Source organism: Macrobrachium nipponense, chromosome 36 (genome assembly GCF_015104395.2).
Source record: "Macrobrachium nipponense isolate FS-2020 chromosome 36, ASM1510439v2, whole genome shotgun sequence".
Lineage (NCBI taxonomy): Eukaryota > Metazoa > Arthropoda > Malacostraca > Decapoda > Palaemonidae > Macrobrachium > Macrobrachium nipponense.
The window spans coordinates 28,435,633-28,500,805 of NC_087220.1; the positions used below are offsets into that span (position 1 = coordinate 28,435,633).

The window sequence follows — 65,173 nt, forward strand, 5'->3', positions numbered from 1 at the left end:
TGCTATTCTGCTTCCTCCTGTTCTCTTCTCGCAGTTTCTTCATGTCCTCATTTTTCTTGTCTAGTTCATTTTTCAATTCTGATCGACTGTTTTCTTTCTGCTGCAAATCTTGCCGCAATGTCTCCTTTTCCATGTTGAGAACTGCGACCGTGTTTTCCAAAATGATGATGGAGGAGTTTTTGTCCTCATTCTCTCTTCTAAACTTTTCTGTCTCCTGCGCCTTGAGAGCTATCTCTCTTCTGAGCTCTTCCATTTCGGCTGGCATTGAGAGGAGTTGCCTATCCTTCTCATGACTGAGTCGTTCCAGGTCTGTAATATTTTGTTCCAGCTTCGTTCCTTCTTCAGTCAGACCCTCTACCTTTTTCCTTAGTTCGTCTACTATTCGAACCTTCTCTTCGAGGTCATTCTCAAGCGTCGAGATTATTTCATTTATCTTGATTGCTTCCTGGGTCTTTTGGCTGGGTAAATGCGGTGTCTCTACACAAGCTGAACTAGAGACATCTTCAGAAGCCGAAATTTCGTCTTCTTCACAGTCTTGCTCATCGTCATTCATATCGACTTGCATATCGTCATTCATATCGTCTTGCACATCGTCATTCATATCGTCGTCCATATCATTATTTAAATGTTTGTCCTCTTCAGATATGGCCAGCGACGGACAGTTGTCCAGAGCCATAAAATCATTGAAGAAACGGACAATACCCATGCAGAATCCAAGAAGTATGAATACTTCAATGGACAGCACAACAAGATTGATATAGACAGCTTTCTCGCGGGGGAATCCGGCCGCGAAGGCAAAGCACTGGTTAAGCACGAACGATAACAAACTTAGAAACATCTTAGCTTGATGTAGATCAACTCCCTTTGATGTAACCCTAGATTTCAAAACCGACACAGGCGAGTGACGCCTCAGGATTCCCAGGAGCCATTGTGGTCTCCGCCGAAGCTGCTTCTGCCCCCTGTCTTCGGGGATTCTTCAGGATTCCCTGGAGAGCTGTTTATGTCTAGTGAGTGGGAATAGAGTTCTGGAATCCTGACACAGTCACTGGACATAACCAACTCTCCAGGGAATCCTCAAGAATCCCCCGATGACAAGAGACAGAAGCAGCTTCGGCGAAGACCACAATATCTCCTGGGAATCCTGAAGCCACACTCGCCTGTGTCGGTTAATTCCTCCTCTTTCAGGCGGAGGCAGTTAATTTAACATGTTAATATCTCCTCTTGTAGGTGGAGCTTCATTATCGATAGAAGCTGAGTGATTCTGGTGCGAGCTGGGAGGTCAAAGATTTTATGGCGGTCTTAAGATCTCAACTGCGACGGTGTTATGGATGTTGCCGCTTTCCGTCTCGCCAAAGTCCTGTGACTATGGCTTCGTTACGTTTAGACTTGTTGATCACATTTGACTCACACACCAAAGCTCAATTCTCTCTCTCTCGTTATTTTCACTGTACTCTGATTATTCTCTCTCTCTCTGTTTTTACGCTACCCTATCTACTATTATTTCTTATAGCTATCATTACAGTAAAAGTAATTTCAGAAATATTACTGCTCTCCTAACAAGGCATCTTAAAACATTACCAAAGAAAAATGGAATGAAATAGTCGCATAAATATTGTATCCGTGGTTCAAATAATAGTCCTTGTCTCCTACTGAAGCCGTTCAAAGCTTTATAATAGAAAAATGGGAGGAAATAATCACAGCAATAGTATTATTGGTCCTTTCAGGAATAGTGCTGCTCTCCTAACAACGTATTTCTTGTCCTCAGAAAAAAGCCACCTGTGAAAGATCAGTTCGCTTGCATCCGTATACCCTAGTCGTAACACAATTCGCGGTAATCAGCTTATCTCTCTCTCTCCTCTCTCTCTCTCTCTCTCTCTCTCTCTCTTAACCTTTTTAAATCTTCTTACCCCCAATTGCACAAGCGTCTCGACGGAAAGCGGATTTTTTATTTTTTTATTTTCTTAGGTAAGCAGGATTCAACGTTCAGTTATGTTGGTTTCACTGTGCAAAAAATTTTCCTCGTGTTGCCTAGCCATTGTCTTGTTAAAGAGAGAGAGAGAGAGAGAGAGAGAGAGAAAGCTGTTGCCCAACATTATATGTTAAAACTTGGCTCACAAGGAGTTACAAGGATTATTTGCTTAAAGAGATCATTTATGTATGAGAGAGAGAGAGAGAGAGTTGTTGCCCAACATTATATATTAAAACTTGGCTCACTTGTTACAAGGAGTTGCAAGAATTAGTTACTTAAAGAGATCTTCATTTATGTATGAGAGAGAGGGAGAGAGGTAATGTAAGTGGTCACTCATGCAATATACTGATAAAGATCATCATTTATGCATCGGACGATATTCAGAGCCAAACATACAAACACACTTTGTAAACAAAGAGCATTAGCAAATCGACTCCTACATTTTACGTATATTTTGTTTTCGTATAATCCAATCTCTTCTCCACCTTTCATTTCGTTCCTAGCCAAAGCTTAACCAAGAGAAATATGACCACTGTACCGTTTAATCCGCGTGAGAAATATCACCCCTGGAAAAGGTTTGTATAGCCCAGACAGCGTCTCAAATTTAAGCCTTTTCTGCGCACCTACGTCATGATGAGGGAGCGCCCCCGTGGTGGGAGAAACCATTAAGAACATAGGTCTAACACGCCGTCAACAATCTTTTTAGAAGAGAATGTTTTTGATATTGTGCTGTTTCAAGTGTCAAAAGAATGTAAATAAAACATTTGCATTTTGAAAATATTTTATTAAGTTGCAACTTTTATCTTTATTCTTAGTGCCTCCCTGCATGGTCACCTTTGGCGTTTCCTTTACTTTATCAAATTATTAAGAAATCTCATTCGAAAATATACGGATATCTTTGCATAAAAACCTATAACATCGTCAGGAACTTCAATATTAGACTTTTTCAATTCAAAGTAAAGCTTGTTAAAACAATGTTTGCCCTCTATGAGTGCTTTCCCGTGTACAGCATTAAAGATCTCCCGCATTATTACTAACTGTGGAAAAAAATGACTAGAAAGTACATGCAACTCCCCCCTACTCACACAGTCTATCCAAGTATCACTCCTTTATTCTTATTTCCTAACTCAGGGTATTTCACACAAAATATTCTGACAATATATCCCCCAATGTATTTAAGAGCCTCCTCCTCAATAACTCCCTCGACATCTTTTTTTATTTCTGTGTTTGCTATCAAAATGTTTTTTTCCTCATCAAAAACATCTTTTCCTAAATCAAAATCTAAATTTCTAAACATCTGTGTTGTTATACATATTTCTAATGCTGACTCCCTTTCTTTTGTTACATACTCACCTTCATTGGGAGATTCAAGGGATTTTTTCAACTGAAGTGATATTAAACTTTTCACTTATAACCTTCATTTCCTTCCCTAACAACAATTTTTTATACCTGAATTTAAAATTCACTGTATCTGGATGATCATGGTGACCATCCATGCCTTATACACCCAAAGAAATGTTCAAGACAATATTGATTTAATCTTTCTGTCAGCAGGTAGCCAATACTATGAGAGGCTTTTAGCATTAAATAAAGCAATGGTGGATTTACACGAAAAAAAATTATTCCTTTCTCCAGACGGAATATATATATTTTTTGCTTTAGGACTTTTAACTCATAATACTCATTAACCCGATGACCTTGAGCAATTTAATTTACCTGTTTATTTTTCTACATCAATACCAAAACAGTGCTTTACCAAAGTCTCCATACATGCATGAAGAATTCGTGATGTCGAGCCAATCATTCGTTATTAAAAGAAAATCGGACGTTTCACTCCAGTTTTAACACTTCAACAGTCTCCTTTCGCCTAAATATTTTACATAATTGACACATGATGTAGACACCAGTTGCACTGCAAATTTAACGTGCTGTCTTTGTTGACCCGTTACATTTAAATGCATTTCATTGATCTTATATGCAAGCCCAAAGTCTGTTTTGGTTTTACTAAGTATTTCCCGTATGCTAGAAGCTGAAATACACTCTTCATTATTAAGGAAAAAGCCAGTCAATAAACTATTTCTACTAATTTGATTAAATGGGGAACATCAGAGAACACGACGTTAATTGTCAGCACGACAACAGGCATGTACCCAATGGTCTTTGTATGGCTTTTCTTTTGGATAACGATGGTATTTATATTCGAGTTTTTCGTTTTTTCACGTGTACTAGAACAGCCAAGTACTGTGCAGTTACTTGTCATTATCAATGGTAGAACGAATGAATGAATAAAAAGATATATGGACACACAGCAAGTCCTATAGTCTACCTTACGATTATGGATAGCATATTGTTTTGGTTAACCGCGTGTGAGAGACCAGGGCGCGTGACGTCACAATATTGGTGATTCATACCCAAAGCTGCGCGCTGGCTGACCTGTTGTATCTGGTATAGCCATTTACCCACACGAAACTTGGAGTCACTTTTGTCATTGTCGACGCCCCGAATACTCGGCGACAAAGGTGGAATTAAATATGTTTTATGGCTTCGTCTAACTCGAGGCTCTTTCATTTGGAATAATGGAGGTGATTCTAACAATTGGGGAGAGAGAGAGAGAGAGAGAGAGAGAGAGAGAGAGAGAGAGAGAGAGAGAGAGATGTTAACGTCGAGCATTGTGACAAACTTGTCTCGCTTGTGTTAATTACTGAAACAGATAGCCAGTTATGTATGAGAGAGAGAGAGAGTCGTGCGTAATTGCATTCCATGCTACGGTACGGTCATTCAACCAACGCTTTTGCAAAGGTTTTGAGATGATAACTGAGATATTGAGTTAGAGATTTGCGATGGATCAGAGATATGCTTTGTACAGTGTAAGCTGTATTATTTTGGTTCAGATAAAATCGTATCGAATAGTTATTTTATTTTATAATTCATTAGTAGTATATGGAAGTAATCGTTCTTCATTTCGTATTGTCAATTTCAATAAGATAAAGATTGTAAAATCACTCATATCATTGTAACATTTTTCACAATTTCGAAAGTTAAATATTGCACAATGTTTGCATTACTAGTTGACAATTTAATTATTAACTTTTTTTTTCTCGGTCATTAACTCGTGATTATATTATTCCAATATAACCACAAATTACAGAATATTCATCATTTTGTTCTCTTAATAATGGGACACAAGAGATGGCACTCAGCTCCAGAATAAGAAATTCAAATATAACCAAAGATTACAAGAAATTCACCATATTGTTTGTGGAATTTCTCCTGAACTAGTAACTGAAACTTAACCACATGTAAAAGAACCATCACTTTGTTTGTGGAATTTCCCCTGAATACACACTCAAATATAATCACAGATTACAAGAAATTCATCATATTGTTTGTGAAATTTCTCCTGAACACGTAACTGAAATATAATCACAGTTTACAATAAATTTATCATATTGTTTGTGGAATTTCTCCCGAACACGTAACTGAAACATAACCACAGATTGCAGGAGACTCTTCACTTTGTTTGTACCATTTCTCACAAACCAAACCGTCCGATTTAGGAGCACAACAAAGCAGCAAACACGCTCGTTCAAAAACGACCTCGCAATGAAATGTTACGTAGCACTATCCCATCAGCTGTTGCTTTTATTCGCAAGCGCGCGAGATTTAACGCGCGGGATACATCATGGCAGGACCTATAAAACTTAATATTGAATAAAACAAGCGCCCACAATTCCTCGCCACAATGGAAGAATGAAAAGGAAAAGTATTCGTATATCACTCGGAAACGATGCCTCGGGGCAATAAGAGAATTTCTGCTCGTAGTACTACATTTGCAACTGAAAAGCGTTTTAATAATTTACTGTATGCGAATTACTCCGTTAATATTCGAAATAGGATATTGTTATTATAGTTGAGTGTAAGCTGAATGTGACTTTCTAAAGCCCGGGACGCAGTGTTACCATACACAAACACCACAGGCGGCTGGACAGATGGAAAAAAAAAACGAGTACTCTAGTTTTTATTGCGGTACTGCGCTCAGGGCAAGGACACCTTTTGAAGTATTCGCTAGCTTTCCTACTAAACTCCCACTTAAGTATATATATATATATATATATATATATAATATATATATATATATATATATATATATATAGTGTGTGTGTGTACAACTGAATCACGAGTCTGGAACGTGATAAAGCCATAAATAAAGGTATAAGCCACGAATGCTTATACCTATATATATATAATTATATATATATATATATATATATATATATATATATATATCAAGAGCCAGCAGGAAAAATGAAAATCAGCAGTACCTAGCGCTTTCGTGTATTCTTGATACACCTCATCAGGGTACATAAATAAAAGAATGAAAACAGCTTCGAAATATCAAAGGTAAACATAAAAACAAAAAAGTAAAATACAGAACAATCAAACAGCCCAGTCAAGAAGCAAATGGTCCACAGCCTAGAATTACACTTAAAGGACAACAACAAATAGAAATGGAACAACTGAGCAGGCAACTACATAGTTACGAAGTTGTCAACAATACATTTCGTAAGCCAGTTATCTAGTTTATATTGTCCGTTGCTAATTTTATTATACTAGATTCTATAATGTTTCTTTTAATAATATCTCTACAAAATAAAATTTCCTTTGAATTGTTCCAATTAATTGCGTGATTAAAATTATTCATATGTAAAAAGAGAGCACTCGATGTATTTCCTACACGTACACAATATTTATGTTGGTTTAATCTTGATGCCAGTAGTTTGCCACTTTGACCAATATATTTTTTATCACAATCTCTGCATGGAATTTCGTAAATGCAACCCGTTTGTAAACGTGGAGAGTTCCTTATTAAAATTGTTCTTACAGACTGAGTGTTACTAAAAACAACGTTAACATTAAAAACTTTAAACATTTTTGGCAAAGAAAGAAACCTGTTGTCAAAAGGTAAAACAAGCAAATTACTAGGGTCAAAAGCCTGTACATGGTCCACTGCATAAATGTTTCTTAGCCTTATCTTAAAGCAACATCAACTAAAAATGCCAGATACTTCAATTTAAAAAAGCAATATCATAAATCTTGGTAATCTCGTCTTCTAAAAATTCAGGACAACAAATTCTTAAAGCTCTTAAAAACATGGAAGAGAATACAGAGAGTTTAACTTTCAAATGGTGATTGGAGTAAAAGTGAATGTAAGAACATACATTTGTAGGTTTCCTAAAAACCGAAAATTTAAATCTGTTACCCTGTCTATGCACACTTACATCTAAAAATGGCAAAAGTGAATCTTTTTCCTCCTCAAGTGTGAACTTTATAGAGGGAACTAGCGTATTTAATCTAATTAAAAATCGGTTCACATCCTCACACAAAGGCCATACACAAAATATGTCATCGACATACCTAAACCAAAGAACATTCGCAGGTAAAATATTTGAAAGAAGTTTCTTTTCAAAAGACTCCATGTAAATGTTGCTTAAAAGGGGCGATAAAGCGTTCCCCATAGCCATACCAAACCTCTGCTCATAGAATTTACCATTGAAAGTAAATTTACATTCCTTAATACACAGTTTTAGTAACTCTAAAATGGTGTCAGTTTGCAGAGAAAATTCGTAGTTATCCAACTCATCAGCTAAAAATGTTATCAGGTCGTCAACTGGAACTTTAGTAAAAAGGGAAACTACATCAAAGCTAATCATTTTAAATTCGTAATTAATGTTACAGTTTCTGAGGCGGTTTACAAAATCCACATTATTTTTGACTGAAAATCCTGACATTTTTCCTATAAGAGGTGACAATTCACTGACAAGCCACTTTGACAAATTATAAGTTGATGACCCTATAGAACTAATAATAGGTCGTACAGGGTTATTTTGTTTGTGAGTTTTAATAAGTCCATAAAGATAGGGCAAGGATGCACATAAAATACAAAATTTCTTAATTAAATCATCTTTTCCCCTTAACAATGTTTTAAGTCTTTTATTGAAACTACTATTAACCTTCTCTAATGGATTATATGGTTCAGTACTGTATAAGTTTCTTGGTCACTTAACAAAACTAACATTTTATTTACATAATCATCTTTATTTATTAACACAAGAGCATTCGATTTATCTGCTTTCGTAATGTGTAACGTTTTATCTTTTTTAAGGTTGCTGTACGCCTTTAAATGTTTAAAGTATTTAATGTTAATGTTTTTAGTAACACTCAGTCTGTAAGAACAATTTTAATAAGGAACTCTCCACGTTTACAAACGGGTTGCATTTACGAAATTCCAAGCAGAGATTGTGATAAAAAATATATTGGTCAAAGTGGCAAACTACTGGCATCAAGATTAAACCAACATAAATATTGTGTACGTGTAGGAAATACATCGAGTGCTCTCTTTTTACATATGAATAATTTTAATCACGCAATGAATTGGAACAATTCAAAGGAAATTTTATTTTGTAGAGATATTATTAAAAGAAACATTATAGAATCTAGTATAATAAAATATAAGTCAAGTAGTGTTTTTAATATTAGCAACGGACAATATAAACTAGATAACTGGCTTACGAAATGTATTGTTGACAACTTCGTAACTATGCAGTTGCCTGCTCAGTTGTTCCATTTCTATTTGTTGTTGTCCTTTAAGTGTAATTCTAGGCTGTGGACCATTTGCTTCTTGACTGGGCTGTTTGATTGTTCTGTATTTTACCTTTTTGTTTTTATGTTTACCTTTGATATTTCGAAGCTATTTTTCATTCTTTTATATATTGTACCCTGATGAGGTGTATCAAGAATACACGAAAGCGCTAGGTACGGCTGATTTTCATTTTTCCTGCTGGCTCTTGATATACAATCTTCACGTGTTACTTGTGATCGTATAATATATATATATATATATTATATATATATATATATATATATATATATACATATACATATATATATATAGTATTATATATATATATATATATATATATATATATATATATATATAGTGTGTATAACTGAATCACGAGTCTGGAACGTGATAAAGCCATAAATAAAGGTATAAGCCACGAATGCTTATACCTTTATATATATATATATATATATATATAGTATATATACTAATATATATATATTAGCTGGCAATTATACATAGGCGACACATGGAGGGACAGATGAAGTTAGAAAATGGACCATATTTTTTAAGAAGAAAAATGGACATATTTTTTAAGAAGAAAAATGTCTACAGGTTTCAAAAAGATGTATAGACTAAGGCCTCCCTCCTCCTCCTCCTCCTCCTCCTCCTCCTCCTCCTCCTCCTCCTCCTCCTCCTCGCCTGGTATGTCTGTCTGTCTCCCTCCTTTTTCCTTGCCAACTGAACCTCCTCGACTGGAAAACTTTGGCTCTTTTTAAAGAATGAAAGAGCCCACCATTGAAGAGAGCAGAACTTTTACTTCCAGCGCGGTGAATTTCCAGGTTCTTCAGTACGAGCCCACTTAACTTTCATTTTTTTCGAAAGTGTGATTATATAGGCTACATGTATTATATATATATATATATATATATATATATATATATATATATATATATATATATATCCCTCATTTGCCAGAAGAGTGACAGCCCGTTTTTTGTTCCACATTGTGGTAAAAACGTCTTATTTGTATTTGGAATAATAACGCCTCAGTCAAAGAGTCGTCTTAATACCAATGGACAAAGTATATATTATATATATATATATATATATATATATATATAATTATATATATATAGATATAGATATATATATATATATGTGTGTGTGTGTGTGTGTGTGTGTGTGTGTGTGTGTACACACAGTATGTCTGAAAGTATACTTACAGACATACTGAAGAACAAGCGAGAATACGAAGAAAATATCTCCATGCCTCGACGACTATATAATACGACATTCGTACGCACATTCCTTGTAAATGTGAAGATATAAGTGTAGATGCTGCCTGTGAGTTGAAGTCAAAAAGGATAAATTTGTTGAAACAAATTGTTAGCCTATCTGCGGAATGGGATTAATGTTTAATTAGGATGCTTTTTTGGGGGAATGGTGGGTTAAGATGTGTTGCTTACATAGAGAGGAAAAGAAGTGATAATATTGTCCAGGAAGAGAGAGAGAGAGATCGTACAACTTCGAGTTGAATGAGACAGTAGGCCTAAACATGTGTAAAATTGTCTTCGTAATTATTTTCATTAAACCTTGGAAATTTATATGAAATAAAGGTGTTGGGAAATCTAACAAAGTCAGAAAAAGTAATTCTTTGCCTCTTTGAATAATTAAAGCAAAATTAATTTACCTCGCACACACGAGCTCACTCACACGGTGTATAGGTAGGTACGTACTTAAGTGAGTGTGTGTGTGTGTATACTTAGAATGAAATATCCCTTTGTTCTTTTGTATTTCAAAAGTTCACCAGCCAACTTTCACTCTTGTGTTCCCATTTCCTGGTTCTATTGGAAACCCGGCTGTTATACGTAGCTCCTCCCCGATCCAACCACATCACCAAAGGCTATAAATGGCAGCTGAAGTTCGGCTCGGCCTCTTAACAGGCAGGAGATTCCCCCCCAAAACGAAAGGCGGCGTCGCTCAGGAAAGCTTATGGTATAATCTAATAAGATGATTTTCCTATGCGTCCGGGACCCACAACTCCCAAGCATATTTGTGAGCTGCCAATGAAGTGATTTTTTGTTCGAAGGAGGTTCATGAAATCCCCAAGATGGTGACAAAGGCGGTTTGTGTCGTCGTCTGTCTCACAGGTGAGTTTCTAAAGCTTTAGTCCTATGTGCGATTTTATTTCGTTTAAGAATTTAGGCTAGATAAGCTTTATCTCTCTCTCTCTCTCTCTCTCTCTCTCTATATATATATATATATATATATATATATTATATATATATAGAGAGAGGAGAGAGAGAGAGAGAGAGAGAGAGAGAGAGAGAGAGAGAGAGAGAGAGAGAGAGAGAGAAGAGGGATGATGCGTTCGTCAACATATAAATTTTTGCGTATATTTCTGCATATGTGACGATCAGGCAAACTCATTCACACACACACACACACACACAATAAGCGATTTCCCATGATATGATGTGGTTCTAGAGACAAATAAATAAAAAGTTAATAAAAAAAGACAAAATTCACCGATTCTTTCACCCGGTAACAGGTGAATCAAGGGCGAATTCCTTATGTAGAAGACCTCCATAACACCAACCACTTCATCAGCTTTTCACCAAACCCGAAAACATAGTATCTTGCTCACATTCTCTTTCTTCCTTGTTAAAAGTACTACTTCCATTCTAACACCTTGCTCATCCTCTCCATTACTTCTTATATCTTCCTCTGTTCTGGCTTTCCAACACTTATTATTATTATTATTATTATTCAGAAGATGGACCTTATTCAAATAGAACAAGCCCGCAGGAGCCATCGACTTGGAATTCAAACTTCCAACGAATATTACGGTGTTCATTAGGAAGAAATACAGAAAAAGAAGAGATCTCGCTTACTAATACAGAAAGAACGCCTGCTTTAGAATTCTTGGCCACTTACGTGATAATGGAATAAGCAATGCCAGTGTCTTCATTTCTGAAATGTAACTACAATCCTCACCTGCTCATCAACTTCCTTTCTCTAAAAATGTTCAGACCATCTCAAACCACCTTCATTCTTTTGTTATCCTATGATGGTCTTAACCTATTTTCCACACTTCCATGCCATCATGCTCCAAGCTTACTACAAAAACAATATGTCTCAACAACTCAAGTCTTCTTCCTTAGAACAGCATTCAACATTAGCACTTCACTAACATAAAGAAAAGTTAGCTCAACAGTCCCTTTATGCAATCTTACTTTGGCTTCCATAGACAATCCTCTTGTCCTTCAAGTCTCCCATGTCTTATGTCTGCTCCAAATTACCTTAGTCTTTCCATTTTTTCAGACTTTATTTTAACTTATTTTTTCCATCCCTGGTTTCAGGTGCTAATACTAAACATGGCCGAAGCTCAATGAGACTCTGTGTTTAGTAGTAGTACTAGCCCCTCTGGGATCAAAGATATCGTTTATTAATATAATTGGTCGACCACACAATATAGAAATGGGTGTATATTTTACATTGATTCCCGAGGGTCTAGTACAATACACGGCGTCCTATTGAGCTTCTGCCATGTTTAATACTGCCTTGAGTACTACAGTAGATTCATATCAACCATGCATCTGATGTCTAGGTCAGTCCCTTTCGATGCTCCTGATTGGCTGTTGATAAGCCAATCATAGGGCTCGAAACTCTCATTCGACCTCCCCTGAGGGATACGTCTTTAAAAAGTATCCCTCAGGAGAGATGCAACATACATCCTGCCCATGTGAACTATCGAAAGAGAATGAGAGTTTCCAGCCCTGTGATTGGCTTATCAACAGCCAATCAGGAGTATCGTAAGATACTGGCGTAGACATCAGATGCACGGTTGATGTGAATCCACTAGGAGGTGACACGTAAATAACAAGCCAAAGTAATGCTACTTGCTCTTACTTTCAATTACGTCCTCTTTAGAGGATTTTCGTAGCCTTTCATTGGTTTCTGTAGTTTATCTTTCATATTTCTAACTAATAAGTCAAAGTAGGACCTAACAAAGCCAAAATAGGCTTGCATAAAGGGACTGTTGAGCTAGCTCTCCTTTATGTAAGTAAAGTGTGAGTGCTGAATGATGTTCCAAGGGAGAAGACTTGAGTTGTTGAGACATATTGCCTTTGTAGTATGCTTGGAGCATGAAGGCGTGGAAGTGTGGAAAATAGGTTAAGGCCATCATAGGATAACAAAAGAATCCGTAATATTCGTTGGAAGTTTGGATTCCAAGTCGATGGCTCCTGCGGACTTGTTCCACATGAATAAGGTCCATCTTCTGAATAATAATAATAATAATAATAATAATAATAATAATAATAATAATAATAATAATAATAATAATAATAAGTGTTGGAAAGCCAGAACAGAGGAAGATATAAGAAGTAATGGAGAGGATGAGCAAGGTGTTAGAATGGAAGTAGTACTTTTAACAAGGAAGAAAGAGAACGTGAGCAAGATACTATGTTTTCGGGTTTGGTGAAAAGTTGATGAAGTGGTTGGTGTTATGGAGGTCTTCTACATAAGGAATTCGCCCTTGATTCAGCTGTTACCGGGTGAAAGAATCGGTGAATTTTCTCTTGCCTTTTTTTCTCTCTCTCTAGAACGACGGCATATTATGGGAAATCTCTTATTGTGTGAATGCGTTTACCTGATCTCCACATATGCAGAAATATACTCAAAAACTTAGATTCTTGATAACTAAGGCATTAAACCGTCATATTTTCAGTTCTTGAATTTAGAGATATGTTCGATAATCCATTAAAACACTCCACCATATGTGATCTTATATTTCAACTTCAAATTTCTATTTTTCTGTAACATATATCTACTTGTTTTCAGCTCTAGCTTGTGTGGTAGCAGAGGAGGGAAGACTGGCTCACCACAGCCCTGTAAATGCTTCAGCGGTCAGTCACTTTGAATCTTCTAAGCAGCAATCAACAGCAAACACAACGGAGCCAGGTCTTACAGGAGTTTTATACAAAACTAGAAAACACAATGGAACTCATAATAGTCAAAGTCAAGATGAGCATTTAGTATTACCTCATAATTTACAAATTATTCATAAAACAAGCACGACTACAAAAGGGCCAGAGTCATTTCCAAAAGAGGAGTTTGATTTGACACTGTCAGATTTCACGAAAAAGCCAAATGTAACTGACAAAACAAACCAGATGGTTTTATTATTAGGTGAAACCTTGAGCCGTGAAGTGGAAGGGCCGCAGAAACCAGCCATCAAGGTCACAGATGTAGATGCAACATTACCAAACCCAGCCCAAGTCTTTGGAGAACCGAAGGCAACGACATTTGTAAGTATAGAGCTACCAAGGCAACAGCAAAGAATTATAGAACAAAGAATGACAAAGCCAGTGATAGACCACCAGAGAGTTGTGGAGCAAGAAACTCAAGAGTTAAAGGTCTTTTCGGGGCAATTGAAAAACACTTCAGGTGTTTCTAGAAAAGAAGTATTTCAAGAACTTCCAAAAATATCCGAGCTCCCTAATCCAGTAGAGTACCACCACTTGCAGCAAGCTGACCAAGTTACTCATCACACACCTAAGCAGCAGACCGTACAACCCGCTGAACATACTACGAGTCCACCGAGCAGAGTCCCAATCTTTGATTTTGTGAGTATGAACTTTCTGCCACTTATCTCATTGAAATATTGAGAACTACTTTCTGATGCCTTTTCCCTTTGTCCAAGTATCAAATGTGATCCTGTTTGCATTTATGTTTCGAAATTGCCAGGTATACCCTGCTTATTTGTCCCAAAAGTATTAGAATTAATTTGTTATGATTACTGTACTTCCCAAAAGCATTGGATTTAATTTGCTGATGAATTCATGACAGAGTGATATTCACCTTACAATATTCACTGATGTTTCCAGGCCAAGTTCCCGAGGCTGGATCACCCGAAGACTCAACGGCTACAAATAAAAAGACTGTCAAATAGAAACATTTCCTTACCACTGACACAATCGGATGAATCATCACCTCAAATGAAAAATCGCAGTAGTTTTTCTCGCACTTCTCAACCAATCACATTCCATGTGAAAGGAAGAAGTCGCAGTCAGGTCCAGCATCCACAGAGAAATAGAAATGCTCACCTTCAGAGAATTCCATTCAGAGGTATCGCGAGATCTCGCCCTTTTGTTCATTACGCTCGACCCAGTCACTTGCATCAGGATCAAAATACGACAGACAGTGGAATGTCTGGGTTAATTCATTCACTAAAAAGTCGTGTTAGGCTTAATGACAGCGATGAATGGGTCCCTATAAAAAGACCAGATCAGGTTAGCACGCTGAAGACATTACAACTGGAGTTTCCATCAGCTCCAGAAACTCAGTTATCCACCACTGATCCAAATCAAAGCACAGGTGGTAACATTACAATTTCTTTAGATCATGCTAGGGAGCTGTTTACCAGGGCTCAAGAAAGGTACAAAAATCTCTCAGCAGAAAGGCCTCAGGTGAAAGGAAATGGCAGTGTGAGCAACTTTGAATATACAGCAACAGATCCTGACCAGCAATATTCCTCGTCTTACTCACAAATCAGGCATAGTGATGGAAATGTATATTTTGCAGATATTGATTCATCCTCCACAGCCCCTTTAGTTACAAATGATTCTTCACCATCCGTTACTGAAATCCCCATTTCTTTAAGTACTGACCATCAAACAACAACTATTCCTACATCATTGAAGCCATTAATTGTTTCGTCTGAACTAAGCCAAGCACAGTCAACACAGGATTTTGGCATCACTGCACCTAAATCTAATATTTCTTTAATTGACAATGAAAGTAATTTGCCAGAGAAATATGACTATACTGCGGATTTCAAGTCAGATGCTTCAACAGCAGATCCCAGTGATGTTTTGTCAGAGGAAGATGCTGATATCACAAAATATAATTCATCTGTTTCAGACACAGATAACACTGGTGTTATACCTATCACAAAACAAGATGATATCACTAAGGCAGAGCCAATTCAGCTTCATGCTGATAGTGGCAGTATCTTATCCAAACCTGCTTTGCCTGTACCTGTAAGTGGAACTCCTCCATTTCAGTCAACTCTTTTCCCATCTTTGCAAAACTTCAATACTTTTTAGAAATGGAAATTCAAACCCCCAGCAGCAAAATGCATTTCAGTATCAACCAAGCTTAGCTACTGCCAACACAGGAACTCAAACCCCAAACTTATCAAACTTATTTGGTTTAGGAAGTTTGCTCAGTACAGGGGGATTAAGTAGCAATCTTGGGACTCTAGGTAGTATTTCATTAGGACAGAGTTTTGGCAACCTAAACACTAATGCAAATCAACCTACCCAGCAGACTGGCACAGGAGTTGGAGGTTCAGGGTACTTATCCCTACTCTCGGGACTCGGTGGACTTGGCTTAGGTCAGCTAGGTGGGTCATCGTCGCCCGAGTTGTCTTTGCCGAGCCTCAGTCAAGACGGTTCTAGTCAACAGCCAAACGCAGGACTGGGCTTACTTCCTGGACTGTCATCGTTAAATCTTGGAGGATTAGGGAGCTTTGGAAGCCTGGGTAGTTTAGGAAATTCAGGCTCTATCCCAAACTTGCCCAGTATTGGGAATATAATGGGAACTTCTGGAAGCCCTCTAGATAGTTTAGCAGGATTAGGCGGATTTGGGCTTACAAGAAGTGGAATAAGCAGTCTTCAAACCCCGGTGGCAGGAAGCGGTATCACACCAATATTTGGAAAACCTAGCATTCCTGGAGGACTGTCGTCTGTCATAAATCAACCAGCATCACTATTAGGAGACACTCCCAGCGTAGTTCCTAAAGGAAGTGACGTCGCATCAGAACCCATAGCTGCTGCTGGACCACCTCCGGTCTTGTCATCAGTTGATGCCAATGTTCCAGCTTCGTCCCCGAGCATAGAGACAATAACAAAATAAAATTCTATGTTAAACTGGAATACTTTAGCTTTAATAGATAATAAACAACTTTCTAGTTACAGTGTTTTATTCATCTTTGCATGTGACATTTTTTAATGATTAGCTAAGAAGAATTTTGTTCAGCTACACAACAACTAATACTTTGTATGAAGCCATCAGGAAAGGCCTGGATATGTGTCCATTTCTGACGAAAACTGTTAATTTACGAGAAGAACATCAAAGCTTGTGCATATATATGAAGTTGATGCCTTTATATCGAGGAAGCAGCTGTCATTAGCGAGAGTTCAAATGTCATTTCTCATTAAAAGATTTTAAAGTCATCTCTAATACAATACTTCTTATGATTGCGAACTACAGATTACTGAAAAAAAGAATTTTTGAGGTGATGAGTACGAAAACGATAACAGCTTTGATGTCGGATTTATCGACAATAACTGCATGATAGCTAAGTGTTATGAATGCCAATGAAGACAGGTATTGTGTGCAACTTAAATATAACCTAAAAAGCACCAAATGGAACACCTCTGGAGAGAGTTTTTTAGTATATCAATTATCACAGAAGATAATTTACGAAAAAGAACCTGCTATATATAGTAGATTCACATCAACCGTGCGTCTGATGTCTAAGCCAATCCCTTACGACACTCCTGATTGGCTGTTGATAAGCTAATCACAGAGCTGGAAACTCTCAGTCTCTCTCGAGAGTTCACATAGGCAGGATGTATGTTCTACCTCTCCTAAGGGATACTTTTGAAAGTATCCCTCAGGGGAGGTGGAGCATATATCCTGCCTATGTGAACTCTCTCGAGAGAGACAGAGAGTTTCCAGCCCTGTGATTGGCTTATCAACAGGCAATTAGGAGCGTCGTTAGGGACTGTCCTAGACATCAGATGCACAGTTGATGTGAATCTACTATAGTACCTTGTTTACCACTAAAAGCACTTCTGACCTCATGGTATCCTAAGGCCAGGAGCACACAAGCCACTATATGTGACGCCACAGTGATCCCTTAACAAGGTTTATCACATATGTGAGGAATCAGACTAATTTGATCAAAACCAGTGCGAAGTATTCAGTTACATAATAACTTTAACTGCCTCCCCTGTCTTAAATCACTTTGGCAAAAATAACGGAAAAAAATAAATGGCAAAAATAACGAAAATTAAGTAAAATAAAAATCAAGGCGTGATCCGACCTTACGCTTACTCGACATATGTAGCACCACTTATACTAACAACAAGGATTTTAATAAATAAAAGGTTGTAAGTGGAAAAACAAAATGATTGAAAGGAAACTTGGCCTTCAAATTCATAACCAATGAATTAAAATGTCCTAAAATCTACAGTTAAATTGAGTCTTGTTTCACCAATGAAAATTAAAATAAATACGCTATATTTTACTATAAACAATTTTTCTCTACTATTCAACATGCACGTTATTTATTTTGTTACATTTTCATTCTAATAAATAAATCACAAATATCGTATCCTAAAATTCTTGTATCTTTGACGCAAAGCGAAACACTTTTTTTTTTTTTTTTTTTTTTTTTTTTTTTTTTTTTTTAGAACAACAGCAACAACAAAGAACTTGTAGGCTTACTCCTCGAGTAAGCGATAATATATCTCTGTCTGTCTTATTAACACAAATAATTAAATCCTACCACTGTTATTCAATAAATGAAAGTTATAAAAATTTTAAATGGAAAAAATTATTTTAGATTCAAAATCTACAAGTGGAATTCACAATCTTACTCTGAAGAAAAAATCTATTTTTACTTGAAAACAACACAATTTGATTAATTCTTGAATTAAGCAAAAAAATTAATTCATCAAGGAATTAGATTAATCAAGTGAAATTTAACTTATTAAGAAATACTTAAAATGCTAAGTACATAAAAAAGAAATCGTAAACACACAACATATGTAAAAGTATTAAATTCAACCAGAATAACTAAATAATTCAAATGACATTAAGAACACACAAAAACACTCAAAACGGAAATTTGTCAAAAAGGAAATAAATTCACTTAGGTTGAAAAAAATCCCACTTAATTGACCGGTCTAATAAACACTTCAGATTACACAACTCAAATTTTACCATGGCGTAAATTTTAACTGCAATACCTGTTAACTGCAGTTCTGGCCGTTACCAAAAATATACCACCATCAGTCGCTTATTTCACAAAACACTTTAAAGAACAGGTGTCGTCACCACTTAAACACTCTGCCGTAATGTCTGTATAGGTTTCAGTCAATTAAACAAACGCAGTTCCGTAAATTTTTTGCTAAACACCAAAGAGAGATCAAAATATGTTACAATTTTTTAAACTTTAAACCTTCTTTTATGTTACAAGTTTAAAACTTGAAGCAAATTAATATCTGAGAGAGAGGAGGTTGAACAATTAATGTTACACGCACGGTAGCTACACAGTCTCTGAAAAAATAAGAATTTCGATCTCCAGTCAAAAGCAAAGTTCTCGGAACATTCTAAAAAAGAAAGGCTGCCTTTCTTAAGCAAACGTATATTGGAACTTCCAATCCTACTATACTTGACTCGAAGAAACCTCGGCGCATTTTTTAGTTTATTTTATTTATATCCATTCAAAGAGTGACCCAGCGGTGGCTAAGGTCTAATGGATAAATAGCTCAACCGTGATACAAGACGGAGGCTGACTCTCCACTTTCCACTTCAGTCTGAATTCAGTCACAATACTCAATGGACTGAGGTTGAAAAAAAAAAAGAACGCAAAAAAGAGTAGGAGCTATTGATTTAAAAAAGGCGGTTTTGTAACGCCCTTAAGTATTGGAGTTTTACTGAATACACTCACTCGCGCCCTCGCTTTCTACCCTGAAATAAAGAAGTAACCGCTTGGTGATTGTCTTATGTCAAAGCGTCTTGTTGCCACATTTTTCATTGTTGACAGAGCAGTAGTGAATGAAGTGCCGTTTCTCCTCTGCCGGGGAAGCATATATCGTCTTTTGGAAGAAAATAATGACGAATTTTTTAACTATGGAAGCTGATTTATTTATTTATTTTAAAGAATTTTAACATATCATGTAAAAATGTATTTGTACGTAATACGCAACACACACATGCACGTACACACGCAAACAGAAATCACACATACAGGTATATATATATATATATATATATATATATATATATATATATATATATATATATATATATATATATATACACACACACACCTGTATGTGTGATTTCTGTTGCCGTGTGTACGTGCATGTGTGTGTTGCGTATTACGTACAAATACATTTTTACATGATATATTAAAATGCTATAAATAAATAAATAAATCAGCTTCCAAAGTTAAGAATTCGTCATCATTCATATAGTATATATATATATATATATATATATATATAGATATATATATATATATGTGTGTGTGTGTGTGTGTGTGTGTGTGTGTGTGTGTGTTACTCACAAACATTAATCTATTCATCCCAGAGGCCATGCAATAGTTTTTTTCGTAAACAACCTTTAAATCGACGTATGGATTTCCGTTGTACTAAGACGCCGTTTACTTTTAGAAAAGACGAAGCTCTTCTTGCCGTTTCTCAGACTTTCGAAAAACTGGTGCTTGTTCGACCCTTCCTAGTACTATCATCTTGCTATATATTAATTTGCTTTAAAAATATGTTTCCCTGTATAAAGAAAATTACATTTAATTATAAGTCAAACAACCATTTGATAAGGTATAGTGGAGGAGACGCTATACCGACGTCACTGATACATGTCACCGCTTTTGCAGATGGTTGGGTGGCTCGACTGTTTACCCCAATTTTATCACAAAATTAAACTATGTCAGTTTAACAAAATACATGAACTGAAAGGCGGACTCGCGCCAACGGACAACTTACAAAAGGAAATCAACTTGAAAACAATTCACAACGAAGACCCAAATTAACACAAGAACAATGAAGTTTCGAAAAATCTTTTGCCTCAGTCTCCAGGATCCCATCAGTCTCTAAAAGTTTCACACAAAAAACCTTTATTTGCGCAACATTTTGCCTATTCGATTTCTCCAATATCGATATTCACATGAACAACAATATTTCATATGTTCAGAATCGTATTCTCCGCTTAAATCTATAAAGGGGGAATTATTAAATCGCATTTCAAATTGTAACAAAGGGAATTCTCCATATTTCGCTTTTGGTAACGTCACAGATTATGGTCGGATACAAAATAATGCAACGGACCTGCACATGGGACTATCTGTTATTTCTAAATTGTGGGTTGAACCAAGACCGTTGAACTCTCTCTCTCTCTTTTAAATCATTTGTTATTCAGCGTTCCTGCACTGTCACTATGAAAGCAAATGAAATTGCTCTTTTTCCATTCGCATTAACTTCTTATCTTATTGCCATACTAATACGCACCTATATTCTCCAAATTATTATTATTATTATTATTATTATTATTATTATTATTATTATTAACGAAAGTGAAGTCTGAGAGCCTGAACATTCCATTTCCCCGAGAAAACACCGGATTACTTTTACGAATCGCAGACGACGAAAGAGATATTAGCTAAATGAAACTGGCCAAAGAAAACTTACAGAAAAGGAACCACTATTGTATACTTTTGTTTACTTTCGTTCAAACCTTGAATTATTTCGAGACGAGTGACTAAACATTTGGTTTCAGTGCAGTGGACGCTCCAAGATGGAATAACATAATTAAGGTGGGTACACACGTGCGAACCGAACCTTGTATTGTAACAGATTCTTGTAACAAAACGCAAGTGTGGACGGTTCCTCGAACCCGAACCCCGAACCCGCGAGGTTCGAGGCTCGGTTCGCCCTCCGTCCCGCCAATTGTCGGTTTTTGGGCCCCGCATCAAAGGGAGGTCTCTTTGAACGTTACGCCATGTGTGGACGGGACCTGTATGACACGCGTAACAACAGAGGTTGCTGAACTTGTTAACACCGACTATGAACAAGACCGCCACAGTAGAGTCCCTTGTTTTGGGTCAGTCAGTACGTATATGTCTACCATGGCTGATTGAAGTGACGAAGAGGTCTTCAATTTATTAGCTATTACGAAGAAAAGACTTCACTGTGGCCAGAAACTTCTTGGAATCTCAAGTCAGCGAGTAATTCCCGACCACTGTATTCTACCCTTCTAGTATATAAACTTAATTGCCACCATCTTCTTTTATTTCGCTTCATCTTCGTTAAATAATGTGTATAAATGTACGCGGCAGCTGCTACTTGCATGGTGGCCATCGTCGGTAAACAACCCGGACAGAGACAGACTGGTGATCGCAGTGGATTGAAATGAAGTTACGTGCTTAACGTGGTTACGGTTCGTCCTCTACATTTTGACACCTTGTAACCGTATATGCGTAACTCAGTTACACATACAAGGTTCGGCTCTCACGTGTGTACCCACCTTTAAAAGGTGTGTTCACCGAGGGATCCGATCGCTAATTTCCCTCTCTGTGACGTCACTGGGGCACATCGACTGGGCGATGCACTTGTCACTCCGTCAGTTGCACTGTTGCAGTTCACGATTATGGGTGTGTATTCCATATATATATGGGTGCACTAATAGTTCCAGACAGAAAGGGATTTGTTTTCACAGGTTCCCTAAAGACGCCGAGGTGTCCAAAGTATGGATGAATGCATGTAAAAGAAGTGATAGCATTAATGTTAAGGATGCCAGAATTTGTTCCGTCCATTTCCGGACAGAAGATTATGAAAGAAATCTTCAACATGAACTGCTACCACAACTTTACCAGAAAAGTTATCACAGATTAAAGAAAACCGCAGTTCCCTCTTTAAATTTTCCTGTTAAGGACGTAAAGTCAGGTATGGATTAACAATTTGTTTACAATCTCATTAGTGCAATTTTTAGTGGCATATCTTCGGTTGATAAGTAACCTGGACTAAATTCTTGAAATGAAGTACAAAATTAGAATATGCCTAGCCTATGCAATAAATGAAGAAATTATCGGATTAAGGCTATCCAAATTTTTTTCTTTTATACTTTCTTTTTATGAATGTAAAGTTGTTCGAACAGGTGATTAGGCCTATGCGTAGTGACCTACTTCTGATTAGTATATTCCTGTGCAGACAATAATTAGGCCTAGATCTTTTATTTCTTAAGATCCCCACTAAGGGATATCGTGGGGTCAGAGTATAGACTGAGTTCAAGTGTAGACTGAGGAATTTCTTGTTAGGTAAGAACAACGTTTTAAGCAATCGCGGTCATAATGTGGCTCCCAATGATGATGAAATGCCATGTATGAGTAATACTAGTGTTATGGAACCAGGTAAGTCTTGGGTTTCCAAAACCCCTGAAGAAAGTGACTCCAGTTATATTGACTTAGACTTTGAATTATGTATCTCTGCTCATCTCTTGATGAGAATTCCTCAGGTAGGTCTACCTAATGAGCTGGAGGAAGAGGATTTTGTAGATCTTGGAGTAGTCTGAAAATAGTATAGAAATTGAAGCCTTGAATTATCTGGGTGGTTATATAGCTCATAAGTACAGAAATAAATATCCTTCCTTGGGGATTCCCAAATAATGAAGCCTAAACAACGACTGGATCTCCAAAGTGAGGAGGAAAGTGTTGTTTAGGCCCAGTCCTCAATTTGTCAATAATTGAAAGGAAATGGAATAACTCTTTAAATCATTTCATGGGAACAGTTGAAACCAGGCGTTAAAGGGATTAAGAAATTAGTTAATATTTTCAGGGAATTAAACATTGATGTTCTAGAGGAATGAAGTTCTTTATTAGCTGCAGAATGCATTTTAGGGTGAAGATGTTAAATGCTGAAAGAAGTAAGAATTTCTTAAAAAAGGTGTAAACAAAATGGAAAAAATTCTAAAGTAATTTTTTGTAAATAAAAGAACAATACGCTAATCAATAAAAATCTGGTTTTTTTTATATATATATATATATTCTTGACCCTCGTTACTTTCGTTATTTGTATTCCAACAAGATTAAATTCTGTATGGCAAGGTCTTAGATATATTGATATAACGGTGTTTTAAGTGATAGAGAGAGAGAGAGTATTTTCCTGAATGGAAATTGTGAACACCAGCATAGCAACAAATTACTGTCAAACCATAATCATTAAGTGCACTGCCAGTCGACGCGCAGCTGTGTCGTCACAGTGCGGGAACCGAGCTACGGACGATCTCACCTTTTGTTATTCCATCTTGGGACGCTCGAGGTTGAATCGTCGTCAGTAGAAAGGGTAAGAGAACTCAGTTATATGGAACTCAACATTCCATTCTCCAAGAGACCCTTCTAGGCCTAAACTGTTAGTATACCCTCTGAGTGGAGTGATGTGTGCCTATATATCTAAGTAGAGTATAAATGGATTCTTTAATTGAAATAATGTTTCAATGATATTTTGCTATTTTGTATTAAAGGATATGTATACTGTTTGAGAATGCGTTCCTTATCCTTGAGTATGGTTACCATACAGTTTAATAGTGTAAATTAATTTATGCGCCCTCCGCTCAGAAACTAGTTCTGCGTATGAGGTATCGTTAAAAAGCATAAAAAACCGTCTTAACCTTGAATTTGCGTTGTAATCTAACCAGAAACTTAGTTTTGTTAATTATGTATACTGGAAACAAGCAATGATTTTTTCATTATTTGCGCTTTTGGACTGTTATAAACTGCGCATCCCAAGCTATTGTATTCATTCGCTTGGAAACTAGTTCCGCATATGAGGCGTCACTAAAAAAATTTTTAAAAAATATGACATAAAAAGTGTCGAAAATCATCATAACCTCAAAATATTTTTGGAATCTAACCAAAAACTTATATTAATATACTGTGCTAAACTATAAAGGATTCTTATCATAGTATGCGTTTTTTAAAAGCGTCGTTAACTCGGAGCATCAGAAGCGTCAGCGTCGTAACCTCGGAACATGAAAATATATTGCAAATTATATCATATAAATTAAAACTGCAAAACATAACCGTTCAGATACTTAAAAACATATATGTCCAAAGTAATTGGAATTTCTCAGATGGATTCGTTCATAGAGATCTGGTAGATAGAATGTGAATTTCTGATTTTAGAACTATGTATCACGACGACAATATTTACTCGTTTTGCTTCTTGAACGGGGATATATTGCATCATCGTAAGTGGTGAATGCAATTATTTTAGTTTCTACAAACTTATGTTTGTATTCCAAAGCGATTAAAGTTAGCTGACGTCAATGGCACTCAATGTTGTGACGGCTAAGGTAGGTTGAACAAATCTAGTTGCATCCGCAAGAGCGTTCTCTATGATGTGAGGAGGAGCCCTAGAACTTCGAGCGGGAATTCGGGAAAGCGCAAGTCACTGGATACTGGCCAACGTAATGGATTTCACACTTGATTACTTTGACGTTGACATGGATCGAATACTAGTTGCTGTTTACAAAGCTACTATCTTTAAACATAAATCTTAATCAAGGTTAAAGTAGCATGTCAGCTCAAAGATTTTCTGGCTATATGCTCCCATTACGAAGCAGTTCGTAGTAGCCTACAGCCCTACACGACTGCATTTCTTTGCCGAGAGGCTGAAAGATCTCCCACGATATAAAACTTTAATTGCCTGTGCAATACATATTGAGTTATTTGTGGTAATAAATATTTTTACTTAACACAGCTTTTTTCGTGAATGATTTGTGGATGAAACCCGATTTTCAAAAGTAAAGACTATATCAAGAGAGCAAGAATGACCGCACCCTGTGTCTAAAATTTCCCACGTCTTTTTATAGTCTTTGAATGCTACGGCAACTGTCGAATGTAATCAAGATTATGGTATGAATTTTTAAGAGAATTAACTTGAATATTGTGATCCTTCAAATTTTATCTAGCATAGTGGCAGCACGATCTTGGTAGTCATATCATATCGCGCAAGCATAGGCCTATCGATAGAGATACTTAATTCATTATATTTTCTTCTGCCTTACCCCCGTCACAAGTCCTTCACCAGTACTATAATTCTCTCTCTCTCCACTTCTAAAACATATCTAAAAAACTAATATATATTACCACTCAATCTCCCAAAGAAAAATATAATGAAATTAAGTAGTTATAAATAGGCCTAAGCTTTCACATGAGCAGATTTTGCTCTCTCTCTCTCCACTTTTATAACACATTTGAAAAAATATTATCACTCAATCTCTCAAAGTAATTATAATGAATTGAGTATCGCTATAGACAGGCCTATGCTTGCGTGCTCTCTCTCTCTCTCTCCACTTTTGAAACATTTGAAAAAATATTTTTACTTAATCTCTCAAAGTAAATATAATTAGTTAAGTATCTCTATCGATAGGCCTATGCTTGCGCGCTCTCTCTCTATCGTCATAATATTCCATTCTTTACTGTATTGTTCCTCACGATTTCCACAAGTACTGCCCAAATTTTAAAACCCTTTCTCTCATTGTTTATGATACGTCTTTAATTACGTATGAATTTTACGTCAGTTTAGTGTCAAACATTACTTATAAATAAAGTTTTCATACAATCAACTTACCTGTCAGATATACATAGCTAAGACTCCGTCGTCCCCGCCACAGAAATTCAAATTTCGCGCCACTTGCTACAGGTAGGTCAGGTGATCTACCGGCCTGCCCTGGGCGGCAGGACTAGGAACCATCCCCGTTTTCTATCATATTTTCTCTGTCGCCGGTGGTATCAACATTGTTGCTATTACCTCCTGACTTAGATTCTTATTTCATCCTTTGATCATCGTTTATCGGCTTTTTGGTGACGTATCTGGATCGTGTTTTTGGCATTCGCTACTGTGGACTGTTTTTGGACTTGCTTTTTGGATTTTTCTCAGTATGTCTGATTCAAATGTGAGTGTGAGAATGTGTGTGAATGTAGGCTGCAGGGTGAGGATACCGAAAGCTTCGGTTGATCCTCACACTGTATGTCGTAAATGTAGGGGGTTTCAGTGTTCTGCTACTAATACTTGTCATGAATGCGAGGGATTAAATGCAGAAGAGTGTAAGACTTTAACTTCTTATTTGAAGAAGTTAGAGAGGGATAGGGTTAAACGTCTGAAAGGTGTGAGTTCAAGGCCTATTGAGCCTTTTATTGATACTTTTTCTAATCCTAATGATTTAGATTCTCCCTATGTGTCTAATTCACAAAGTGTACTTCGGAATCGGCCTCGGAAATCGCCGATCTGAAAGCTACTATTCGAGACATGAAGTCCAAAATGGCGGACTTACAAGGTAAGGCTAGTGAAAGTGAGCATTACAGTGAAGTGAGTTCTCCCAGTGTGTGGAGGGGGCGTTTGATCGTCCCTGCGACGCTCCCAGGCCTAGACCTCTTCCAAGCTCCCATGCCCAGAGGAGAAGGAAAGTCGAAAGCCTTAAGGAGGTCGTGGGAATCCCCAACGGTCAGACGTCCCTTCAGCAAGCTCTGTTTCGTGGCAGGCTGCTCAAGGGCGCTTTAGAAAAAGCGTCCTTCGTGAGTGTTTCTCATCCTCTCCCCCTCTCTCTCACCTAAACGAGGGTGGGAGGAGTCGGATTTATCGAGGCCTCTGAAACGGCATTTGAAAGAACCCGAATTTGATTCGAGCCCAGAGCGTTTCTCAGATGACGCTCCCTCTTCTATTAAGAAGGCGAAGGTGGCGTCAGCGTCACCCGACGAGGACGCAGAAGAACCCTTTCCTACTTCTCCCCCGATTGATGACGAAAGGCGTCATTCAGTTGACGTGGGAGAAGCTTCAAGGAAGATTATCATGGCAGTACAAAAACAACTGGCCTCTTTGGTGGGAGTGTTAGCGCCTCGTAGGAAGGACGTTGCGCTTCCAATCAAGAAGTCTCGTCCTCTCTCCCCTGCTAAGCGAGAGGCGTCATGCAAACGTGAAGCTTCTAAACATATCGCAGAAGCTTCGGGTTCGAGAGCGAGATCGGGAGCTTACGGAAGACACGTAACGCCAGAGAGACGTGAGACCGTCTTTTAGGCATGAAGCGTCTTTGAAAGCCGATGTAGATGCGAGGCTCCAACCAATATTTTTGGCGCCAGTTAGGACGCCTTTTGAGAGCGGAGCGTCTTTCCAGGCAGCGAGGCGTCATCCGGACGTCAGCAGCCACGTAAGCGGGAGGCGTCAGCCAGGACGCTTGGCGGACAAGAAGCGTCATCCAAGCGGAGGCGTCATCCATTTATGGAGAGAAGCCTGAGCTTTTGGCGCCTTCCAGGACTATTAAAGCGGGGAAGAGGAAGGAATATCATTCCCTTAGCCCCTCTCCTATTAGGAGTTTGTCTCCTCCAGAGGAAGGACGTACGGAGTTGGCAGCGGAGACTCAATTAGATCCCGAGTTAGAAGTAGACTCGGAGGAAGAGTATCAAGGAAGAGAAGGACTGTCGAACTATAAAGTTTTGACTGCCTTGCTTCTAGAGGAGTATGGAGACGACTTGACTCCTGCCGCTCCTCCTTCTCCGCGCTCTCTTTTTTCGAGTGCTAAGACGAAGAAGTCTTCGTCTTTTCTCAGAATGAAGCCCGCCATTTCGATGAAGAGGGCTCTCAGTCCTTAGACTCTGGGATGAAGTCTAAGAAGGAGTTAGTCAGAACGGTCTTCTGCATGCCTCCAGCGAGACTAGCTGGTAAAAGAGGCATTTGGTATCAGACGGGAGAGAATATGGGTATTGCTCTTCCGTCTACGTCAGAAGCGGACTTTTCGACCTTAGTTGACGCTTCACGTAGACAAGGTCTGAACTCGGCACGTATTACTTGGGGCATTTCTGAACTGGACCATCTCCTCAAGGGACTCTTTCATGTATTGGAAGTTTTCAACTTCTTAGATTGGTCCCTTGGGGTGATGTCCAAGAAAGCCCATGATTCTGAAGGACTCGAACCAGAACGTCCTTTGTGCATTTTGTCTTGTATAGACAAAGCGGTTCAGGATGGCTCGTTTGAGATCTCCTCTTTGTTTGGAGCAGGTCTTCTAAAAAAGAGGACGGTATATAGTGCCTTTTTAACCAAGGCAGTCTCCCACGCTCAGAGGGCAGCGCTGCTATATTCGCCTTTGTCTGACTTTTTGTTCCCTTCTCAGTTGGTGAAGGACATTTCTCGTTCATTAACTGAGAAGGCGACTCAGGACCTTCTGACGCAGTCAGCAAGGAAGAAGAAGCCTGCTTTCTACACCTGACAAGAAAGGACCGAGTACATCGGTTCAGCCCTTTCGAGGTGGCCCTACCTCCAGACCTCCCGCAAGAAGGAAGGCTCCTGAGAAGAGAGGTAGGTCTGCCTTTCGTCCCTTTAAAAAGGGAAAGTGATGCTTCTCTCCTCCAAGCACCAGTAGGTGCCAGGCTCCTGGGATTTGTGGAGGCCTGGACACTTATAAACGCAGACGCGTCATCGTTGTCTGTAATAAGGAAGGGATATCGTATCCCTTTCCTGAACACTCCTCCCCTAACGTCAACACCACGGGAACTAACAGCAAGTACAAGGATCCTGTGCTGAGGGATACTCTTCGATCGATGGTGGAACAAATGTGGGACAAGAGAGCGATAGAACTAGTACTGGATCAAAACTCCCCGGGGTTTTACAATCGCCTTTTTCTGGTTGCGAAGGCCTCGGGAGGCTGGAGACCAGTACTAGACGTCAGCTCTGAAAAAATTTGTTCGGAAGGAGAAGTTCTCGATGGAGACTTCTGCCTCAGTCCTTGCATCATTGCGACAAGGAGATTGGATGGTGTCTCTAGATCTCCAGGACGCCTATTTTCACGTCCCGATCCACCCTTCATCGAAGAAGTACCTCCGTTTCATGACGGGGGGAAGGATCTTTCAGTTCAGAGCCTTGTGTTTCGGCCTGTCCACAGCTCCTCAGGTCTTCACAAGCCTGATGAAAAAATTGTGGCGAGGTTTTCTTCACCTCAAAGGAGTAAATATCTCTCTGTATCTGGACGACTGGCTCATCAGGGCCAGATCAGAGAGACAGTGCTTGGAGGACCTGACGTTAACTTTAGATCTGATCAAAGCGTTGGGATTGCTCGTGAACCTCGAGAAGTTGCAGCTGACCCCCAGACAGAACTTAGTCTATCTGGGGATTCAGATGGATTCTCGGGGTTTTCGAGTATTTCCTTCGCAAGAGAGAATCGCAAAAGGTTTGCAGATAGTCTCTCCTTCTTCTTAAGGAAGGAACAGACGTCGGCGAGGGAATGGTTGAGCCTTCTAGGGACCCTTTCCTCGCTCGAAACAGTTCTTCCCGCTAGGAAGACTTCATTTACGTCCGCTTCAATTCTTCCTCAAGAAGTCTTGGAGTTGGAAAACTGGACAACTTTCGGACGCCTTTCCCATTCCAGTGGAGATAAGACCGCACCTGGAATGGTGGTTGCCCCCTCTGAAAGAGAACAAAGGGATCTCTCTAAAAACCCAGAACCCAGACCTAGTGTTGTACTCCGACGCGTCGGAGAAAGGTTGGGGAGCAACATTAGGCTCGAAGGAGGTGTCAGGCACCTGGGAACCAGCGCAGGTGTCTTGGCACATAAACTGCAAAGAGCTCTTCGCCGTGCATCTGGCTTTGAAGAGTCTAGAACCTCTGGTGTCGAACAAAGTAGTGCAAGTAAACGTGGACAACACCACCGCACTTGCCTACATTCGAAAACAAGGAGGGACTCCACTCCTCGTTCCTTTACGAGCTGACGAGAGACCTTTTGCTTTGGACGTCTCACAGGAACATCTCCCTTCTGACAAGGTTCGTTCAGGGAGTAAAGAATGTGAGGGCGGACAGACTCAGCAGGAGGAACCAGGTCCTTCATACAGAGTGGACCCTACACGAGGAGGTGTGTCAAGATCTCTGGTCGCTGTGGGGGACACCTCATGTGGATCTCTTCGCCACATTCATCTCCAAAAGGCTGCAGTCTTTTGCTCGGTCGTGGAAGACCCAAGAGCTCTTATGGTAGACGCCTTCCTGCTAGATTGGTCTCGCGTAGACGTCTATGCTTTTCCTCCATTCAAAATCCTGGGACTAGTACTAAAAAAAGTTTGTGGCGTCAAAGGAGACGAGGATGACATTGATAGCCCCCTTTTGGCCGGCCCAAGATTGGTTCACGGAGGTGGTAGAGTGGATCGTAGACTTTCCCAGATCCCTACCAAGAAGGATGGATCTTCTCAGACAGCCACACTTCAAGAGGTATCATCAAAACCTCCCCGCTCTCGCTCTGACTGCCTTTCGACTATCGAAAGACTCGTCAGAGCGAGAGGGTTTTCTCGCGAAGTTGCAAGCGTGATCGCGAGAGCACGCAGAACCTCCACTACGAAAAGTATATCAGTCGAAGTGGGAGGTTTTTAGAAGGTGGTGTAGAACTAAGAAGTTGTCCTCCTCCACTACCTCTATAGCGGAAATTGCTGATTTCCTTCATTTCCTGAGAGAGCAATCTCATCTAGCTGTATCCACAATAAAGGGATACAGAAGTATGCTCTCGGCAGTCTTCAGGAATAGAGGATTAGATCTGGCAGATAATAAAGATCTCCACGATCTCATAAGGTCCTTTGAGACTTCAAAGTCGAAGGAACCGGTCCCTCGAACTGGAACCTAGACGTGGTTCTCAAGTTTCTTTCATCTGAAAGATTCGAACCTCCTCATCTGGCTTCGTTTCGAGACATCACCAGAAAATGCCTATTCCTATTATCTTTAGCTACGGCAAAGAGAGTTAGTGAATTACAGCTCTGCAGGATAAAGTAGGTTTCAAGGGAGACTCGGCTATTTGCTCGTTTAAGACCCTGTTTTTAGCTAAGAATGAGAATCCCTCGAATCCCTGGCCTAAGTCATTCGAAGTCAAAAGGCATATCGAGTCTCGTAGGAGAGAAGCAGAAAGATCTCTATGCCCTGTAAGAGCTCTAAAGTTCTACATTCAGAGAAAGCATCAGATGGGAGGCTCTAGACAAGGTCTTTGGTGCGCGGTAAAAGACCCCACAAGACTGATGTCCAAGAATGCTCTGGCATTCTTTGTGAGGAACGTCATTACAGACGCGCATAAGGTCTGTTCTGACGAACAGTTGCGACTGTTGAAAGTTAAAGCTCAAGAAGTGAGAGCAGTAGCGATGTCTCTCTCGTTTCATAAGAATATGTCGCTTAAAAACATCATAGATACGACATTTTGGAGATGCAACTCAGTATTTGCATCTCATTACTTGAAAGACGTTCGTGTGACATATGAGAAGTGTTTTTCTCTGGGTCCTTTCGTATCGGCGGATACGATTCTGGGTACGGGAGCCGACACCAATCCTTAAAAGTATATACTTTTCTTCTTTTTGGATATGGTCTGGAGTCTCTTCGAACAATGGAGGACTTGGTTTAGCACGGGCGGCCGTCTATGTTGTTCAGTAAGAGAATCTTGTCATGTCTAATTAGATGAGTATAATTATTTTTAGAAAATTATGTTGTGTGCGTAGTGGTTTTTGAGTTACGGTTGTTGTGAAGAGTTCGGGGATAACTCGGAACAATCCTTAGTTCTAACATATGGTTAGGATCAGGTGGTCGGGATTGGTTGTGTGCTCCTTCATAAGGTGTATTGTCATATAAGTGGATCAGCACCCATTGACAAAGTCCTTTCAGGCTCTGCCGAGTAAGCGGATAAGACACCCCATCGGCAGACCCACAAGAACTCTTGGCCATAGATCATATATCTCGCTAAAGTTTCTTGAGGTGATGCAGACTTCTGGGCAAACACCCACGAAGTCTACCACCTATCAGGTAGGAACCAAGGTTTTATTTATACCTACAACATATGTTGTTTACCTGTCTATTCCATATAGTAGCTGTTTCTTACCCTCCACCGAAGGGTGCCAATCAGCTATGTATATATCTGACAGGTAAGTTGATTGTATGAAAATGATATTGTTATGTTACAATAAAGTTTCATACATACTTACCTGGCAGATATATACAATTAAAGGCCCACCCAGCCTCCCCGCAGGAGACAGGTGGAAGAGAGAAAATATGATAGAAAACGGGGATGGTTCCTAGTCCCTGCCGCCCAGGGCAGGCCGGTAGATCACCTGACCTACCTGTAGCGAGTGGCGCGAAATTTGAATTTCTGTCGGGGACGACGGAGTCTTAGCTATGTATATATCTGCCAGGTAAGTATGTATGAAACTTTATTGTAACATAACAATATCATTTCACAATAGGTTTTAAAAAAGGATGATCGATATTCTACCCTGAACTGACGTTACCAAACCAACATTAACGAATAATATAGAGCCTGTTTCTACATTCAAGTATAAATGATTATAGGACCTCAACAGAATCTTTATGGTGTAAAGTTGATGGAAAAATCTAGAAAGCAACAAACGCTATGATTTTGAAGCTCCGCCCCCTTTTTAAGAGTTGCCAGGTGTGGCATTATTGAACAATATATGCCCGAAGATTTAAAAAAACTGTATCTTAAGTTTCCTTGCCAAGTGTACCTCAGAAGCCTAGGCTAACATTCTAGGCCCATTCTATAGTTAAAACAGGTAATTGATGTCGCGGACGGACGAATCTTCATTTTTGCAGTTAGGGTTGAGAAAAGGCTGGCTCCGTGGGTATTTTAAAAATATTTCTTCAGTTGGTGGATACATCGTGAAGCAACTTATTCCTAATTGTAGCTGTGCCTTCCACAACTGTCCCTTATAGAACTGGTACCCTATAGTGGTTCTTACACTAGACCCTTATACTGGTTCCCTTTTCCAAAGGAGGAATATGTCATTTCAGATGAATATAAGGGGAGATAAACTCCTTTCCCCTCTAACGTTGCCGTACTCATCCCGGACAAAGCAAGTTAAGTTTATGCACAACTTTGCACTTGGTTACAGTTACGCACTTCACGTACGTACACTCGATCAATGAAAGGCCCGTCACCTCTTCAACACTTTTGTGGCACCACACCAAAATATCAACAACAGGATGCTCGGATTCCACAACTTTAATGTTACTAAGAAATTACACAGCTAGTAATATCGAGTGACCAGTTTATACAAAACATGAGTTACGTTAAGGTAATGGAACTGTAACTCGTGGGCGAGCGAGGAAGAGAGAGAGGCATTGGCCTCCCATACACACAAAATCTCAGAGTGAAATGATTGGTTAATATGCTTATCTGTGCGAATGGGCCCCCTTGGTTGAGCAACGTGTTCAAGACAAAAACATATTCCATCATCTCTGTGACGTCATGGAATTTTCCAAATCGCAATTAACTAATTATGAGTCGATAAGTCCTCTTTTGGCAAATTGAAAGGGATAAGAATTACTTCAAGAGTGCTATCAACTATTTTCATAGCAAAGGACTAGCAATGATAAAACTAAAAACTGAAGTGATATCGTTGTATGGAAAGTTCCCAAAGGATCTGATGCAATATCAAGAGATCCTTACATGATCGCGTACGTGAATGAATCCCTACGCTACGTTTCAAACAACATCAACCGAGACAAAAAGTGAGCTACTTCAGCAGTTTTAAGGAAGGACAAACAATCCCTTTCTTAGGAACAGAGCAACCTCTCTTTGGTATCCTCTGATACCTTCCCTCTCTCTTTGCCTTATGTATGTCACAACTAGTAAGTATACATTATTTAAACATATCTTTAAGCCAGCTTAAATATGTATGGGATCTGAACATAAAAATATACATTATACACCGTTTCTGAGAGGAATTAATTGTATTACCAAAACCATGATTGCATTACAAAACTCACAGTATAAGATTCCTCCCCAAGAAGATTAGTTATCCTTGGGTTGAATCTAACGATTTGCAATGGGATAAATAATCGGCAACTACATTGTCCTTACCAGATATGTGCTCAACTTTTACAAAGACCAAACTGTGTCTCTCTTCAGGTAGGGGATGAATGAGAAGAGTTACAGAAAAAGCTGTTTTTATACCAAGAGGTCCACAGGTCAGCCGTTAAGTCGTCCCAGTTGACATTTTCTCTTTAATAATCTTAATCACTAGTTGGAGGAAGATTTTATCTATAATGTCTGAATCCTTTGATTGCTTTGAAATATTCATTAGGTTACTTTCTTTAATCAAAGATGATTCTACCATCTGACTTTTGAACCGACAATTGCTGCTATAGATTATATATGACAAATTCCACTTTATTCTGTGATTATTGTTATTCATGTGGTTGAACATAGCAGAGCTCTGTTGGCCATACCTAACTGAGCGTTTATGTTGTATTAATCTCTGGGGGAGTGATTTGTCTGTAAAACTGATGTAAAGTTGATCACAGTCAAGGCTAGGATTTCCTGTGTTGTTTGGGATTGGCTTTTGTTGGACGTTAATGATGGATTTGGCTTAGGTATTTGGATAGGTAACAGCAAAAGGGTTAGAGTTTCTCAGTGTCTGTGTCAATGTCTTGATCCTGTCCAGTTGTGGGATTTTTATTTTTATTTTGTTGTTGGGCATCTCTCTGGTCTTGTTTTGAGGGGGACGGTAAAAGATTATCTTTTGCTTTATGAATGGCTTTTTCAGTTATATGGTCAGTGTGCTTTAAAGATGACAGCTGGTTACGGATTAGTTGAATTTCCTTTTCCTGGAGATCCAGGGAACAAAGCCATAGGGCTCTTAAGAATAATTTACTGGCTACGCCAATTTTGATTAAAGTTTCATGATAACTAAAATAATGAATGCATGAAAGTGAAAATGTTGGTTTTCTGTACATGGTAAATTTGTGTTTTCTCATGTCTCTAATTATTAAAATATCAAGAAAAGGAGTTTTGTTGTGTTTCCCAATTAACTAAATTTAATGCTGAGCACTAATGATTTAATTTTGAAAGATTTTCTTGAAATTGAGCCCCACCCCCATTCTCCCAGAATTATAGGATATCATGGACATATCTCATCCACAGGTTTTCTTTAGGTTTTATTGCATTTTTTATTCTAATTTCAAAATATTCCATATAGATTAGCTAAAGGGCTCCCCATAGAATGACTCCCCTAATAAAAAGACGTTATTAGATACACATAATTCAACTAACTTTATAATTAAGAATAAGAAAAGAAGTGACATCATTTTCCATAAAGGCTGACTTCAACTCGTGATGGGGATGTTTTGTTTTGGTTTTAGTGATTTCTTCAACATGCCTAAATCACAACTCATTAGATTTATGGTAGATCTAAGCCAGTATTCCTCTGTGAGCTAGACTATGGCAGTTGACATTTTTCCATAAAATTTTACCTCCTGAACAAGAATTTAAAGTAATATTGTTTCGCCTGGCTGTAATCAGCCTTGAATCTACCTATGAATTCTATCCTACAGTAAGGGGGACCCGATGGGAATTCTGGGTTTTGGGTGGGGTAAATCACTTGGGAGAATTTAATTATGCATTACAACTTTACCCTATAGTAAGGGGGACCGATGGGAATGCGGGGTTATGGGTGGGGTAAAACACTTGGGGGAAGGTTTTGCCGTGTTTTGTGTTATTTCCTTTTATTTATGACATTTGAAACATGAAATACAAGCTAAAATAAGAAAATAAGTGATAAATAAACCGATAATGACACCGTTACATGGGCAAAATCTACCTAGTACTACTACTACTACTACTACTATGATGCCGAATGTTAGGCGCTTGTGCCATGTTTCAAGGGAGCTTTGTGTCAGACCCCTACTCCTAAATGAGCGGAATGTTGGGGGGAGGGGGGTCGATTTTGGGGGGAGATTTATTTAACCAATTACATTGCAATATTAACCCTACATTGTGATAGGACTGAGTGAAGAATTTGGGCGGATTCATATATTGAGTATTCCTTTTCCTAATTTGTTGTCTAATCATGGTATTAGGATGTTTTGATACCTTTCTGTCCGTAACGTGAAATTAAAGGTTGCTCGGGGATATTCTGTACATGATTTGTACACTGGTCACCCTTCTCTTCCCATTATTCACTTTTTGCTATTTTCGTTTCATCATTTAGAACGCATTTCTTGCCCATAACAATTCCTTTGTTAAAATTTTACCTTATTAGAACATTTACATTAATATTTTCCATTTTAGCAATTTACAGACACTTCAATTTACACTTCCATTTTATTGATTTACTGACATTTCAATTTACACAATTCTCTCCTTCTCTTTCCATTATTCACCTCTATTTATGTTTCTTTATTTTACAAGGCTTTCTCACCCTTAACAATTTCTGTGATAAAATTTTACTTATTATTATAAAAGAACATTTACATTCACATTATATTCCATTTTATACATTTACAAACATTTCTGTTTTGGTAAATTACTGTACAGTCAGTCCCCGGGTTACGACGGTGTCGGCTTACGACGTTCCGAGGTTACGACGCTTGTCAATAGACGTTATTTCCAGGGTTACGACGCATGTTCCAGGGTTACAACGCCTACAACGCTCATCTGGGAGATGAAATATGACACCAAAAATGCAAAATAATCAATATTTGAAGGTTTTTTTGATGAAAAATGCCATAAGAATGCAGTTTACATAGTTTTCAATGCACCCAAAGCATTAAAAGTAAGGTTTTCTTAGGATTTTTGACAATGTTCCGGCTTACAACGATTTTCCGCTTACGACGCATCTCAAGAACGGAACCCCCGTCGTAACCCGGGGACCGCCTGTATAGGCAACTCATTCTATTAGGTTAGGTTGGTTAGGTTAGTATCCTAGATTAAATTTTAGTCTTCTTTCCAGCCACCCCAGCCAGCTAACGCCTTGTACTAGGTTAAGTTAGTATGCTAAACTATATATTAACCCTTTACTGCCGACTGGACGTATTTTACGTCGACATACAAAAGTTTTTTTTAAAATTCGCGGAAAAATAATTTTAGGCCTACCAGCCAAAAACTCTTGAATCACGCGCCTTGGGGGATGCTGGGAGTTCACGGATCAAGGTGTTGTTTTGTTTACAATCGTTACGCAGGCGCGCAAGCGTGAATTTCTTTATTGCCTCACTAAAAAGTATCTGTGACACATCTCGGAAATTATTTCGTCACTTTGACATAATTTTTGTACCATTTTAAATTATCCGTTACATGGAGTATTATATATGAAAATGTGCGCATTTTTATGTAGAGTACAACAAAAAAATACTAGTGATTGTAGCTTTTATCGGTTTTGAGATATTTTCATATAAATAACGATATGCCAAAATTTCAACCTTCGGTCAATTTTGACTCTACCGAAATGGTCGAAAAACGCAATTGTAAGCTAAAGCTCTTATATTTAGTAATATTCAATCATTTACCTTAATTTTGCAACTAATTGGAAGTGTCTAGCACAATATCTCGATTTATGGTGAATTTATGAAAAAACTTTTTTCTTATGTCCGCGCGGTAACTCTTCCGAAAAAAATCATACATGCGATTGTGGTAATGTTTGCACCATTTTAAATTAGCCGTTACATAAAGTTTTATATATGAAAATGTGCGCAATTTCATGCACAATACAACTAAAAATAACCCATGGTTGTAGCTTTTATCAACTTTGAGATATTTTCATATAAAAAATGATGTGACAAATTTTCAACCTTTGGTCAACTTTGACTCTACCGAAATGGTCAAAAAACGCAATTGTAAGCTAAAACGCTTGTATTCTAGTAATATTCAAGTATTTACCTTCCTTTTTCAACAAATTGGAAGTCTCTAGCACAATATTTCGATTTATGGTGAATTTATGAAAAAATAACATTTTCTTTACGTCCGCGCGGTAACTCTTCCGAAAAAATCATACGTACGATTGTGGTAATGTTTGCACCATTTTAAATTAGCCGTTACATTAAGTTTTATATATGAAAATGTGCGCAATTTCATGTAGAATACAAAACAAATAATTAAAGGTTGTAGCTTTTCTCATTTTCGAAATATTTGCATATAAATCACGATAAATAGAAAAAAAACCACGTTCGGTCAACTTTGACTCTACCGAAATGGTCGAAAAACGCAATTGTAAGCTAAAACTATTACAGTCTAGTAATATGCAGTCATTTATCTTCATCTTGAAACAAAATCGAAGTCTCTAGCACAATATTTAGATTTATGGTGAATTTAAAAAAAAAACTTTCCTTTCCTCCGCGCGCGGATTCTCCGCCACAAATCTCCGAAATGCATACGTCCCATTTTTGGAATATTTGCTCCGTTTCATATTAGGCATTTCATAGAGTTTTATATATGAAAATGTGCGCAATTTTATGTAGAATAAAACGAAAAATATTTGAAGGTTGTAGCTTTTCTTATTTCCGAAACAATTGCATATAAAAAAATATATATAAAAAAATTGACATTTGGTCAACTTTAACTCGTCAGATATGGTCGAAAACTGCATTTGTAAGCTAATACTCTTACAGTATAGTAATATTCAATCATTTTTCTTAATTTTGAAAGAAATTGGAAGTTTCTTGGACAATATTTAGATTTATGGTGAATTTTTGAAAAAAATATTTGTTTACGTCCGCGCGTTACGAATTCATGCATTATTTTGTGATAATATTTTCTCTGTGTTGCTTTTATCGTTTTACAATGTGTTATATACCAAAATATTGCAATTTAGTGTACATTACAACGAAAAAAAAGTAACTTGTTACCTTTAACCGTTTTGCGCACAGCGCGATTTGAATACAATTATATATGAAATTTCGTTTTTGTGCTATCATATATCGCATTATTTATATATGATAATGATAATTTTTTTTCATTTTTGATGGTTGCATACTAAACTTCAGCCAATGATAAAAAAAGGAGCCAAAAATGAACTCTTAATCTTGAAAACTAAGCGCGCTGTGATTTTTTGAAAAAATTATTTTTTCCGCTTCCGCGCTCACTCTGAAACACCTCCGGCACACGGGAGACATTTTTTTTTTTTACCGCTTCGGCGTTTAAGGGTTAATCTTACTTTAAGTTTGTTTTTCTTTAAGGGGGGTATGGGGGCTGGAGCCCCCCTGGTCAGGTAACATATTCTACTAGGGTAGGTTGGTTAGGTTAGTAAGATAACCTATATGTTAGTCTTTCTTTAAGTTTGTCTTTCTTTAAGGGGGGTTATGGTGGAGCGGATGCCCCCTGGTCAAGTAAGACGTTCTACAAGGTTAGGTTAGGTAAAGTATGCTAAGCTACATATATGTTAGTCTTCCTTTAAGTTCCGCCCTTTTCTTTACTTGGGGGGGGGGGGTTACTGGAGGACTCTGCCCCCTCCCCCTCCCCCAGTCAGGTAACACATTCTACTAGGTTAGATTAGGTTAGTATGCTAAAGTATAGTCTTCCTTTAAGTTTGTCTTTCTTTAAGGGGGCTCCCCACCCCCCACAGTCAGGTAACACGTTCTGGTAGGTTAGGTTAGGGTAGGTTAGTTTGCTAACTTAACCTAAGCTAAATGTTAGTCTTCCTTTTAAGGGTTTTATTTTTCCCCTTTTTTTAAGCAGGTCCCATATAAAAGTACTATCATTTACAGAAATAGAAATTGATGATATTAATAATGAATATTCTTGAATCTTGATAACTCTTAATTCCTTATTCCCTGTGTTAACCTCCAATTTCTGTCTATTTCATTATTTATACTTAAATAGTATGTGTAAATTTGTGTATATGTATAATATATATTTTTATGTATGTATGAATTCCTAACTATTATGTAAAATGGGTTTCCCTGCTACAACATTTCATTTCAGTATTATTTCCTTTAATAATATTACACGATATCTTTGGTTTCATGGAAATTAAAGAAACTACGATTTTACTCAACATTAGTTGTAAAGTTCACATTAATCCCCCTAACTGGCCTCTCTGATTTCCAGTATTGTCCATCCGTTACAAGACCCCATTCATGTTTGTGGTACTCAGTATTGCACATTTTCTTTTTTCTTCAAATACAGCATCAGTTTCCACATACGTGTGAAATCACCACCCCTCAATGCTGACATTTACCCGCCGACAATTATTCCGACCAATCAGAGACCTTATTACCAACGCACTGCTGATACCCAAATAGCAATTTCATATTATTTAGCAAGAAGTATTCGCAGTGTTAACACCCAACTCTCCACATTCTCAATGTGACCGTATTTTCACCTTTGTGATAGTACTTCTGTATGGTAATCCGTACAACCTAACTTTAATGTTGGGGAAACCTATCTGTGTTCGTGGTTCGTAGGGTATTTGGCTGTATCTGATTCCAAGATTCAAGATATACACTAAAGAATCAAAGATGAGAGTCCACACTTTCGTAAAGGCGGACCATCTGCCCCTTTAAGTTAAATTTCCCAAACTATACTTCTCTATTATTAGTTAGATCAATGTGGTTTGACTGTTACGATGCTGAATCCTACTACGCATGCATCATGTTCCATTTCCTTTTGTAAGTTGTCCGTTGGCAGAGCCCGCCGTTCAGTTCATCTATTTTGTTAAACTGACATAGTTTGATTTTTGTGATAAAATTGTAAAACCCAACCTGATCTTGCTGGACCTTCTCCTGAATGTTTGCCGATATTGGAGCGGCCACTTAGGGCACTTGCCCCAACCTGGCCGGGGCTGGACACCCCCGGCCCCCCTCAGTATGGTAACAATGGTTGTGACCTAACCAGGCGTACCAACCTAACCTGACTTAGGGCGCGAAGGGACTACTACTTACCTGTGTGGATGGATTTGGTGGTTGTGCGGCCCGTGGAACTCTAAACAACCCCTGGTATTTGTTGCACTTTCGATATTTAATATCAATATTAACAAATGCATAATTATGTCTGTAAGCAGGTTGAGACATACTCAGGACCAGTTGATTCCTTTAATGTACAAGAGTTGATTACAGATCAAGGGATGAGCGGGAACTGACTTGTCTTTTCCTGAACCCCTTGCAAAGAGATACACATAACAGGGAAAACATATCGTACCTCAAATGGAACATTCCTACACCTCCCCTTTAAGATCAAAGCTCCCCATTCAAAGCAAACATAGTATATTTTAAAATATAAAGTATAGAAAATTTCTCCTTTTAGTTGCAAAAATAATAAAAACTTGTAAAGGTCAGTAACATATGAAGCAAAGGGAATTCAGCTATAATAAAATAAAGATTAAGTCCCTTCGGACACAGCGCTGGAACATACATAAATGGTAAACATGACAAGAGGAACACTTATTAAACCCAAATAATCAGGATTAAAGTATATGCACAAAACTTGACATGTTTAGGGGATATTTATTAAACACAACTAAAATGAATTACTCTGTAATATAATCATCGTGCCATTGCGGGGGACGACGTACCCTAGTGCTACTTCTCTCCTGGGTGGGTACTGGGCCAGCCTCCCCCGAGGCGGTGGGAGTAGGTTCTCCTCTCAGGTGGTGTGGGTGGTAGGGATCTCAAATGCTTGCGATTTCTTGTCGAAATTCTTCCGCTCCCGTCTAACCTTATGCGATATTGGCGGTATCTATTCTTTTCAATAACCACCCCGCATCTATTCCAGGCTCGTGTAGTCACATCCTGGATAGCTACCCTCTCCCCTATTTGTAGGGGGGAAAGATCCTTGGCTTTCTCATTATACTTGGATGATATTCGTTGCTCAACAACGCTTCTTTCCCTCTCTCTTGCGGACAAGGTTTCCGACCAATGCTCGGTGACGAAATGATAACTTTTTAACATTGGCACCGAATCTCAAAGTTGGCGACCCATAGCCAGCTGTGCAGGAGACTTATCTATACCACGTAATGGTGTATTTCTATACTGCAATATCGCCTGAGCTACCTTGTCATTGTCTAGCCCTCCATCAGGTAGAGTATTGCCCATTAATGTTCGTTTGGCGGTGCGCACAGCAGCTTCTGCCCGCCCGTTGGAACTGGGGTAGTGAGCAGACGACACTCTCATAGATACCACCCCCCCATTACCAAAAGAAATGTCTCATTTCCATGCTCGTTAGATTCGTGCCCTCGTCCACTGATATTTCTTCAGGTGCTCCCCACTGCATAAAATATCTTCTAAAAACTGGGATCAATCTCGCGGATGTTAGTTCCGTTAGCAAAGAAATAAATTTCCATCCATCCAGTCAGTCGATCGGCGTATACCATATACTGCCTCCCTGCTACTTGAAATAAATCTGCAACAGTTCTCTGAAACGGACATATTCGGTGAGGGATGTATTATAATACTTTCCCTTGTTGCGAAGGTGCCGCAACGTTGCAATCATGACACTGTGCCCTATAGTTTGCCAAGTCACCCTCAATCCCAGGCCAATAAACTGCCTGTCGTGCTCTTCTGATCATGGAGTCAGTTGATTGATGTGACTAATCCTTCAATGACACTCAGTCTATCACGTACATTGAAAAAAGGTTTTAGGCAGGGCTCCACTTGAGACCTTGACGACGGCCAACCCCCTTCGCTGACACGTCGCTGCAATAGTAAATAATCAGGATCCTTCTCTGCTTCCCACCCCCTCATGGTAGCCCAGTCCATAGTAATGATGCGTCATCCGCCAGCGATGACGTCATGGAGGCAATACAAACTTCGTTCATAAGTTCCTCCTCTTCTTCGTCTTTGACGGTAGTTTCACTGCGAATCACTGGGTATCTTGATAACGTATCGGCTGCCGAATTCTTCTTCCCCGGCAAATATCTTTATGGTTTTAAAAACTATATTGCATAGTTTTCTCTTCAACCTTAGTAGTCTCGGGTTTGCAATGTCTTTTAGGCTCCTATCCCCAAAGAGTTTTACCAAAGGTCTATGGTCTGTGATTAAAATGAAATTCGGGCATCCCAATAAAAACAATCTCGATTTCTTAAGGCACCATACTACTGCAGCCGCTTCCCCCTCCAATGACGGCATAGCCGGCCTCCGCCTCCGTCAGGTGCCTGCTGCCACATAATGCCAGTTTCCATCCCCCCTTACAACAAAAAGGGGCATTGAGATCCTCGCAATTGCAATATTGTTGCAATATAACAAATCCCATTCCTTCTCTGCACCAATCGGTAACAACAGCAGTGCGCCTTGTCTTATCATAATATGTCAGTCTGTCGCCCAACATCTTGCAAATGCTGTCCCGGGCTGCAACAAAACTGTTTTGAAGGCGTTGGTCCCAATAAACTTTCCAATGGGTGGGGGGAATTTCTTGAGAAGATCCGCCTGTAATGGTTCCAATTACCGGTGGCGACAGCCACGAAAGGTGCAATTTGGTTCACAAGTCCAAACCAAGATCTTATATCCGTGATAGTTGGGCTTGCAGGCATGGGGAAGTTCTTAATGGCACTCATACGCTCATTAGAAGGTCTAAGAATTATCCCAATCAAGTTCGTACCCCACAAACTCTACCTGTCTTTGACAAAATTGGAATTTATCCGGATTCAGCGTAATACCATTACAGGGGGTCCTCGAGTTACGACGTTGATCCGTTCTTAAGATGCGTCGTAACACGATTTTTCAGCGTAAGTCGGAACATTGAAAATACCACATGATTTAATGTAATACCTATCAATAACAACGAGAGAACAATTCCTTACCTTTATTAATTTGATTGGCTTGCACACTGGAGAGGAAGCTGCGGTGCTGGAGAGACTGGGGGAGGTTAGTGAAGAGAAAAAGAACCTCCAGAAGTTGCTGGAGATGCTGAGGCAGGTGATTCTTGAGGTGAGGCAGAACATACTACTGGAGATGCTGAGGCAGGTGATCTTGAGGTGAGGCAGAACATACACTGGAGATGTTGGGGCAGGTGAGTCTTTAGGTGAGGCAGAACCTACAGAAGGTGCTGGAGATACTGGGGCAGGTGAGTCTGGGTTAGCAGAACATTCAGAAGGTGCTGGAGATTGTGGGGCAGGCGAGTCTGGATTAGCAAAGAGGCAGCTGAGGTAGAGGGTACAGGATCTCCTGCAGGCCTCTCTACCTTCTTAAAATACTGCTCCAGGTTAGTCTGAACAGAGAGCGACCTCTTTTCATCCAAGATCTCCTTGAGTGCCCTTGGATTTTCAGCCTGATACACCAACAAGGGCTTCAGTTTGAAGTCGCCAGCAGCATTACCCCCAAGAAGTAAAGTTAGCCTCTCCTTGCTGGCTTTATGACCGGGTGCTGACTTCTCCTCCTTGGCGATGTAAGTGCGGTTAGGCATACGTTTCCAAAACAAACCTGTCTCGTCTACGTTAAACACTTGCTGAGCAGAATAACCCCCCTCCTTAATTATCTCAGACAAACGCTTTAGGAAATTCACTCGCTGCTTTCTCATCCCCACTAGCAGCTTCACCTTGCAATTTAAGGTTATGGTAATTGGCCCGAGCCTTAAATCGCATAAACCAACCCTACTAGCCACAAACTCTTCACTTTCACTTCCCTCCCCCTTTTCTTTTTTCAACGCTTCAAACAATCTTTTCGCCTTCTCCTGAATCACCATAAGGCTGACTGGGATACGCCGTTGATTTTGGTCTTCCAACCAAAGCACCAATAACCTTTCCATTTCAATTATTAGACCACTACGCTGCTTAGTTATCACTGTCGCTTTCATAGGAGCAGATCCTTTCACATGTTCAACGATGCGCTCTTTATCTTTGATAATGGTAGCAACGGTCGAACGGCTAAGGCCAAGCGAGCGGCCAATGTTTGTTGGCGTTTCTCCCTTCTCAGATCGCTTTATAATGTCCACTTTAATTTCCATGGTGATGGCCTTTCTTTTCTTCGATGCACTACCATCAGAAGAGTCCGCCTTGCGCTTGGGAGCCATAACAAAGAGCAAAAAGTTACAAAAACGATACAACACGAGGGAGAGAGAGGCATGTAAACAACCAAAATGGCGTATGGGCGAGGAATGAGCGTAGCGAAGCGACGCCGTCCTCTCCCCCACAAAGCGTATTCTTCCGCCGTGCGCACCGGAACCTAGTTCGCGTTTGTTTACGTTGCTTCGACGCTAAACCGCGTAAGACGGAACGACGCAAAATATTATTTTTTATATTTTTATGGGGGCGCGTTCGTAACCACGAAACATCGTAAGTCGAGACCGGCGTAACCCGAGGACTTACTGTATCTCCACATAATTGCAAAAAATCATAAGTATGCCAAAAGGCTCCCTCAACACTGTCGTCATATAACAAAACGTCATCTATGCACTTGTACTTTCTGTGTACATCAATAATAACGTCATCGAACCTTTTCGTGTATGCATCGGGGGCCGCGCAATGACCCATAGGTGTTCGACAATACTGGTATCTCCCCCATGGTGTAATAAACGTTGTCAACTGTCGGCTCTCCTCATCTAATGGCACCTGGTGGAATCCGGCATAGGCATCAACTACAGTCTTATATGTACGAAGTGGCACACCCGAGACCATGTCAAAAGGAGCACATGTGTTATGCGTTTCTCGTTTGCAATTCTTATTCAGCTCTTGATAGTCCACGGTCCTCCGTGGTTTACCATTTTTCTTTGCTACTACTACCATCCTCGCACACCAGTCCGTAGCTGTACCAGCAGGGACCTCCCTAATTACTCCTAATTTGACATCTCGTCGAGCTGAGCCTTAACATCGGCCTCCCAATGCTTAGGAACTGGTATAGGTGTATGACACGCATAGGGGATGGCACCTTCCCTCAGGTGAATGTGGTGAGGGGCTCCTTTCATCATCGGCAGAGGGTTTCTTGAAACGTTGAACGTAGTCTTCGCAAAAACGTTGCAGTAGCCAGTCCCTCAGCCTAGGGACATTCTCCTCCGTGGCAGCGTATGGCATCTCGCGCTGACGACCACCACCCCCTACCCGTGTGCGAACGTTTTCTTCAGGCGTTTGGCGGGGGTTAGTCGACGCAGAGAGGGTTTCCGAGTGACGTCATTCACGGTAGCGACAGTATGATGGGGAAACTTTGTATGCACTAGACCTAGTGATTTACACACTCCTAAAGACATATAAAAACGGATAGCACCTTGCACAACGATAACACTAGTGCTCACTGATTTATCACCCAATTCTATTAGCATATCAACAGACCCATATATTCTCAATGACTTCTCCCCTGCGTGATTTACAATGACATTACACCAAGAGAGATTAGGTACCTTCAAACCCAATTTTGGTAACAAATCTACCCCTACTATACACACTTCTGCCCCTGTGTCTGGAACAGCCTCAACGACGACACACTCACATGAAAACTCATGCTTACCTTTATTTCACCATCGGCAGTTTTCCCCGCTGCCGCACATAGGCCTACCTGGCAATTGTCCACAGGTGGATAGGCAACAGTGCATGACGTAACAGACGCATCCACAATAGGCGCCGTTTTGGCGGGCTGTTGCCCCCCTTGACGACAGAATTTAGCAAAGTGCCCCACAATACCACACTGAAAACAGTTAACATTATCAGCAGGACATTTTCCCTGCCAATGAGAACGACCACCACACTTTTTACACCTGGTATCTGACTTACTGTTACCAGTAGGTTTCGAGCTACTACGGCCACGGCCGTGTCCCTTGTCACTATTATTAGACCTATAGCTAGCAATAATTTTACTTTCACCTTGTAACCCACTTTCAACTAGGCCTAAGCCTATCTCATCCCCTTTTACCAAACTAGCTACGTTTGCCCTTCCACGAGCGCTAATACTATCCTTTTCTGCAGATTCATAAATTTCACATTTACGTAACAATTTCTGCACAGTATTGAAAACCTCATGATCCTGTAGGATCTCTTGCTTAAGTCCCACATTGCTTAAACCACTTGTTATCCGCTGAACTAACACAAAATCATTCAGATCAGCTCGACAATGGGGACACTTAAACCCACAATCTAAGGCCAATTGTAGGCACCTATGCACAAAAGATTTCGCGGTTTCTTGATCGCCTTGTTGCGCTGAGAAAAACTTGTCCCATGCCACTGCCTTATTCACAGACTTCGTCGTGATCTCCTCCAGTCTGTCAAATGCCTCAGAGGCCGTTAATGAGTTCCACTGAACCTCTGAGTGCGTTGCATCTATAGCCATCCTTAACTTCTCATCGCAGTTTAACCGGATACTGATAAGTGCATTCTCTCCTGAGACGTTTCCTAAGGCCAGCCAATCACTCATAGAGCGACACCATTCTCGAAAACTGCTTTGTGTCATCTCATAGCTACACTTCTCAGGGCACATCGCCCTAACACCTGCCGAGGCTGAACCATGTGGTCTTCCTTGTGCCATGAGGCCAACCAAAGCCTGTAACAAGGCCTGTCCCTCGTGGTGCCGGCGTGCCGGTGTTGCATTCCTGCTTGCAGTGCCCCTGGGGGAACGTCTTGCTGTGCCCCTGGGTGTGTTGTGATGGCCTCGTCTCAGCATCTTGTAGGTCCTGCTTTGGAACGAGAATCACTGCGACATGTAAGCAGGTTGAGACATACTCAGGACCAGTTGATTCCTTTAATGTACAAGAGTTGATTACAGATCAAGGGATGAGCGGGAACTGACTTGTCTTTTCCTGAACCCCTTGCAAAGAGATACACATAACAGGGAAAACATATCGTACCTCAAATGGAACATTCCTACAATGTCATTTATAATAAAAACATTTGGAAGTCCTTTATCACAACTGCCATGCGTTCCCGTGGCTTAGTGGTGTAGCGGTTGAGTTGTTGCATGTACTCGTTCGAATCTTGGCGGCGTCCATTTTTTTTTCAGTTAATAATAATCAAATTATTAATTATCATACATTACATTATTTCATTATAATTATTGTAATATGTAATAATTAATGAATGTTTACATTGATTCAGGTAAATAGTAGTCATAAAAAGTATAAAAATTGTCTTAATCAACTAGATTATTTATATATTTGAAAGATATAGGTAAAATACACACACACACACACACACACACATATATATATATATATATATATATATATATATATATAGAGAGAGAGAGAGAGAGAGAGAGAGAGAGAGAGAGAGAGAGAGAGAGAGAGAGAGAGAGAGAGACAGACATGGGCCCACTTCAAAAAGAACGACTTGACTCGATTCAGCTGAAGGGGAAGACGTCATCTTGCCATATCGAACTACGTAAAACTAAAGGAAGCAAATGGTGTTTGTTTCACCTATTTCGCATTTTCTTCGTCTTTACAGATCTTGGTTATTTGTCGAACAAATAAAACACTCCCAATTATCAATAGATTATCGTTGAGTATATAACATATTCTTCTCGCTTTCTCTCTTCTCTGTATTTCGTCACCTCTCCCACCCCACAACAGTCTCCAAATGGTGTCTGAGGGATATTAGAATAACTTCGTATAATATTTGTCTTTTCTTTTGGGTCATTTTTATTTCTGTGTTATTTGCCCTGACTGAATCCTAAGGCATCGACAGCATTGTCGAAGCCAAGATAAAAAAAAAAAATTAAAAAAAAGGACGAAATGAGAGGTCCGAATCGCTGGACTGGGAGAAGCCACAGAAAAGAGCACTGCAGATTTCCTCTCAATGCCTGTCTTATCTAACGAAAGACTTACCTCATTATTCTTCATATTTATTTGTACCATTGATATCCTTGACAATATTTCCGACTAAAAATACATCAAATTCTGTATATAGATTCCATTTATACATAGAATATTTGAAACTTTCCATTTAAAATACAAAAAGCTATGACTATTCAGTGTAATACAATTTTGACATATTTTTCTCTATCCAGATAACTAGGTGAAACTAGTAGATTATATCTTTAAGGGTAACCCCCAAAAGAAGGCTTGAGGGAAAGGTGAATGCGAAAATGGCTCATATAGTTGTTCCCCGAAGGGGATATTGCCGTCGCTCGGATAGCCGTTATTGTGACGTCACTAGGTTCAACAAATGAGACACGTGTCCTCTCTCGTTTTCTTTATCTCCTCTCTGTCTCTCTCTGACTGCTTATTCATAATCACATTTAATTATACTGTTGTTATTATTATACTTTTGATATTAATAATATAAAATAATAATAAAAATAATAACAACAACAATAATATTGCTATAATTATTATTATTCTTTTACTCTTGATACTATTATTGTTATTATTATAATTATACCCCTTATATTATTATTATTGTTATTTTTATTATTATGGTTATCATTATTATTATTATTATTATCATAATTTCCATTCATTTGTCTAAGACAGCAGAAAAATTGCTCTAAACAATCTTGGTTCAATCTGTAGGTCAGCAAGCAGGTTACATTACATTTCTCATTTAACATTCGGTACAGCTTACAGAGGGATTTTGAAGAAAGTATTAGCTCTTTCTGAAACTGGTACAAGAAATTCTTCCCACAAACTCCCATTTCATTTGCAGTCTCAATCATTTGTTCCAAAATCTGATTTTGTGTTGCCAAATTTGGCCCATAGGCATTTCTTGAGGATTTACTATTTGAATCTGTGAATACCCTTGAATTAAAAAGATCAAACCACCTATCTGCTAGCAATATGAATTGACTATACTCGGTTTTTTTCCTTCTGTCCATCCGCCTGTGGTGATTTTGTATGGTAACATTGCGTCCCGGGCTTTAAATAGTTACACTATGTGTAAGTTTTAGGTAAATAAAAGGATATCTGGGTGTACATTTGCAACTGAAAAGTGTTTTAATAATTTACTGTATGCGAATTGCACCGTTAATATTCGAAATAGATATTGTTATTATTGATGAATGTAGCTGAATGTAACTATCTAAAGCCCGGGACGCAGTGTTACCATACGCAAACACCACAGGCGGATGGACAGATGGAAAAAAACCGAGTATAGTGGTATCCCAATTCTTACTCCTTAATAGTCCTTGCTAACCAAAAAAAAAACTGTATAGATTTGGCTGTTATTTCAGATAACAGCTGTGCAGCTAGAATAACATTCATTCTTCTAGGTCCTTCTACATCAATATGATTATCTTTTAATTTGAACGATGTCTTTAAGTCTTTCCTACTTCTCTTGACTATCTCTTGTATGCTTGAATTTGTCACATATTTGCATCCTTTCGGAAACCAATTATAAATTGATTTTCCTATCGAATAATTTGTACAGTCACGCACTGCGCATGACAAGTTGGTGCGAGTTAAAATTCTGTTGGCCTTGGGACCAATATGACGTTGGGACAGAGCAAGGCCTTGAGACAGATTGAGAGGGAGAGAGATGGATGTCTGACCTGACCTTCTGGCCCGCTCATTACAGACTGACCATAGGTTCAGCCTAGGACATCTTTTGAACCTATTGACGTCAAGGATGCGCAAACGACAAAAATTTCAAGCGGCCGTGGGTTGACCTGTTAAAATTCTATTGGCCTTGCCCAGACGTACGATAATTTGACCCTCTGTACGATAACGAGCGTACGATATACGATTATTCGCGACATATGTAAGATAATTACTGGAAATGTACGATAATTTGAACCTTTTCGTCAAATTATAGGAATTTAAAAGATTCAAGGCCATTCACCGCCTGAAAATAAGTAAAGCTTAAATGGAGTAGAAAGCAAAGTAGAAGATATGGAAAGGTAACAGACAAATATGTACCTCTCTCTCTCTCTCTCTCCTTTTCCATCAGTGACATAATGGATGATGAATAAGGTAGTGAAGTAATTTTTAGTTTCTATATGCATATTTTTCGTTTTTATTGTTATTACAGTGTGATGATAAAGAACAATTAGTGAGTCCTTCTTAAACAGTATAGTACTGATCTTTTAGTTTCGTTTTCATTGATGATAATACTGATGATTATTAACAGTGATCTTTTTGTCGTATTTTTCCTCTTCATTTTCATTGATGATAATACTGATGATTAGTAATGGTAATCAGTGAAGAATTGAAATAAGTAAACAATTATATGATTTTGCTGCATATTTGTTGTAATGTGATGTTTAAGAACAATTGGTAATTTTCTTAAAGCAATACTCATGTTAGTTGTGTTTTTTTTTCTTTTTTAAAGTATACATTGGTGATATATAATGACAATAATAATCACTGAAGTACTAAATAGGCTACTTTCTACAGCCCTACGGAAAAGATATCTTGTTGTTCTATTTTTTTGAGTCATTATTAGCAATAAATGGGAATGACATAACAATTTTTTTTTATTTGGCCTTACATTTATAAAGATATATTGCTGTTGGTGAAATACAGTTATATTTTGAAATGAAAAATGTACGATAATGCTAATCAAAATACGATAATTTGGTTTGATACATCTGGGAACCCTGACCTGGAAATGGAGTTAAAGTAGAATAAATAACAGAGGTGTCAATTGTACAAAATTTGTAGTATATATATTATATTGAGCAAGGATTTTGAAAGAACTATACAGCTTTGTCCAAGAAATTATTATTTTTCAACTAAAAAGCCCTCATATTCAATTTTAAATTTTATTGCCAGAAGACTATATATATATATATATATATATATATATATATATATATATGCTCAAAAAATCACTGTTGATGCACGTGACTTCATAAATAAGCGAATCCCACAGGGAAATGATAGTCAGAAATCCAAGCGCTTTCGTCTTTACTCAGACAATGTCTGAGTAAAGACGAAAGCGCTTGGATTTCTGACTATCATTTTCCTGTGGGATTTGCTATATATATATATATATATATATATATATATATATATATATATATATATAAATTCGTCATAAACGTGGCGTCCTTTTTGAAGGCATTTGTCAAAGGTATTGTATGGTCAAGAACAAGAAGCTTTTTAATCTCACTTAACGACCTAGACCCAACCATACATTCAAGCGCTCAGGCAAAGGAAATTCTTCAATATTTTCAAATATTTCCAACATGAAAAAAGAAACACCGGTCAGCTAATTGACATTTAAAGATTGATGGATCGTGTGGCTGTTGCAGCAGGAGTGAGTGAATGAAAGAACGATATTTCAGCTGCGTTTGAAATATACTGTACCTTACCTTACATATCAAAAATAAGAAAATATTCACCACGACCGGGATTTTAGCCTAATATTTAACGGTTTTCTCGGGTGTATGAGTCAGGGCCAGGTGGAAGGATTTCTCCAGATAAACATAACTGTTCTCCAAACTGAAAATTGACGAGGATATATTAAGCTGTTTTAGTTCCGCCCTGCCACTCAATTTTAGCAATCTTCATGTATACTGATATATATAACCAATAGTAAATAATTCGATTAGATATTAAACGTTTTCTAGTAACCAACAGTAAAATATTTTCACAGATGCAAAAACAAAATTAATAATTGTATAATAAAAAAGAAAAACGTGATTATTTTCAGTTTTGGCAGAAATTGGCAAAATCGTCATGAAAATGGCATTTTTTGGCAAACTAAATTTGCCAAGAAAACTCAGCTTTTTGGCAACTTTTGCCAAATTTGGCACCATCTGGCAACCGCACTCAAATCTCACGTGGGCACTGAGGCGTTACTTAAGGTTCTGTAGTAAATCTCATTCATTGTGATTGTTGAATTTGTTGGTGTAACCCGTAATAAAATTGAAATGGAATGACAAGCGAAGAGACGACCGCTTCTGACCGAGAGAAACACTGTTACATAAGCAAGAATGGTCCGAGCACTACGCTGCCAGACGAAAGAAAATATAAACAAAACGTCACCAAAAGAGACCATTTTTGTTTTGCCAGATTTGAACTAACTTACTTTTCTCGTCTACACCAAGTTTACTACACTAAATAATAAATTACCAATACAGCAATACTCAAAACACAGGTTAGGAGATTAATCTATAAAAAATACTGAACCATAACAATTGATTTAGTTAAATACAGTTTATAGTATCAAAGCACAAAACTTAATAAGTATCGGTTAAAAAAATATTTCATTTTCCAAAATATTTACATAAAAGGAGAACCGAGGGAACTTTATTGTTTCATTTAACTTTCTGTCCAAACCCTAGTTGACTATGACATTTTTTTGTGCTTTTTATGACTAATATCTTCCTGTGTCAATGTAGACAGATCATCAATTATTAGTTATTGCAATAGTTATAATTAACTTATATAATAATTAATAATTTGATTAATAGTTGAAAAAAATCGACGGCGCCGAGAATCGAACCTATGACGGGACAAGCAATAAAATTGTAAATTACCAAATTTAGCAGTGAGCCATGAGATCATTCTATAACCCAAGCAATTATATTGGTAGTTTAGGTAAATACATACCGGAATACACCGCTTAGGCCTATATGTGTCCGTGTTTGAACACTACACTGTAGACTACATAAGCACAATTAAGAAAGCATTTATGGACTACTTGATGGGTTGAACTTTCCATTTCCCTTATTAATGGTTAGTCCTTTTTTCTGGTGAAGCCTTTAGTACCTTCAGGGGTTTGAAAGCCAACAATCTACCTCTGCTCCGTCCATGACTCGGTTGTTCTGCTCAACCTGAGGCAGTTGATGATAATCTTCGCCGGAGGATGAATTGTCGGGCAGACCGAAGGATTCTTCTCTCACTCCTATCACATTATTTGCACTGACTGAATCCTAAGGCATCGACGACGTTATATCGAAGCCAAGATGAAAAAATTGATGAAGTTAATTATTATTGACATTATTTTGTAATTTATTAATATTCCTGATAGTAATCCGCGCAAAAAAAAATTACTTACGAAATTTCTTTATTATGGAATATTATAAAAGTTTCATTTAGAATATAAAAAGTTATGAGTTTTTACTGCAACCTTAACTATGTAGCAACAGAATGAGGTAGAGTAAGAAATAAATTGAAATGATATCCAGTAAACCTCCTTTCTCCGTAATGGATTAGTATTACCTGAGTGCCTCATGCGGTGCACTGTAGTTATATAAAGGTTTTGACCTGTCGTAAAGCTCGTTCATTATTATTTTTGGTGTAACCGCAATTGATCGAGATGGGCGAATTGATTACTTTTACGAAACCGAGAATTTCGGTTTGATTTATCTCGAGAACCGAGTACAAAAAGTATAATTGAACTCCCAAGTCACTGCTGTAAGAGGATGACAATAATAGAAGCATGTTATAGGAACAGGTTTGAAGTTTACAACCTCATATTAAAATGTCATATGCTTGGCAACAGGCAAATTCCGGAAAACTTTTCTTTCCCTTGAAAGAGTCAGCCAAGATTGTTAATGCCATATATATATATATATCTATATATATATATATATATATATATATATATGCATTCATTCTGATGTATAAGTGGACTGATGATGATAAACGTTGTTTACCGAATAGATTTTGTCTAATTTCGTCTCTGATGAAGCGTCTACCTCTTTTAATGACTTATTCACGCTTTTTAAAGTTCAATTCTTGCACGATGTCTATTCTGTTATGGAGATTGAATGTAAAATAAAAACTTTTGTTTATGATGTTGAAAATTAACAATTATTATATAATTTTTTTACAATTTTACATAGAAATTCCTATATGTTGAAAAGACTTGAATAAATGTATCTACTAAACGTCGAGTGAGTGGTAGGTTATTGTTAGATCATTTCTCTCAAGAAGGAACGATATTTTTGAAATGCTCAACCCTGGCAACAGGGCGGGCATGTAACCAGCGTTGCCAGATATGGGGAATTTTCCCCAGATTTGGGGATTATGGATTCATGATGGGGTATTTAGGTTGAAATTTGGGGGAATTTTTACATTGAGAACTAATTAGTTAGGGAATCTGGGGAATTTCATCACCATTCGTAGAAAATTACAAGAATTCACCGGAAATATCTGAAAACATTGTGATGACTCCATAAATCTGTGGGAAGCTAACATATATCTATGGGATATTCCCCCAAATTTGTGGGTAGTTTCCATATATCTATGGGATAATTCCACAAATAGTATGAAATTCCCCCCTAGTATGTGTAGTTACCAATATTTTTGTGAGAACTTCCGAAAATCTATGGAAGCTGTTGATGATCAGATTGTCACAATTATGTTAATTAACTTTCTTTGACATGAAAATCAACATTTGTATGACTGAATTAACAATGAGAATGTGGTGGCACATTTCCATTTTTAATTCAGCATGTTGTTATACGAACAGAACCTGACTGACAGTCCATGCAAGTATACGTCAGGTGGGTATAATATGCTATTGGTGATTTTTCAGTTGTCTCCTAGACTTTCGGTGGTCATTACTCAATATTCATATAGTGAGTTCCCTTACCACGTCAGTGAGTGATAAAGGACTGGTGTAAAGACCTTTACCCACTGATCACGATCTTGTATCTCGTCTAGATTGTAAAGACCTGTGTCAAGACCTTCGTTACCCACTATACTCTGTTTTTTTCCTTTTGTCCATCCGCCTGTGGTGTTTTGGCATGGTAACACTGCGTCCCGGGCTTTAAATAGTTACGCAATGTGTAAGTTTTAGGTAAATAAAAGGATATCTGGGTGTACATTTGCAACTGAAAAGTGTTTTAAAAATTTACTGTATGCAAATTACACCGTTAATATTCGAAATAGGATTATTTAAAGCCCAGGAAGCAGTGTTACCATGCGCAAACACCACAGGCGGATGGACAGATGGAAAAAAAGAGAGTATAGTCACAACCTTGTAGCTTATGTAGCAAAAATCACGTGTATGTTTGTATATTTCCTGGCCTTTCCGCCGATGTATATAGTTCATCAATGTATGTCCTTTGTTATTACCATTTTATTGACTGGTAAGTGTTTTTCTATGTTAATGAGGTATATAATTTCGCTTACCCATTAATCAAAAGAATTATTGGGAAATGGGGAATTTTTGAACGATTTGGGGAAATTTTGACACGATTTTCGGGGAATTCGAGGCAAACCGATCTGGCAACACTTGAGGTGTATTCACGGGTTTTTCGTCATATCAGTCCCTGCTGACATTGTTTTGAGACCTTAGTCAGAATCTCTCTGGTTACCGTTGAGTCTTTTGGATAATTGAGCAAAAATATATGTCTGTGTACGAGTTCTAATGTATGCTGAATTCAACGGTGTTATTCATTTTACCTTAAAACCATATGATTATGTAAACTGACTTTTAACACTGATTTTTTTTTTTTTTTTTTTTTTCATTTTGAGACGAAACTAGTTCATTTGCTCTATATTTTCCAGTGAAGAGACAATGATAGAACTAGAAAATTTTGACATTTTAACTAATGTAATTTTTAATATTCTCGGAAACTAAAAATATATATTTTGTGATAGTTCGCCGCTGGATTTTGCCTGGTGAGGGTCTCAGCCGCTCTGCAAACCAAAAAACAAAAACAAACAAAAAAACTCAAAACGCATGTACTTACCAACCACGTCGTAACACACAACCAAGAAACACAATCCCACAACTCAACAACAAACAAGGAATACAACCACATCTCAGCAACACAGCAAACAAACAAGGACTACAACCACAACAAAAGACCGCTGCACAAACAATCACTAGCATACAAAAAAACAAAATAAAAAGGCAACACACACACCCACTAACAACACCAAGAAATCACAATAGCTCACCAACAACAACCCTCAACCACTCACAACTACACAAAGAAACCACAATAGCTCCCCAACAACAACAACAACAACCCTCAACTATAACAACTCACATACAAACACGAAACTCTCCTCTCTCTCTCTCTTTCTCTCTCTCTCTCGGACCCTGCTGCACTATTTGTAGACTGTTACGTGTCCAAGTTATATATTAGAAATTTTAAAAATATTTCAGTAATTCTAAGCTGGCGTTCCACGGATAAGTAGATTATGGCAACTGACATTTTCCTATGTTATTTTATTTGCTTAACAAAAATTTAAAGTAATATTTTGTCGGTTGGCTGTAACTAAACTGTAATTTACCTTTGAAGACTGCACGATTGTACCAACGGGTCCCACATACTGATGTATAGAGTTCAAAGGTAAATTACAGCTTAGCTACAGTCGACCAGCAAAATATTACCTTAAACTCTTGTAAAGCAAGTAAAATAACATAGAAATATGTCAACTACCATAGTCTACTTCGACTGCACAATATTTGAAGTTTTGGGTCAGGGCGAACAAACAAAAATAGTCGCCATGTTTGAGTTCTGGTAGATGATGTGGGATATGTAACCACCAGGGAGACATGTTCAACTTGGGGAAGGAGGGCACAGAAGGTATGAGTTGGTAAAGTGACACCAGATTGTTAGGTAGAAATAAGGCAGTAAATAACAATTACCCAACAAATAATAACACTTCCACCTGAAAATTACTAAAACTTAGTAAAACCAAAACACAATTGATCTAACTAATAATAGAGAAGTATAGTTTGGGAACTTAACCTTGAAGGGGCAGATGGTACAATTCAGCCACCGCCTTTACGAATGCATGGAATCTCATCTTCGATTCTTGAAAGTGTTCCTTGAATCTTGATATAAGATACTGTCAAATACCTAAAGAACCACAAACACAGATAGGTTTCCCAACATTAAAGTTAGGCTGTCCAGATTACCTAACAGAAGCATTAATACAATTAATGGTGAAAATACAGTCACTTTGAGAATGTGGAGCAACGGGTGTTAAGACTTCGCATACTTCTTGTTAAATATTATGAAAATGCAATTTGGGTATTAGCAGTGGGTGGGTGATAAGGTCTCTGATTGGTCAGAAGAATTGTGAGGGGTGAATGTCGCCAAAGAGAGAGGAATGATTTCACACGTATGTGGGAACTAATGCTGTTGTCAGAACAACGCTTTTTCCTGTATATTTTGTATGTAATCATTGTAGCCACATTGTTCCTTATACCATCCTGTAGAACACTCTCTGGCCTTGCCACTGATGTATAATTAACATATATTCAATTGTTTGTAGCCAATATTATCTGTATATATATGTTGCTGAGAAAACACAAATTGGTTCACTCTGACCCAGTTTTCTCTCTCTCTCACTGGTCTGGTACTATACATCCGTCCGCACACTATTTATAAACCTTCCATACCTGTAATAAAGTTAGTACTGCTTTACCTGCCTCTTTGTCCAATCATCTCACTGTACTTTGAGAAAAATGAAAAAAAATGTGCAATACTGACGTCAAATTAAGGGTTGTTTGGGGGTACCCCATAAATTGTAAAGACACCGTCTTTCAATGTAGACTTCTCTGGCCTTTCTACCTACATAAATATTATGGAATGTTATCAAGATTCAATAATATTCATTATTATTATCATCACTTTCTATTTCTGTAAATAATAGTATTTTTATATGGGACCTGCTTAAAAAAAAAAGAAAAAAAAATAACTTTGGGAAGGTTTTGGGTGGAGTACACACCACCTGGAAAATTTTTGCCCTACAGCTCTATCCTACGTTAAGGAGGACTGATGGGAAAGCGGGGTTATGGGTGGGGTAAATCACTTGGGAGAAGGTTTTGGTATGTTATTATGGTATTTCCTGTTATATATGACATTTAGAACGTGAAATACAAGCAGAAATAGCCGCTGAATAAACCGAGAATGTACTACTACTATTACAGTGCAAATGCCACCCCTCATGCACCATGTTATAGGGGAGCTTTTGTTTCAGACACCAACTCCTAAGGGAGGGAAATGGTGGGGGTATTTTTTTGGGGGGGAAATGTATTTAGCCAGTATTAACCCTACATTGTGATAGGGCTGAGTGAAAAATTTTGGGGGATTCATACACTAAGTTACATATATTCCTTTTCCTCATTTGTTTTATAATCGTGTGATATTATTTCAGTTGTTTATTTCTATTCCGTTTCTCATAGTATTCACTTAATATGTGCATTGATGTGTTCTCACTTCATAATTTTGCCCTATATATCATGCAATATTACCTTACAGTTGAGGGCAGGCCCCTGAAAAATACCTAAGGGGTGGGAGGAGAAGACGCTTTTAGGACGTTTCGATACCTTTCTGTCGTTGACGTCAAATTGAGGGTTGTTTGGGGGTATTCCATAAATTGTAAAGACACCATCTTTCAATGTAGAATTCTCTGGCCTTTCCGCCTACATAAATATCATGCATACACAGAGACTACGTCTGTACGCATTATTGATCTCTTTGTTTGGACGTCTGTCGACCCGACCCAGGTACATGTCCGTCCGCACCTGTCATTGTATACCCCGCGCTTGTCCTCACAACTGGTGACCTCCCGGATTGGACGGTAAACAAAGTGGTTTTGGCCCTGCCATTAACGGACTCACTACGGCATCTTACCTTCAGAGAACCTTTAACAGAACCACACGATGATACATAGTTTAGGTCTCTGAAAGCTCCTTTCCTCAGTTGAAACAGACCCCATTAACGGACTTATTATGACGCACCTTTCCAGGTGTGTTCTGGTGTCTTTGAACAGTTTGGCTCCCGCCATTAACAACACACATCGACCGCATTCAGAAGTCATTAACGGAACCACACGGCGTCTAGTCTTGACTCCGACGAACCCGACACCATTACCGGGCTAAATATGGCGCTTTTGTGTTTTGGTGTGTGAGACAAGTCATGATGACAGAATCTGTGTTACACAGTTCCTCCGACGACATTCAGATCCTCCACAACACTCTCACATCCACGAGAGTATCAATCAGTCATACAGTCAAACTGCCACCATTCTCATAACAGAATACTGCATCATGGTTCCTGCGGGCGGATGTCCTTTCCAGGGTAGCAGGAATCACGGATGAGGGAGCCAAGGCCGACATCATCATAATGACGCTGCCGGAGGTCTTCCGTCATGTCACCCCGTGGTTGGACACACAGGTTGGTCAGATAACCTACGGGGATTAGGAACAAACTCGTTGGGACATACTCCCCTCCCTTACTGGTGAGGGTCACCCGAGCAGCCTGTCATGGGAGATTTTCTTACAACGCCTTCCACAGGATGTGAGGACGCAGATCACCGAGGCGGACACACTCCCAATGAACATCCTAATGGACAGGGCTCAGAAGCTCCACAAGGCCACCTGGGCCTCGAGGTACGCCGCGATGCCTTCCCTTCAGCCAACAGTGCAGTGGTGGAGGAACCTGATGAGACGGACGTGAACACGGTCTATCGGAAGAAGGCGCCCCCCCATCCCCCCGCAGCAGCAGCAGCAGCAGAAGAGGATTAATCCATCATGGTGTTATTATCATCATTGGTTCGGGAAGGACCCCAGGAATTGCAGAGCACCCTGTTCCTTTCCAAAAAACTAGGATGTCAGCCACCCTCAACAGCAGCCATGGCTGCAAACTCTACAGGATCCCATCCAGTGGGGTTCTACATCTGCAACTCCATATCTGGTCGTAGGATACTGGTGGACACAGGGGCAATGCAGTCAGCATTCCCGCCATCGGAGGAGGACTGCAACTGCACACCCAACGTGGCCACCGCACATGGTGGCTGCCAACAGGAGTCCCATCCTCTGCTACAGGACCTTGACCATCAAGACATCCATCCTGGGCTGTATCTACGACTGGCCCTTCATCATCGTGGACGTCAAGGTTCTTCTGCAGGGGCTGACTTCCTGATGCAGCACGGACTTCTGGTAGACATTTGCTTCAAACATTTACTCAACACGGGGACCTGGCTATCCCGACCACTCGCAGCTGGACTGGGCATACCTGCCGTAAGCACCTTCGCACTGCACAAATACAATGTCCTCCTGCAAGGGTTCCCTGATGTTTTCAAAACAGAGCTGTGTTAGGTGGCCAGAACCCTGGTCAAACATGGAATCTACCACCACATCACTACGGGACTCCCGACAACTGTATGGTAATAGAAATATAGAGTTTTAACACTTTTTATTACAAATTATCACAAATAAACTTAAACATGTTCAACTGAAATCAGACTCCATCCAGACACAAACACGTGACCGCTTCAGAGATTCAAAAATGAAAAGTTTATCCTTGGCAATTTAATACCTTACACTCGCAATTTAACACATGATTAACTCGAAACAATACTCTAGAACGATGTATGATTGCCGATGCAACAAATATTCTACGATTACTTACGTTACTCACAGCATGGTCACCAGCAACTCCACAACCAGCACACACAATTCACTCACATACTCGAGATATGATTGCTCCCCCAATTAGATGTTACACTTATGATCGCTGGAAGTCAAAGGAGGACGACACACTCTATGCATCACCTTTTATAGTCGTGCGGACAAGTGAATTTTGATGCAATTAAAGGCAACTAGAAAATCTCAAATATTACTGTTAACTATAATTTTAACCTCAAATATTACTGATTTTAACATGCCCGTAGGAGTGTGTGCGTGAGGGTTGGGGTTTAAACTCAATCAAGTGACATTTACTAACATATATAGGAAAAGAACCATCATGGAATCTAAAATGTGAGGAGGACGGTGGGAATCTGTTGAGAAAAAAGTGCGCGTTCTTTTATCACGACATATATATTTATATTTCACATTTAAAATCCTGTTTTCACTTACATTTCTCAATTTTTCGTATCAGCAGCAGATGGACCCACATAGGTCTAGCACATTACGAGAAGAGAGAATCATTACGAAGAAGTTGAAGGAACCTCAACACTCCTCGAGACTCCCTATCTTTCGACTTGAACTCCATAGCCAGCCATGGCCCCTAAAGGCACTTCTCCTTGTGCAGAGGTCATGACGAGGACTCTGTGGAAACGGCAGCCAAGACCTGGGCGTGAATGGACTTCTCATTGAATCACAGGTGGTGGGCGTGGCTGAACTTCTGGAAGTACGAGCAACTGTAACGTCTCTCCACCCAACACTCCAGTCGCATGTGCCGGGAGTGACAAGTTCGAACGCAGAATGTAGGATATCCCGCGCTTCGAGCAGGTGTGCATGGAGAAGTTTCGCCTGTCCTCGCCCTTCTTGGCAACGCCGCCGCCATCCCGAAGGCTACCATTGGTCTTCCTCTGCTCGTGCTGGTGCTAGCCAGCGTTTGCAGAGAACCCACCCTGGAAGATCATTTCATTATGAGGAACGAGTAGAGATACAAATTCATTTGCTTATTTCAGTGACAAGAATGAATATCAAGGACTAACACACAGAAAGTTAGAGAGAATATTTGAATATTTTCTAGATTTCTGATAAGAAACAAAGACTTGGAACATATTTACTCAGATTTCATGATTAAACAAGTCTTTAGAAGCTGTCTTTATAACAATATCAGTCGTGAGAATACAAAGAAGCTATACAAGCATTTTTGTGGGTTATTTTAGGCGTTCTGTCACCGTTTGTTGTTCCAAATAGCTGATATCAGTTGAAAATTAAGAGTTGTTCCTACACAAATATAAACCTTTATGTTACGAATGGTTTTCGCTTGCAAACGCAAGCTGGAAGGACTGTTTTCAATTTTCAGACAAGATCGTTGAGTGGAGTTCAGACCAACAGGTGGGCGGGGCTTCCCTCCCAACCTGTCGATAGTGAACAACCTTGTCTGGAAGTTTTGAAGGGCTGTTCCAGCTTGCATTCCCAAGCTAAAATCCTACGTAAAGAACAGAGGTTTGTATGTTAATTATTTTGCATGTCTGTGCGTGCTATGTACCCATATAGAATGTATACTAGCTCAAATTCTGTCCCCAGTATTGACAACTGATTGTAGGTCTTGTGACAAAATGCTTTTATAAGCCTACAAAAGACACTTGTAGAATTCATAGCTTTATCCAAACTGCGACAGCTATTTCTTGTATGTCTTCATTTTGAAATAAATATTTGATGTGATTATTAATTCATTTGAAGCTCGACATTCAGTCATATACTAAAATGATAAGGATAATTTTGAAGAGAAATGGTTGCTATTCACTTCATTCTGCAGGTCAGAGTTCATCAGGCTTAACAAAGCAAGTATAGAGGAAAGGCCAGACTTACGTACGTACTTACGCCTGCTTATGGAAAAACACCAAGAATTTATGATAATTAAAAATAAAATAACTCGAAATAGAGGACCATACACCAATGCTTTTGTGCAGAAAAACTTAGGAACCAAAGAGACATTCAGAGTAACACATGGACGTCACCTTAATTTGTTCGTACGGAGAGCTTTTGTCCTCAGTTTGGGCATTGATAAACGTTAGGCAAAAAGATTTGTATAGACAAAGTAACTTGAAGATTCTAAGGGTTTCAGTCACTTTCAATATTAGGCCAAGTTCACACTATCAAAATTACAACAGTAGAAAAAAAAGTCCGATTTCGTAATGTAGAAGAAAATGGATTATAATCTGATTTGCTTGCAATAAGAATTCAGAACAGTATATTTGTTCACATGTTAATTGATAGCAGTAGTAGGTCTCAAGTGTTGGTTGAATGTAGATAACACAGAAAATTGAAATAGGCCAAACAGTTGGCCTCCATCCTTTTAGAAAAAGGTAAACTATTTTTTTTTATACCAAACACACACACATATATATATATATATATATATAGATATATATATATATAGATATGTAATATATATATATATATCAGTCTAAGCCACCTAAAAGATGGCAGTGGCTTATCAAGTGCTCGTCGTCTGCTGTGACGTCATAGGAAACTCTGTATTGGTCTGAGCATCCCTACTCTATTTTTAATTATATCTTTAGAATCTCCATAAAAATGAAAAATATTCAATATACATAATTATTGCAAACTGATATTTATTGCAATAAGATATAAAATAATTTAAATAATTGAGTTTTTTTTAAGTTTCAATTTTGCAAAATGCACTTAGCTGGAAAAACAAACTTTTACCTAATTGAAATCAACATTACTGTTCCGGATCACCATTCAATACCCCTCAAATACTTATCGCTCACCACTGCAACTCATAGAGCCAGCATCATCGTTATCAATAAGGTCAGGTTATTTTATTCTGCTTTTATTTTAAAACTTGGTACCTAATAGTCTTGATATAGCTACTTCACCCTCGGTGAACCTGGGCGCCATTTTCTTTCGTGTACTACATGCTGAGTTGCCTTGCCTGTTTTATAGCCTGGATCATCCGGAATTATTCAAAGTGACCCACATTGGTCGCAGGGTACCTATAAACCACTAATTTTGGGTTTTCTAAATAAAAAAAAAAAAACTGTTTACTTATAGGCCTACATCTCGATTATAATTACAAGACGGTGGACGTTCTCTTCCATACCCCAATATTTTAAGCCAACCTTTGTGCATATTCTTAAAAATCCCAAACTTGTGGATGTTCCTTCACTTCCTTACACATCAAAATGTGTTTGTTAGGATTGCAATTGATTGCAGAAATATTGATTTTTTTGTTACATAGCCTATGCACCTTTTCTAGAGAGCGTCCGTAAATTTTGAGCTATTCGATTGTTACATCATTATCCAATTCTTGTGGGTAATTAGTCTTCTCTTGCGTTCCTACCTATTTATTTTGTCGTAATTTCTTGCCTTTGACCCCATTATAGTATTTTTCATTACAGATTAATATTGTTCCTGCTACTTTGAACCTATCTCAATTGTGTTCCACATCTTTCAGCTTTTTCCCTAATTAATGTTGGTGTCTTTAATGAACGTTGTCCGGCAGTTTCACTCATGAACACCAATTCGACTCCAGCCCCGTTTTTTTTTCTTCTTTTTTTTTGGGGGGGAGGGGACCTTGAAACCATCACTGCGTTGGGCTAGCTTGCAAGTTGCCACCCTTTAGGCCCCATCCACACAATCGAGCTTTGGTCGACGAACTTTGTCCTATGTGACGTCAGAAGCGTAGAAACAGCGAGAAAAGTCAGAACTTTGCCGCGGTTTCTCCGCTTCTGACGTCACATCGAACAAAGTTCCTCAAGCAAAGCTCGGCTGTGTGGACGGGGCCTTAGTGCCTTTCTTTACATCTATCCTACTACATACAAAATAAATCTAAATT

At 38.7% G+C, this 65,173-nt stretch overlaps 1 protein-coding gene across 1 annotated transcript; it reads left to right on the top strand.

Annotated features, from left to right (window-relative positions):
- Positions 1-10,538: 10,538 nt before the first annotated feature.
- LOC135203290 (uncharacterized) lies at positions 10,539-16,574 on the top strand. Its single transcript, XM_064233046.1, has 3 exons — positions 10,539-10,744; positions 13,440-14,224; positions 14,486-16,574. Exons 1-3 carry the CDS (start codon positions 10,705-10,707, stop codon positions 15,704-15,706), a joined length of 2,046 nt encoding a protein of 681 aa, XP_064089116.1. The 5' UTR covers positions 10,539-10,704; the 3' UTR covers positions 15,707-16,574.
- The last annotated feature ends 48,599 nt before the right edge of the window (positions 16,575-65,173 follow it).

Bases quoted from the DNA above. Each gene is read 5' to 3' on its own strand.
- LOC135203290 (XM_064233046.1), top strand. From the start codon at position 10,705: ATGGTGACAAAGGCGGTTTGTGTCGTCGTCTGTCTCACAG. The intron at 10,745-13,439 runs GTGAGTTTCTAA...ACTTGTTTTCAG, and splicing joins TGTCGTCGTCTGTCTCACAG to CTCTAGCTTGTGTGGTAGCA. The intron at 14,225-14,485 runs GTGAGTATGAAC...TGATGTTTCCAG, and splicing joins GAGTCCCAATCTTTGATTTT to GCCAAGTTCCCGAGGCTGGA.